The sequence below is a fragment of the Pan paniscus genome, chromosome 3 (genome assembly GCF_029289425.2).
Source record: "Pan paniscus chromosome 3, NHGRI_mPanPan1-v2.0_pri, whole genome shotgun sequence".
Classification (NCBI taxonomy): domain Eukaryota; kingdom Metazoa; phylum Chordata; class Mammalia; order Primates; family Hominidae; genus Pan; species Pan paniscus.
Genome location: NC_073252.2, coordinates 30,137,730 through 30,209,818, shown reverse-complemented (window position 1 = coordinate 30,209,818; position 72,089 = coordinate 30,137,730).

The following is a 72,089-nucleotide window of genomic DNA, read 5'->3' as shown; positions in this document are numbered from 1 at the left end:
TTGACCCATGAGGTGAGCTGTTTGGTTTTTTCATTGCTGTTAATTAATTAATTAATTTATTTATTTAGTGGCAGGGTCTCACTGTGTCGCCCAGGCCAGAGTGCAGTGGCATAATCATAGCTCACTGCAGTGTCCATCTCAAGTGCTCAAGTGATCCTCCTGCCTCAGCCTCCCAAGTAGCTGGGACCACAGGCATGCAACACTATGCCTGGCTAATTTGTTTATTGCTTTGGTAGAGACAAGTTCTCACTATGTTGTCCAGGGTGGTCTCCAACTCCTGGGCTCGAGGGATCTCCTCACCTCGGCCTCCCAAAGTGCTGATTATAGGCTTGAACCACTTCACCTGGCCCAAAGTGAGTTCCTTATAAAGAGAGTTTGGAGGTCAGAGAGAGAGAGGGTTTTCTGCCAGCCTTGAAGAAATGTTTCCATGCTGTGAGAGAGGCTACAAGAATGTCAAGAAACTGCAGTGGCCTCTAGAGGACAAAAGCAGACCAGGGTTGACAACCAGCAAGAAAACGGATGTTTAATCATACCTCAAATTAATTCTGCCAACAACCTGATTAAGCTTAGAAAAGCAGAATCTTTCCCAGAGTCTCCAGATGAGATATCCTTAATTTGTCCTTGTGAGACCCTGAGTAGAGGGCCCTACCTGGACCTATGACCTTCAGAAACTGTGAGATAATAAATGGGTGTTGTTTTCAGCTGCTCAATTTGCAGTAATTTGTTATGCAGTAATACCAAACTAATACAGGGTGAATAGGAGTAAATGTTGAGACCTTGGATTAAGACATGAAAATGTTTTAGTCTCACACACTTAAAATGGTTAATATTCTTGTCTGCTAGTTTCTTTATGTTATTTCTGATGTGTTTCTATTGATTATTATAGGTTGAAAATAAAATCCTTCACAATTTACAAAACATTGTTTGAATTCAACACTGTTCTTGAAGAGTCAATGCCATTCAGCTTCTAGTCTATGTATGTGGCTTGACTCTATTGCTTTGTGGTTACTAAATGGTTTAGGATATACATCTTATTTTATCTCAATCCACAAAAATAATTATAATACACCACACATAGTGTATTTTACTTCCATATTCTTCAATTTCTCCTTTTTCTGCACATTGTGCTATTGGTGTCATACGGTCTAGGTCTAAATATATTACAAAACCCACAATATACTATTACTGGTTTTGACTTATATAATCATATTTTAAAGGGTTCAAAAATTGATTTTAAAGTCTCCTACTCACTTGCGTGTTTTGCATTTCAGGGTTCTTAATTCCTTTGTGCAGATCCAAATTGCTATCTGGTATTGTTTTCCTCTGCTTGAAAATTTCATTTAAAATGTGTTGTGCTGCAGGTGTGTTGGCAATAAATTATCTCAGCTTTTGTTTGTATGGAAAATACACTATTTTGCTCTCCTTTCCAGAATACATTAACCTAGGTAAAAAATGTAGGGTTGAGAGTTTTTCCTTCAATATTTTAAGGATGTCATTCCATTATCTTTTAGGTTGCATTGCTTCTCGTAAGAAGTTGGCTATCATCCTTAACATTGTTTGCTTCTGCATACTGTGCTTTTTATAAATATTTTAATGATTTGTTTATTGCTTGTTTAAAAATATTGATTATGATAGGCCTTATGTTGGTTCTGCTGGGGGTTTGTTGATAGTGGAACTGTGGGTTTCATGCTTTCATTCAATTAGGATATGTTTTGGAAATCTTTCCTTCAAATATTCTTTTTCCACTTTCCATTATCTTTTGTAAGCATTTGGAACTACAATTACACATATGTCACATTACCGAATTATATCAAATAACGCCTTGATACTATAATTTCTTTCAATCTTTTATTCTCTGTGTATGTTTTTTGCTAGGGTTTTTGCTCTGTCTTTAACTTCACTTCTATTTTGTTATGCAGTGTCTAATCAGTGGTTAATTCCAATCAATGTACTTTATTTTAAAGAATATATTTTTCTAGAAGTTTTTTATAAGAATTTTTTCTCTCTTCCAGTACTTTTCTTATTATTTCCTCTACCTTCATTAACACATGAAACATATTTTTGATACCTATTTCAATATTCTTGTCATCTAGTTTCTTAATGTTATTTATTATCTGTTTTCTCCCAGTTATGACTTATACTTTGCCTACTTGGGTCATATTTAACTGAGTGATATATTTAATTAAATATTGCTTGCTAGATATAGTTTTATTTTTCATGTACTAATGAATTTTACTCTATTATGAGTTTAAGAGAGTAGAATCAGTGGCATTCCTTCAAGTCGTAATTTTAGGTTTGATGTAGAGTAGTGATCAGTGATCAGAAGAGTTTTTGGCAGCCTTTAGTCACGGGGTTATTTATTGCCATTAATAAGGCAGTACATTTTCTACCCAATATTCTACCTGATAAAAACAAATTACTCCCACCTTTGTGAACTTTGTGAATTGTTCAGAATACTGGTTAGAGATGATATTTCTCTCGTCATTAGATAGTTGCTACTCACACATGGACAACTCAGTACTCAACTAATGACTTACAATGAATATTCTTCTAATCATTAGCACTCCCTTCTAGTGCATCTCCACCTCCCTTCACAAATTCTACCCATGTTGGCCTCCTCAAACTCCAACTCAATCTCTTTAACTTAGGAAGCTTGTTAGACTTTCTATTGGTTCTCCTACTTGTGTTGTGAAAGTGCCTCCAGGCAGTATATTGATGCAATCCTAGTTCACCTTGTTTATCATTCTTCTTTCAGGGATGACAATTATTCACTTCCTGTTGCCCAGTGAATGTAAATCATTATTGTTTTCTAAGTTATTTAAGAAAGAAGGTTTAATTCTACCTGTTATTCTATCTTTGTAAGTATTAAGATTCCCTTAAATTTAAAGTAAAGCAGTGTAGTAGAAAAAATAAATTCCACTACTATGAAAAATACATTTTAAAGGGGTAATGAAATCTCATGTTGATAATAAACCTATTTTAGAATTTTTAGATAAAAATGAATTTTAATCTTCAATATATGCCCACTAATTAATTAATTACATTTTAAAACATTTATAAAAGTATCAATAGAAAAGACTTCTAAATAATTGTAATAGGCCACTTTACACCATACTAATTTTTTCTCTTTGTGTAGATAGAAAAAGTTAATTACATATATTTTGTGTCAAATAATATTTTTATTTCTAGATATTTGGGAAAATAGTTAAATGACATTTTTTCTCAGAACATTTTTATACTTAATAATATTCACTTTAATTCTTTCAGATATGATTCCAAATTTTCAGTCACTTTTCCTTAATTTCTAGTTATTCCATCATTCCTTTAGAGACTTTTTTTCACATGTTATATTTCAGTCATATTACATTAAGGCTGCTTGGGCTTGATTTAAAATAAACTCGTTCTGCAAAGTGACAGTAAAAATCAGCAAAATAAAATGTCATTGCAAACTGCCAAACTGCCTTATGTTTTGTGGCCAAAGATGATAAAAATTGACTATATGATCTTTAACGATCAGGTTGACAGATCAGTGGCCAAATTTCTGTCAATTCCTAGCTTCAAATTACTGAAGCAATAAATATAAGACAAAAAGAAACAGATGAAATAGTACATTCTGTTAGGTATTTAGAAGTGGGAAAATATATAATAAAAACAGAAAATGTAAAACAGTTATTAAGTAAATGAATATACTATGTCTTGTATTATTTTTGAAACACAAATATATAAACATTTGTACTTCTGTTTATGTCAAAAGTAAGTGGGTAAGCAAAGACAGGAACTCTTACCTAACTCAAAATTAATCTATGTGAGGCTTAAACTTTATTGCACTTCAGTCTAGTATCCATTTCCATGTGTTGCACTTATGTTAGGAGAGTTAATAGAATAAATACAGTGTTAGATACAAAACAGGTGCTTAATAAGTCAACGTTAAATTGAATTTAGAATCCTTTATTCCAAAATCTCTTACCTGGAGTCAGAGATCTACCGACAATAGATTGAGTAAGCAGCATCCACCAAGCTAAAAGACAGTATTCACATAACAACACCTTAACAAAGATTGCTATAATGGTATAGATGTATAGATATTTTTGGCAAGAACACAGACACAGTTAAATGCTGAAGTAACATAATATGCAAACAGAGTAATGTACTCTTTGATTTTTCTAGTGTGAAGTTTGCTTCACTAGTGGAAAATTGGACCCAGTGGGCCTTGTTTATAAATGCAGAAAGGTTTATAGGGTCTGGGTTAAGGAGTGACCAGTGCAGTTTTAAAATGACTTTCCCAAAATAACATATAGAAAGCCCTTAATTAGTGATTGTCATTCCATTTGAAAAATTAACTGGTTAATGCTGCAAATTGCTTCTTTCTATTTTGAAAATTTAGGTTCTGTCCCGGTCAAAGAAACTAGTGCCCCCCTTAAGTTTATTGCTATCAAATTAACATAAGTTTGGCTTTTTTTGTTGGTCCTAAATTTCACACGTTTTGCACCCTAAGCAAATGTTAGGTTAACATGTTCCAGATAGCTACATGTGATGCTGAAAGACTTAATTAGCTTGGCTTCGGAATTTGTGGCAGAGGGAAATCTTTACCCCTCCTCTGCCTTAAAGATGTTCCTGCTCTAATCCCTGGGACCTGTGAATGTTATCTCATCTAGGCAAAGGGAATCTGCAAATGTAATTAAATTAAGCATGTTGAAAAGAGGAGATAATCCCAGATTATCCAGAGAGGCATGATGTAAATACAAGGGTCCTTGTGTCAGGGAAGCAGGAGGTTCAAAATAAAGAGAATGCAATGTGAGAATGGAAGCTGATTGGAAGGATCCAGCTAGGAGCTAATGAATGCCTGTAACCTTCTTGAAGTTGGAAGAAACAAGAAATGGAGGTTCTCCTGAATCTTCTAGAAGAAACCAGCCTTGTGAACATTGTAATTTTAGCATAAGAATCATGTCAGACTTCTGAGCTCCAGACTTGAAAGAGAAATTTATGTTTCTTACAACACTTAGTTTGAAGTAACCTGTACAGTAATAATAGGACTCTAATACAGAGAAGGAGACAATATTTTAAAAATTAGCATTTTCCTTGGTTGTCTACACATGGTCATCTTCTTTACCCTTATTGTGATTTCTGAAATTTGTCATTATTTGGCTTTAATTTACAAGCTTCCTTCTTTATTTTTATACCTTATCTCACCCTCAGTAAAATATAATGTCCACAAGAGCCTGTATTTTGTTTTGTTCTCTGCTGTATGCTAACAAGACCTGGCATATGATGGGCACTTAGTGAATTTCTATCAAACAATGAGTGAAAACATGAATGGACACAATTACCATATTAGGGTTTAGAACTCTGTAATAAGAATAATGATTATTTAGCAATGGAGTAAAAAGTCCTTTAGAAAATTAGTAAAGATTTATAATAATAATACATTACATTAAATATTGATTTATGATTGACATATATTATCATGTAATTTTTTGAATTATAATTTAAAGTTTGAGAAACCAAAGGTCATTTTTCTTTTATCTTTCTAGTCAAAATGTCTAATACAATTTCTTTATAAACAAACAACATTAACTATGACATACTCATAATCTGTCATATACACTGCTAAGAATTTCTCATTCATCATTTTTCCATGCCAGGGATAAGGAAAAAAAATTGAATTTCAGTTGTTTATCCAACATTTCATAGATGTTACATGGCAATAATGTGATTCAGCATCATTTATTGTTGAGCTTGTAGCCCAGGATCTCAATATGAAAAAAGCAAGAAGCCAAGTTGTCAGGTATTAAAGGGGCTATATTTGAGCAAAATTTAAGTCTTGATGATTGTGTGCATATAGGCGAGAAGGAGAGATATCAGTAAAGAAGAATTCAAATGCATCCATAGAAAAAGTAATATACATTGAACAGTAACCATAGGTATGGCATTAAACACAAAGTTTCTTTCCTTAAGATCGTAATAATCTTTTGGTAGACAACAATTAGAAAAATACTATGAATGATGATGTGTGGCTGTGATAGCAACATGTGCATGGACTTCTACCTCCCTTCCACAGACTTTTATATGCCTCTAAATTAAGGCAGACTGGTCTTTTCAAATGCAACCACTTGCTGAAAACATTCTATAACCTTTCATATTACTCTTGGAAAAATTATTATTCAGCAATATTAATGACCTAATCCTTGTTGCCATCTCAAGCTTTTTTCCATGACTATTTGCTATGAGTCCCACTTTCTTTATAATATATATGTTTACCCATAGGACTAACTACTGCAGAAGACCATAACTCTTTCTAGAATGTTGTATGCAAACAACATGAACTTCATCACTTGTCAAATATTATTTTTTAGTAAAGCCTACTTTAACGACCCATACGTAGTCACCATTTTACAGCCTATCTCATGACAGCCCCATGTTTAACAGCTGACGAGATAAACTCTCAGAAAAGTATTGTCATGGAAGAAATAAAAATTATAACCAAATTTTTACTATAATTTTTAAAACTGAATAGCAAATGATTTTACTTTCTAAAGGAAAACCACAAAGTAGAAATGCAATGATTAAAATTAAAATAGGAAGAAACAGATAAAATAAACCTATTGCCAAGGAAATATTAAAAAATAACTGGATGAAAAAGATTGTGAAAACCAAAATGGAAAGAGCACAAGCAAGGATAGATACCTCAGAACCTAAAAGGAAAATAATAATAAATAGCCAACAAAAAATGGCCATTGAAAGTTTTATAAAAAATTAGAAAAATAATGATAGATATAGAAAATAGACAATGAAGACCATTATAGGCCTACTACTAAACCCCAAATAAAAAATAAAATTATAGAAGAGAATATTATTTAAAGATTCAGTTGAGAAGACTTTTCTAATAAAAGAAGATTTTACATCTGCAAGTACAGTGTAGTGATTAAAAGCGCATGGGTTTATACCAGGCTTTCTATGTTCAAATCATGGCTTCAATGATTATCTGCTTATTTAGCCTCTTGTTGCCCTACTTTAGCCTTCTAAAAAATGGTGACTTTTACTCCATAGAGTAAGAAGCTAATTGAATTAAATAATTTAGTCTACATGAAGTGTTTAAACAATATCTACACAATGTACATGCTCAGTATGTTAGTCTTAAAATTACATATTTTGAGGACACACCAGGTTCAGGGTAAGTTGACCCAAAATGGAAAGTCTCAAATATTTTGTAGTAAATGAATGTCATAGAAATGAAAAATCCACTGGGCAACTATAAAAACACATCATGTCACATATAATGATAAGAACGACTCAGACAGACTTACATTTTTCCACTGCAACACTGAACTACAAATAGAAGAATATCTAAAAGATCTTGCAAACATATTGTAATGAAAAATTGTATATCTATAAAAGTTATAACTTTCACATGAAGTCTATAGAAAACAGTTTTAAAAGTCAAGATTTTCAGAAATAATTTTAACATGAATCTTATAAAAAATAAATACTTCCCTTATGGCTCTCAGAACAGCAAGCACTATGGCAATTGGCAAGAACAAGCGCCTTACAAAAGGCAGCAAAAAGGGAGCCACAAATAAAATGGTTGATTCATTTTCTAAGAAATATTGGTATGATATGAAGGCACCAGCCATATTCAATATTAGACATATTAGAAAAACACTCATTACAATAACTAAAGAACCAAAATTGTATTTGGTAGCTTCAAGGACTGTGTTTTTTGAAGTAAGCCTTGTATAATGATAAAATTGCTTTTAGAAATTTCAGGTTAATTATTCAGGAAGTTCATGGCAAAAACTGCCTGAGTAGGGTATGTACCTTACCCTGACCAAATGGGATCCATGTTCAAAAAATGGCAGACTATGATTGAAACTCACATTGGTGTCACCACTATTGACATTTAGGTGGTTCACATGTTTTGTGATATTTTTACTATAAAAGGAAACAGATGTGGAAAACTTCTGATGGTCAATACCAATAGGTCCTTTATATCCAGAAGAAAATGTTGGAAATCATAACCCAAAAGGTGCAAACAAATGCCTTGAAAGAAGAGGCCAACAAATTGACTGCTGACAATACTGGGAAAGACATAAAAAGCTTGAAAATCTAGTTATCCTCTCCATAATATTTCCCTTAGAAGATTAAAAATGCTATGAAGCTCATATTTGAATTGGAAAGCTCATGGAACTTTATGATGAAAGTAGGAGTTCTAGAAAAGATTGTGGGGATGGACTGGGCGTTGTGGCTCACGCTTGTAATCCCAGTACTTTGGGAGGCCGAGGCGGGTGGATCACAACGGCAGGAGTTCGAGACCAGCATGGCCAAAGAACCAGCCTGGACAACATGGTGAAACCCCGTCTCTACTAAAAATACAAAAATTAGCCAGGCGTGGTGAAAGATGCCTGTAATCTCAGCTACTTGGGAGGCTGAGGCAGGAGAATTGCTTGAATCTGGGAGGGGGAGGTTGCAGTGAGCCGAGATTACACCATTGCACTCCAGCCTGGGTGACAGAGTGTGACTCTGTCTCAGAAAAAAAAAAAAAAGAAAAAAAAAAAAAGATTGTGGGGATGATACAGGTGTGAACATTGAAAGAGCTTATAGATATAATCCACTAGTTCAATAATCTGTTTACAATACAAACTTTTAATGGTGGCATAGAAAGTTTTACTTGTTATGAAAGTAAATATTTGAAAACGAATTTTAGCTGAGCAAAAAATGAGTGGATAAAGTAGGACTTATTATGAGCATTCGATACAGTTAATTATAAAAACTAAAATTAAAAACAAATAGGTGAATATATGTACAACTGTGATAGATCAATAAAAGCCAAATGAGTGAATTACAGAAAACACAAGTAGAATATTGTTCTTTCTGAAAATGTACAAATAATAAGACTAAAAATTAGAGAGAAATGAAAAAATAAGCCCAGAAATAAAGCAAATTTTTGGACAGTTTCATTTGACCATCACAGGACATAATGTGACTATAACTATGTATATGATATAAGCATATTTAACAAAAGTGTTATCGCTGTAGTTTTTACTCTATAAATGTTGGTACCGTTATTTGGTGTGTAAATATTCCTAACTCATATCTTTAACAAGAAGAATGCTTCTTTGTCTTCCATCATGCTTTTCTGTTTGAATACTACCTTAACTTGTCATTGAAATGTAATTTTTTAGTTACTTTTATCAAGGAAGTTAGGTTTATTTCGTCACCCTTTGTATATATGCTGGTATTGTGACTTGCTTTTTGCAATTAAAAAATGTCAAGAGTGACAATGTGTCAATTCTAAACCTCAGTCTCGAGAGACCTCATGCACTTCTGCTCCCTGCCTTTGATCTCTGTTTCAGCTCTGCAATCAAGCCTGAGCTAATAGTCTGAAGGATAAGAAAACAGGGAGAACAGAGCTGAGCAAACCTTGTTGTCCAAAACAGACAACCACCAGATAAAGGAGACCTCTGAGCCATGATAGCAAAGCTGTAAAACTGACCCAAGCAAACTGAAGACACATGAATAAGCCAAACTGAGCCAAGTCAGATTGGCAGAATTTTGCACCCAGTAAGTATAGTCATAAGCAATTATAGGTTTTTTTTTTTTTTTTTTTTTTTTGAGACGGAGTCTTGCTCTGTTGCCCAGTCTGGAGTGCAGTGGTGCGATCTTGGTTCACTGCAAGCTCCTCCTCCCAGGTTCACGCCATTCTCCTGCCTCAGCCTCCCAAGTAGCTGGGACTACAGGTGCCTGCCACCGCGCCTGGCTAATTTTTTATATTTTCAGTAGAGACAGGGTTTCACCGTGTTAGCCAGGATGGTCTTGATCTCTTGACCTCATGATCCGCCCACCTTGGCCTCCTAAAGTGCTGAGATTACAGGCGTGAGCCACCGCTCCCAGCCAGGTGTTTTTTAATGTATGCCTCTGTGGCATTATTGTCAGAAAATTAACTGATAAAGAACAGATAATAAATTCATTTCGTTAAGTCCAATATTATTTACAGAAATGGCATAAATTTGGGGGTTTAGTTTAAGCATTTCATCTTATGTTGCCAGATTTAGAGGTTTTTTTTTGTTTTTTTTTAATGCCTTTACTATGTGGCCAAGATGATTTCACAGCAGAATTATATCATATTCCTGAGACAAAAATCATTCAATTCTATTTAAACTATCTGAAAGAAAATATAGAAATCATCAATAAATGCATACAAAAACTTGAAAGGTTGAAAATAAACATAAAACTATTGAGTTGTTTTATCAATAACAGTGCAAACATTTTAAATAAAATATTAGCAACTGGAATCAAGAATCAATCAAAAATACATAGTAATTAAATAAGGCTAACTGAAGGAATATGCTGGTATTTTAATATTAGAAAATTACTATTGATACACTTCATCAGGTTATTAGATATTAATGGTAAAAATATGATCATCAACATAGGTGCTGAAAACAGCACTTTTAAAATTCAAATTACTAAGGAAATAAAATAAAAATTTCAGTGTAAAGCCAGAATTATTTTTAATGGAACAATAATAGAAATTCTCCACTAAAATTATAGGGAGAAACATGATAAGTATCTACTGTAATTTCTATTATTTTACATTTTAGTGGGCACCCTAGTCAATGTAATTGAAGAAGAGAAATAAATTAGAGGGCAGAAATTGGAAAGCATGAGGTTAAATTGTTGATATTTTCAGATGCTATGATTTTATACCTTGATAACCTGAATGAATACATTTAAAATTCACTACAAATACTAACAGATTGCAGCTATATAGTAAGAAAATGAAATTAATATACCCAAGCCCAGAATTTTGTATGTAAAAACAAAATGAAGCAAAAACAACCAGTTAGAAGAGATAATTGGAGTGAAGACCTTATTTATAGTAACAACCAAAAAAGCTGAAATGCTTTAAACAACTGAAATATGTTGCATCCATGTATAAAAGACATAGACTCTGGAAAAAACAAGGAAATAGTTGTACACAATGAAACAAAGATTATGTTTCTGTATAGTACCATTGAACATCATCAATGTACCTTAAATTAATATGCATATCTATAATCTCATTAATTCTCATTAATATAATACCTTTAAAATATTTCCATTTTAAATGGGCAAGTCAATTTTTACTATGGATTAAATGAGAGTTATAGAAGCTATTATTTATTTGAGTGATATTTGCTAGATATTATTTAAACCCCTTAAATGTATACATAATAATCCTCTCATGTAAGTAATATTAATATTTCCAAAGATGAAACTGATTAAGGAAATTGCTGAAGATCTCAGGACTATAGAAACAGGACTTCGAATTCATACAGTGTGTGTACAGAGTCAGCACCTTAAAAAATAGGCTACATAAATGGTCAGGAAACGCTGAACAACAAGAACAATGAACGGTGACTTTCTCTGCCAAGTGCAAAACATATTTTAAATCTTTAATAATTAAAATAATGAAATAGTCATATATGCCAGGTAAATGGACAAGTGACATCCAGATATAGAAACAAGTATAAACAAATATTAAGTAATATATATGCTAATAATCCCATCTTAATTTAGTGAGAGAAACATGACCATTCAATATTTGGGTTTTTTAATAGTTGGATAATATTCTGAATTAAATATTAATTGGATTCATAATCAGACATCTCATTAATGTATTTTTTTCAAATTATTTATATTGAGGAGGTCCCAGTGCAGGTTTGTTTTAAGGGTCTAATGTATGGGGTATGGTTGAACCTTTCACCAAGGTAATGAGTATAGTACCCAAGTACTAAGTAGTTTTCAACCCTTGTCCTCATTTCTCCCTCACTCTTCTTGTAGTTGCCAGTGTCTATTATTTCTATCTTTATGTCTAGGTGTACTCATTCTATTTAGCTTCCTCTTATAAGTTAGAATATGCAGTATTTGATTTTTCTGTTTCTGTGGTAGTTCTCTTAGGATAATGTCTCACAGCTGCATCCATGTTGTTGCAAAGAACAAGATTTCTTTGTTTTTTATGGCTGCATAGTATTCAATGCTATTAATGTATATTTACCATATTTTCTTTATTTAATCCACCATTGATGGACACCTAGGTTGACTCCATGTCTTTACTATTGTGAATAGCACTGCAGTGAATATATGGGTGCACGTGTCTTTTCGGTAGAATTATTTATATTCCTTTGGGTATATACCTAGTAATGGGATTGCTCGACAGAATGGTAATTCCGCTTTTAGTTCTTTGAGAAATCTCCAAAATACTTTCCATGGTGGCTGAACTACGTTGCATTGCCACTAACAGTGTATAAGCATTATTTTTTTCTCCGCAGCCATGCCAACATCTGTTATTTTCTGATTTTTAAATAATGGCTATTCTGACTAGTGTAAGACTTGGTACAAAACTCAAATTCTAAAATAATAGGTACAAAAATGTCCTAAAATAGTATAAATTGTTATTATTTTAAAATTTTACAATGTTGAAGTTTTTTCTAACTTTGTTTCAAAATCCCTGAAATGATTGGGAAGCTTGATATATTCAACTACTCACAATGTAAGGAAAATGGGTGTGGCAGAAAAAAACTAAAAGCAGAGTGTAAAGGTAAAATGACAAACTGAGAAACATTTTACAATTCATATCATAGACAAAAAGGTAAACCTTCAAGTATATAAATAGTTTCTACAAATTAGGTTAAAGCACAATTCAATTGAAAAATTATCAAAAGATACGAATGTTCACAGAAACTCTCAAATATATAAATAATGCTTACCATGTCTCGTAAATAAAGGAAATTAAAATGGCATTATTTTTAAATTACTTAATTGTTAAGAGATAAACATTGGATTAAATTATGTTTTAACAGATGTATTCATTCATTATTGATGAGGTTGTGCATTGTTTAAAACTATATGGAGATCAACTTGGCCATATCTATTAAAATAAAATTACATATGCCCTTGTGTGTCTAGCATTTCAAGTTCTGAACAATTTATAACACATATAAACATATTAAAAATAATGTATATGCCATTTTTTCAATGCATCACTGTCAGTAATATCTGAAAATGCTGGGAAGCAAGACATTTGTCCCTCAATAAAAATATGAATATTATAAAAAGTAAGATGCTCCTATGTGCCTATATGGCAAGTTTGACAAGATGAATTGCTAAACGCAAAATCAGGGTTTAGAACAATGTGTATAGGATCCTATTGCTGTCAAAAGCAAGGAGTTGGAAGAGAAATATATATTTGTAATTGATTGTGTACACTTTAGAACGTCTTTTGAAGGATCATTAAAATTTAATAAAAATTGTACACCATTATTTTTTTAAGTGTTTATTCTTTTCTACTGCAAGGCAAGAGGTGAATTGGTTGAATGGGATCCGCTATAGGAGACAAGTAATTTTCGCAAATAAACTGGTTATATAGGACAGAGTGAAAATGTTCTATCTTCATACTAGTTTATATAACTGAAAGTAAATGTGGATAAAATTATGATCCTTAACCTTTTGTAAAAGAAGAGTACAAGGTCTGATGAAAAGTAGAAATATAAATTATTGAACAGAAGACAATAACATTTTTTCTAGGACTACTTGGCTGAACAATCTTTTTAAAATCTTACCTATGATAAATAAAGCAGATGTTAATTCCTTTTGGCTAGCTTTCATCAGCATATAGTTTCTTCCCCTCAATGAGATAAAGCAATGATGATTTGTTACAGCATATTTACCCTGTAAATTGGTGTTTTGTTAAGGGTAAATTTTTCATTGTATAGTTTAGGAAAACAGAAAAGGGGGTGAAAAGAAACCAACTTACACATCATATCAGAATAAGATGAGTAAAAAGCAAAAGGAGAAGGTAGAACTTAAAATCACAATAAATGTAGATTTCTTTTTCCTTGTCATCTGGCAAGAGGACTAAAATAGATAGTAAAATAAAGAAGACACATTGTAAACTGTATACTGAGAACTAGTGTTGGACTAACTAAATTGGACACAGTGAAATTCAGATGAATTCTCTTTTCTGAAATGTAAAATAAGGAGGTAGTTAAATAAGTATCAAGATTTGTTGACTCTTCAAGAAAGTATTCAATTTTCTATTTTCAAGTGACAATCCATGTCAAAATAAGAGGCATAAGGAACTTATACTTTAAAGGTTTTGAAAAGGAGTATGTTTATTTACAAGCAGTATACATTATATTACAAGTTGTGTGGACTAAATAGGCAAACCTTTCCACATGATTTATATGGCAAATTTACAATCTATTCTCCTATCACAGTCTCAATTGTAAACATTCTCTTCCACTGTCCCCAGAAATCACCAAATGTTCCAAAAATACTGGCTTTCAAGATTTTTTTCTTTGTCAGAATAATTGTCTCTAATTTCATTTGGTTTTAGGATGTTTTAAAAAAGTAGCTGTGTCTATGTGTTGTGTTCAACTGAAAAATAAAGTGTCTTTAATTATTTTATTAATGATTTATAAATGCAGAAGAATTGTCAATTAACGGTATTATGTATAACCTTAAGTGTGTATGTGTATGCATATGCATATGTATATACACATATATATTATATACATATATACACATAAATTTTAATTCTCACATGTATATGTATACAGATATATATATAAATAATATGCATGTGTATATAAAGATATAGATTTTTTAGAGAAATGAGGTCTTGCTATGTTGTTCCTGGGCTCAAGTTATCCTCACTTTAGCCTCAGGCATCTTTTAAAAGGGAGCTATAAAGTTTAGATGATAAGTTTGTGGGGCAAACAGTCAATGACTTTTTTTCTCTCATCCAAGGTGACACAGGACTTTGGCAAGTGTCACCTGTTTCCCACGGTTAGGTATCAAGAGAGGCTGGAAACTGGTTCCATTTCAGGAACTAGGAATCAGTAGTAGGAGTATCATATGCAGGACTAAGAGCCAAGTGGTTTTAATGGTGACTTGATTCCTGCAACAGCCTTGCAGGAAGCAGCGTGCATACATTACAATAAATTTTTCGCAAAGAGCCTACGTGAAGAAGCTGTGAGTAATAGTCACCATGTTCAACAGTAGGTGTGAAATTGCCAGAAAACAAAACCAAAGCCAAGGAAAACAGCTGAAGGAGGGAGGGAGATGGGTTCCTGATGACATGTTTAAGCACCTGAATCCTGCTGTACCTGAAGCCATGCCATCTCAGAACATCCTGGCAACAAGTTTCCTTTTGTCTTTTTCCTTTTTCTTTTCTTTTCTTTCTTTCTTTTCTTTTCTTTCTTTCTTTTTTTTTTTTTTTTTTTTTTGAGGTAGGCTCTCACTCTGTTGCCCAGGCTGGAGTGCAGTGGCCCAAGTCACTACTCACTGCAGTCCCAACTTCATGGGCACAGGTGATTCTCCCACCTCAGCTTCCTGAGTAGCTGGGACTACAGGTGCCTGCCACCATGCCTGGCTAAATTTCTGTACAGACGAGGTTTCTCCGTGTTGCCCTGGCTGCTCTTGAACTCTTAGAGTCAAGCGATCCTCCCTTGGTGAGCTTATTAAGCTGTATAGATATATAAATTGATTATCTCATAACAAAGCACAAAAAGAAATATATGATATATAATAATGTAATTTTATTGTTAGAATTAAATATCTGTACATTAAATAGTGAGATTTTTAAAAATGTATATTAAATTAAAATACTCTCAGGTTTAAGAAGGGATCTGGCAAATGCCATGTTGGAAAAGTCAGATATGGAATCAGGGCAACAAGAGATTAGCTTGGAGGTCAGATTCGAAAAAATGAAATTACCTCAAACTTTCTTATCTGAAGCCTTCAGCCTAGCATTTCTAAAAGAAAGATGCTCGGTATTACTTATATGGATTTATTTGCTAATACAAGCACACCTCATTTTATTGTTTCACTTTGTTCCTCTTCACAGAGCCTGTTTTTTCACAAATTGAAAATTTGTGACAACCCTGCTCAAAAGAAGTCTGTAGCGCCATTTTCCCAACATGTGCTCGCTCCCTGTCTCTATAAGCATTTTTAGCAATAAATTATTTTTAATTTAGATATGTAGCTTGTTTTTAAGGCATAATTATATTGCACACTTATATAACTGTTACATGCACTGGGAAACCAAAAAATTCGTTTTACTCACTTCATCATGATAATTTTATTGCAGAGGCCTGGAACTGAACCTGCAATATTTCCTAGGGATACCTGTACCCCAAAAACTTATGTTTGCTTAAGGCAATTTTTAGTAAATTAAATATGGTTCACTTTCAGAAAAGCTGTTTCTAATTTTCAACTATTATTTTTATTTGTTAATTCATTAGATATTTTTTAGAATACCAAAAAGTTAAAAGCACAGTGTTTAGCATTAGAACATGCAAGAATGAATAAGAAATCATACATGCTTTTAAGTAGCCCATCCACAATTTTTTTAATGAGCTCTAGAATTCAAACAACTGTCCCACGTGTTGTTAGGTTGTAGTATTTGAACTGATTTACTGATTTAATAGGCCAGGTAAAATTCTCATATACTATCTGAATTCTATGCTACAGCATTTCAAGATAAAATAGGAATGCATCTTTAATCAATTTTCAGAACTGGAATGTGCATTATGGCAAACATTCCTCTAATACTCTTAGGGAAGTAGGACATTTTAACTCATGGTGACTCTAGCCTAATGCCCTGCATAAATAAGAAGTAATAAATGGAACAAATAAGTAATATTCATTTCATTTTGACTAATTTTATTCTTTTAAAGACTTTAACAGTATTTATACTACATGCTATAACTAATTTTTAAAAACCAATGTAATGCCAACTATATGCAATATGTTATTCTGATACTCTATAGATACAATTTTTTAAAGTAAAATATAAGTAATGACTTTAGGAACTTTGATATGTTAGATGAGATAAAACAGAATTGTTCTGACCGTGCCAAATGTGAGTTCTCAAACAAGGTCCCTTAGCTGGACTTGAGTATTACCTGTTTTCCTTAGATAACTTTCCAGTTTGACACTGTGACAATCACTAACCAAAGCTGGCTTTATTATTTATATCAGTTTTTTATTCTCTGTGGGCATTGAGATTGCAATACCTGAAAGAAAATATGTTTGTAACCATTGAAAATACAAGGGAGAATGATGTTCACTAAAAGAAGTATATGCAAAAGATGGTGGAGTTTTCAAAAGAAGATTACTTCCAGTTGAAATATCAGGATAGGTTTCATTGATAATGTGCTACATGAGCAGAGTGAATTGCCTTGCAGTTGCATTAAAAATACAGCCTTCACATCTTCACACTTTCTGCGAGGGCTTTCTTAAAGTATCAAGTAAGTATTGCCCAATTTTTGAGCAATAGCTCTGCCAGTCACTAGAAGAACTCAGAAGTAAGACCAAATATTTTCCTGCCCTCATGGAGTTTACATGTTTGTCTTAGAAGCTGTATATTAAATTAATAATTCAACATGGGGGAGATATAACAGAGGAGAAACACAGGGGGCTATAATATTGTCATGCTGTCTTTGAAAATGGCATTTCCTCAATATTTCATCTACATTTGATAGTAACTGGAAATAGGGAATTCAAGAATATGCTCAAAAGGGTTGAAAACATGATCTCAAATGCAACATGGCACAGCTAGAATAAGCATCTTGAGAAAATATCCTTCTCAATTGTTCAAAAACTGAGAGTCTGATGAATGTATTATAATGAGATAATGGAGCATATAGTGATGATTTTTCCTAGACCTTTTCTCATAAAATGAGACACTTCAAGGTCATTATTTCTATGTTCCTTTTTGGTTATGGTGTTTATCTCTCTAGGATCTCTCACTTCTAATCTATTACTGCTTAGCTTTCCTCTTCTAAGCAGATATTCCTCAAGTTAGCTACAATTTTACTACTGTTCAGACACTGTGTCCCTCTTGCAGCAATCTTCCAAGACATAAAATTTCTAGCAAGAAAGTTTCAGTAACTATGAATGTTTCACAGGCTGATATATGAGGTTCTAGAAAACAGTTGAAAATATCATGATTAAACTGATGAGTAGTAAGTATGAAGAGAAATATAGTTTACTACTATATCATAGTTCTGAAAATAACGAATATTTTATTCCTAATATTTTATCAAAGATAGATTTTATCAACTTTCATTTATCATCTCTTTAGATTTGGGCTCTAGGGATAACATAAAGAGGCCAAGATAAATTTGTTTAGCATTAGGCAAGATGTGCAAATGATTATAAATTAGATAAGCATTAATAACAGCCATGATTTCTTGTCGACATATTTGTGTCTCAAAAATGTATATCTGCATCTAATGAGTATATGTGAAACACAAGCCATAATTCTGCCCCTTCCAGAGGTCACAGTCATTGTATGGTTCTTCCATGGCTTTGATTACAGTAGTACAGTAAAATGTGTTGTTTGTCCCTCTCCTCTCTCTCTCACACACACATGCATCTGCAAACACATATACTTGTATCCATAGCATCAACTATCACAAAATATATTAATGTGAATACTGTTCAAATATCCATCTAACAACTCCATGTATTTCAACAATATTAAGAGGTAAATTCAGCCCATAGTTGAAGGAGGCTGCTTGGTAACATCCAGTGACCTCCCAGACTCATCTCACATTCTCGTCCTGTTTATCAGACTTCAAATCAGGCATTCCCATTTATCAGAGTCTCATATTTAGCAGCATTCAGGTAAACTAGATTTCTATCATAAAACATAAAATAGGCCGGGTACCATGGCTGACGCCTATAATCCCAGCACTTTGGGAGGCCGAGGTGGGCGGATTACCTGAGGTCAAGTGTTCGAGATCAGCCTGGCCAACATGGCGAAATCTCATGTCTACTAAAAATACAAAAATTAGCCAGGTGTGGTGGCTCATGCCTGTAATCCCAGCTACTCGGGAGGCTGAGACAGGAGAATCGCTTGAACCCGGGAGGCGGAGGTTTCGGTGAGTCGAGATTGCTCCATTGCACTCCAGCCTAGTCGACAGAGCAAGACTCTGTCTCAAAAAAAAAAAAAAAAAAAAAAAAAGACATAGACAAAAAGATCAAGCCAAAGTTAAAATTCATTAAATATCAGAACCATCACCTCTGTTCAATAAACTAGATATTACAGCTACCACATTCTCATCCAAGATGTTTAGATGAGCATTACTGATATTTGCATTTACGTTTCTTTACTCTTTATTTTTTTTTTAAATTTTCACCCCAAACTCTTCCTACTGACCTCGTCTTTCTTTAGCATTTTCATTACTTATAAAGGTTACAAGCAATTCCACTGTCCTGGTAATCATTTGGTCTTTTTGAGGTGACTTTGCACATTTGGTCTCACATCCATGATTAGTTATTTCATGCAACATTTATATGACAATCTTATTTCTCTCATTTTATGAATCCACATAATGGGCTGACTTTTCCTAGTGAATAACCTATAATCATTATATTGTTTGAAGTTGAGCCTTTCCTTTTTGTCAGTAAGGATTACTTGCCTTTATCCTATAACGTACTTAAGGCGTATAGTGAGATAAAATTTCCCCAAGATTTTAAATAAACTGATCAACAAATAATCATCAAAACAGCAATATCCAGTAGAATATATTGTGGGTATTAACATTTTTAGAAGCCACATTAATAAAAGTAAATTATATTTTGATAATATATATTTGATAAAATATTTCATTTAACCAATATTTCTAAAAGCATACCATTTCAACATCTAGTCAATAAAACATTATTGATAATATATTTTAACTCTTTCATACAGGTATTGAAAATCGTGTGTATATTTTATGCTTAAAGCGTATATCAATTTAGACTAGCCACTTTTCAAGTGTTCAGCATTCACAGATGGCTAGTGGCTACATTAGTGAGAATAACCTCAGAAATGACCCCAATTTGCAAACTGGAAAATTTTCATAAATGCTTACCTTAGTTAGTTTGTAATGGTATGTATATTCCTTTTTATATTTGAAGATTAACTAACTTTGACATATGATAATTGATTGTGTGACAGCTTCTCCATAAAATATCATCTTCAAATACATGGGAAATAATTTGGATTTATTTATCACTATTATCACTCTTATTAAAGAATTTTTATATTATAGCAGTTGCTCTAATGTATCAAAAATATACATTTATTTGATTGAATACATGCATTAAATAAGATTTTTCACATCTTATTTAATGTAGTCTTTAAATATTTGTAATAGCATTAACTGGTCCAAGTTTTTCACTTGTAGATTTTAAAGTATTTCAAAAGGATTCCAAATGAAAATTTTTAGCTGTTCATTTCAATATTCAACCTTTTTAAAAATTAAGTGATTATGTGAACAAAAGACTTTTTTTGTATCATGAAATCACAGCTTAGTGTCATTTTGAAATTAGAATTTTAGGAAGTGTGTATTACTTGAATTTATGTTAAAGACACTGTATGATTTTTGTGAAGACCTTTAAGCTGTCTTCAGATAACAAAAATAGATATTTAAATTACTTTCTTTTATTTTAGGTAGTAATCAACATCATGAAATTCTGAAAGACTGGTATGTGGCATGCAGGCAAAGATTTTCAATTCAAATACCTTGTGTGTTTTGGTGGAATTACACTTAATTGGAACAGTAGATTTTTGAAAGATATTCAATATCTCATCAGAAGACAAATCTTATTCACTATGAACAAATTCTAAAGATAATAAAAAACTCTTTTGCTAAACCATGATGTAACATTATTTGATATTTTATCATGATTAGCACTCTTTGAACATTTTATAGTTTAAGGACCCATGATTTATGTATCTTTAAATTACTCATAAATATACTTAATAAAGTGTTTTTACATAACACACTCTCTTTAAGTGATAAATGAAACATGATATGTTAGCTAACAAAATTATTAATTTTTAAAACAATCACTTCATAAGAGAATGATCCACATGAACAACATCCTTGGCCAGTAACTCAATGCTCAACTTCCTCTTCTGTAAATTGATCTATAAGGAGACAATATTTTCTTATTTATTTGTTTATTTATTTATTTTGAGATAGAGTCTGGCTCTGTCGCCCAGGCTGGAGTGCAGTGGTGCAATCTCGGCTCACTGCAAGCTCCACCTCCCGGGTTCACGCCATTCTCCTGCCTCAGCCTCCCCAGCAGCTGAGACTACAGGCGCACACCACCACACCTGACTAATTTTTTGTATTTTTAGTAGAGACGGGGTTTCACCGTGTTAGCCAGAATGGTCTCGATCTCCTGACCTTGTGATCCGCCCATCTCAGCCTCCCAAAGTGCTGGGATTACAGGCGTGAGCCACCGTGCCCAGCCAGACAATATTTTCTATGATAACTTTTTACCAGGACATTTTCTGTTCTTAAAATATTTCTGTTTGTATATTTTAATAAAATGCTTTTCAAATGATTGACAAAATATTCATTTTAAATAAAACCTTTATTATATCATCAGACAACCTTTTTCTTATTATATTTAACCTTAGTTGAAAAATAATATACTTACTGAAAATGTACATTGTACTTTTAGAAACGTTAATACAAAACAATGAAGTGTATATAAACAATAATTTTTAAGTAATTTTTATTTCTGATTTTTATAGGTACACAGTAAGTGTATATAATTATGAGTTACATGAGATATTTTGATCCAGGCATCCAATGTGTAATAATCACATCAGGGTAAATGTGGTATCCATCACCTCAAGCACTTATCCTTTGTGTTACAAACAATCCAATTAAACACTTTTCGTTATTTTAAAAGGTACAATTAATTTGTATTTCACTGTGGTCACGTTGTTGTGCTAGCAAATAGTAGGTTTCATTTATTCTTTTTTCTTGTACTAAAAATACTTGTAATTACAGAATAATTTTAGAAATAATGTGGATAGAATGAATAAAATGTTGCCTTTCAGTAACTTGACTGTAATCCTTACACAGGTAACTACCACATTTGACATTACTTAATTCCCAGGAAAGCAAACATTCTTATTAAATTAAATTAACATTTTATAGTGCAAAATTTATTTTGTTTCAATAGTATGGTGCATCTACAGTATAGTTTCTACAAAGTTATTTATTTTTATTTATTTATTTATTTGTTTAATAAAAAGAGACAGGGTCTCATTTGATTGCCCAGGCTTGTCTAAAACTTCTGGGCTCAAGACATCCTCCTGGCTTGTCCTCCTAAAGTGCTAGGATTGCAGGTGTGAGTCACCACGCCCTGGCTATAAAGTTTGAATACCTTTATCTACTAAATAAATATCAGACACAAAAAAAGAAAAAAATGAATCACTATGGCTTATTTAGAGCAGAGAGTAAATAAGGTGTTTATTGAATGAATGTATGATTAACATAAGCAAATGTCTTTATGATATTAATGAGTGGGTTTTAAATACTCAAATGAATAACAAGGTTGTTATCTATCTCTAAATGAATGTGGGGCTTTGCAGACATAATGGTGTATTTGTTATCATGGGCCTAGTGGAAAGGTGAAGAACAAAATCCTGTTAATGTCTATCTACGTAGCCTCATTTTGGGTGTTTTCTTTTAACAATCTGTCCTCAGAAGAAGAGATGGCATTTGTTTGTAGATGTCTAGGAGATTGTGACATGCTGAGGGTGAGAATTTGCAAAGCAGGGAAGAAAGAGTAACTGCAGGCTTGGAAAGGAAGAGTTTGCAGAGTTGAATGTGAATGTGTTAGAAAAGTCACAGGAATGGGGAGAAAAAGCTATTATCTTATATCAGTTGCTTTCTCACAAGGAACGTAAGAGAACAACACTAACCTGTTGAATGTTCAATTCTCAACCAGTAAATACGACACTATGCAATTTGCAAAATATCTAGGTTTTTGTGTTATTAGTCTGCTCTCACACTGCTATAGAGATACTAATTTATAAAGAGAAGAGGTTTAATTGACTCACAGTTATGCATGGCTGGGGAGGCTTTAGGAAACTTACAATCATGGTGGAAGGTGAAGGGGAAGCAAGGCACATCTTACAAGGCTATGGGCAAGAGAAAGAAAACATAGGGGAAACTGCCACTTTTAAACCATCAGATCTCCCGAGAACTCCCTCATTATCAGGAGAACACCATGGAAGAAATTGTCACCTGTTCCAATCACCTCCCACCAGTTCCCTCCCTCCACACATGGGTATTACAATTTCGGATGAAATTCGGGTGGGGACACAAAGACAAACCACACCAGCTTTCAATCACATTTTGTAACCTTTGGTCATTTGCTATTTTAATGATATTTTAGTTGATCTGTGATTGCTAAAGGAATTATTTGATTACTGAAAAGAGAAGATAAATACGACACATTTGCCATATAGATTTAAATAATTACTTTTCAGCTACTTTTAAACTGGTTACATATTTTTGTACTTTAGTGTCATGTGTGACTTTTAGAATTCATGATTTCTAAATCAATCCAGGTAAATCTTAATTATATCCTATGATCACTGACAGCCACTATAAAACAATCATAAGTAGCAAATAATAGAATTCCAGTTCTAGACTCCGTCTCAAAAAAAAAAAATATGATTACATAAAACATACTGACAAAATTAATGAACATTGTTAGCTATTACATAAACTTTGACATGTTTATGTCATTTTATTCTAATTATGACATGAGCAATGTGAATGGGTTAGAATAATGAAATGGCAGACCTAGGATATAAAAACTATTTTTAAAAACCCTGAAAAGTATGAGGGATAAGCATGTAATGTCTGTTTTTACTTTTTACTTTTCATTTTAATTCTTAATATATGTTTGTATAATATATGAAATTAACTGAGAAAACAATCACACTCATATTCACACACAAAGTCACATGTTAAAAATGTCTAGTACTATACTATGGTGTATTAAGACATTATTATTTTAAATATATTTCTGTTAAATGCTGTGACTGTGGTGCAGTTTGAGGGATAGAGTTTTACTACTGAAAGTATTTCAATACTTTCAATATTTTAAAAATGTTTTGAAATATACTTGAAAATTTTCTATATTTATATAGAAATTTCTGTGTGTATATATGTGTGTGTATATATAAGTGTGTGTGTATATATATATATATATATATATACATATTTATTTAGAGATAATGCCTCTGTCTGTTGCTCAGGGTGGAGTACAGTGCAGTAACTGTCACAGCTCATTGCAGCCTCAAACTCCTGAGCTAAAGCTGTCCTCCTACCTCAGCCTCCCAAGTAGTAAGTAGCTAGAAATAAAGGCATGCACCACCATGCCTGGCAAATTTTAAATTTTCTTTTGTGGAGATAGGCTCTTGCTATGTTGCTCAGGCTGGTCTCAACTCCTAGTCTCAAGTCATCCTCTGGTCTTAGCCTCCCAAAACCCTGGGATTACAGGTGTGAGTGACCAGGCCTGGCTAATATTTTTTTTTCACATGTACCAAAGATAATTGGCTGTATAAACATTTTATTGATTGAGTGTAGTCATTAACTACTAAATTATTATTATGTTGATTATTTTAAAATATTGAGAGTTCATGGAAAAATAAATTGGAAATAATACAGTTAAAGGAAAAGAAAAAAGACAAATTACTATCTGCTTGTACAGATGAAATCATAGAGATTTACTAAATAGTGTATTTCCCTTAAAATTATTTTCTTTTAATTTTAAAATTCTGTGCATATTAATATTATGTCACTACAATGTAGATAAAAACAAAAAAACAGTGTTCTCATTCACTGCGTGAAAATCCTTAAGGGTTAAAATAACTTTTACTTCACTCCCTGACCTGTTTTCAGAAATTAGGTCTTCGTGTATTTTCATGTGTGTGTGTTTAAAAATTATGCTCAATTACTTATAACAATTTGACAGTTGATATCCCATGGCATCAGTTGTTTACACGTATATAAATAAAATACAGTTTATATCATAACATCTAATATTATAAACTTGATAAAAAATTACTCCGTTTTGTTCAAGCAAAAAAAAATGAAGAAAAAAAGAAAAAGAAAAAGTAATATGTAAATGTTAAAGCATGTTATTATTCAAATGAAAATTTCATAGACTATTAAAAGGGATTTTAAAAAATTTTCTACGACAAATTACTTTTATTGCTATATGTTATATAACCTTTATTGCTGTCTGACAAACTACCTTCATTTCTTATAACTTAAGGAAAATAATTAATTACTATATCTCAGCAATCACAAGGCTGTGGGTTTGCATGTCTCACCTGGGAACACTCAGGTTTCTGTGCATGATCTGGCTTATGCATCTAGAGGTAGGCTGAAGGCCTCATTCAAGGTTAGCTTGGCTAAATGAAGACGCTTAACTGGGGCAGCCTTGCTTCATGTAGCTTTTATCCTTTTTCAGCTCTGGAGGCCAGCCTGGGCATATTTCTAATGAAGATGATGCAGGCATAAAAGTCAAGCAAAACACATGGATTTTCTGAGATTTAGACATAGAACTGTCAGCACTACTGCTACTCTCACTCAATTAGCCAATGTGTGATCTAACTCACTGTTTGGACCTGCTTTTCACCCACAATGGAAGTAAACTGCAAATGGCATAGATTCAGAGAGACCGTTTATGCAAAGTTACTATAAAATAATCAATTTTCAATAAGATGTATGTACATAATAAAAATACTCTTGTGGATATTTAATCTTATAAGTAAATAGAGAAGAGAAAATTAAAATAATAAGATACAATTTCTTCAATCAGATTTCAAAAAATGATATGGATATTAACTTTATGGAGGCATACATACCCTTTCTAGAAGTCATGCAAATAAATAAAGCCAATCTGGAAAATTGCCAATATTTGCTAATATTGAAAACTTTGAGGAGCTGTAACTGTTTGCTTTCTAGATACTTAAACATTTTGCATCCACATGTTTGTGAGAATTTGATAATGCATGGTACTCGTTTCTCAGACAAGTTCATATGAAGCATACACAAGACTTATATATTTTCAGGTATTTCATTTGCAGTCTACAGCCTATACAATATTCCTAAGGGCTTATGAACCCCATTCAGAGGTACGTAGGAATTATAGAGAAACATGTTCACAGCAACACTGTCTGCAAATGCAAAATTTGGAATTACGCTACAGGTCTAAACATGAAGATCTAGAGAGTAAAAATGTGGTACTCTTAAGAAGTATATCATGAAGCCATCCAAACAGATGTCAATATCGATGAGTCTCAATTGCATGATAATGAGTAAAAAAAAAACCATAAAATTCAAAATTAAGCCTAGAATACTAACCATTTCTCAGCGAAGAAACTCAGAAAATGCACTTGAATGTGAATTAGAAGACTCACATTAAATATCTTAGCAAGTATTGACTATGACCATAGGATTCAGATTTTAATTGAAATAAGGGCTAGAAGTGGGGAAAGGGAGATATATGTCTGAATAGAGGATGATAATATACCTTTAACTAATGTTATTATATAATTAACTAATAATTGTATTAAGGAGTATAGTTTATGGAATAGGTCAAAGTTTATGCACCTGAGGTCATACACAAATTTTATTTTATTTTTCTAAAAGAAAATCAATAACTACATATATATTCAATTGCACAAGTTTTCTTTACTCTCCTAGACTCAGATTCCTCACATAGTAAGTTCATGCACAATACCAGTCACTACTAGATAAGTCTGTAATGAAGATTAGTTGAGATAATGTATGCAAAGTAATAATAAATGACTGGCTTGTTGAAGAGTTGTTTAACATTTATTTTTTGAATACTGTGATGGCTAATTTTAGGTGTTAACTTGATTGGGCCATGGGATTTCCAGATACTTTGACAAATATTATTCTGGTTATTTTCTGTATGGGTGTTTATTTTATGAAATTCAACATTTAAATTGGTGGATTAAGTAAAGCAAATTGTCCTCCATAATATGAGTGGGCCTCTTTCAATCATTTGAAGACTGAAATAGAACAAAAATTCTGACCCTACCTCCAGTTAAGATAATTCTTCCTGCTTCATAACCTTTGAATTAGGACATCAGCTTTTGTTCTGTTTCCAGAATCAAACTGGAACACAGGCCCTTCCTGGGTTAGGAGCTTGCTGGCCTTTAGACTGGAATTCTACCACGTGCTCTTCTGGTTCCGAGGCCTACAGATCAGACTGGTGCTACCCCATTGGCTTTCCTAGGCCCTCAGCTTGCTGACTCACCCTGTAGACCTTGGGATAATAATATGAGACAATTCCTTCACTTATTTTATATATATATATATATATATATACATATGTGTGTGTGTGTGTGTGTGTGTGTGTGTATGTGTGTGTGTGTGTGTATGTATAATTTTGAATATTTATTCTCTTTCTCTGAATCCAGACTAATACAAACACCAGACACCAATATAAGCCAAGGTAATAACAACAATGAGCAGATCAATGGAGTTTCTTTATTCACTGAGCTTGAATTCTAGATGGGTGATGATAATAAAATGAATGAATCCATGAAAGAAAATATACAGATGGGTGAGTCAATGTATGCATCGATGGATCCACAAAGAAAAAATCAAAGAGTAATAACTTAAATATACTAATTAATATTTAGTGATATCAAGGTGTGTGTTTGAGTGGCCAGCTTTAGATTTGATGACCAAGGAGACAGTTTTTAAGAGGGCTACATTTAAATTAGGATATAAATAATAAGAAAAAAACAACCTTGCAGAAAGTTGGGGAGATAATTGCAGGAAGAAGGAAGTCAACCAGGGAGAACAAAGTGTTCTACCTAGTTCTTTTTAATTCAAGGAATTAAAAACGCCTGGGTGGTACGAATATTATAGGGCCAGCAGGAGAAGAATGCTAAGCCTAGCCACAGAAAGTTACAGGAACCATATTTGTTTGTTTGTTTTTTCCCTGTTTGTTTATTTATTTATTTTTATTATACTTTAAGTCCAAGGGTACATGTGCACAACATGCAGGCTTGTTACATAGGTATACATGTGCCATGTTGGTTTGCTGCACCCATCAACTTGTCATTTACATTAGGTATATCTCCTAATGCTAAAAGCCAAAGTAAAGAGTGATCATTTGGTTTCAAATGCAATGTGAAAACATACCTGGTCTTAAAGAAGTGAGTTATATGGTATGATTTATGTTTTAAAATGATTGTTTTGACTATCATGAGGATAAGGGATTATTGGGGAATGAAAATTTGAGAGGAGATTTTAGGAAACTCTTTAAGTATTCTAGATATACATAATAGTGCCTTAACTAGGGCAAGAATAATGAGAATGAGAAAACAGCAGACATGTTCAAGAGAAGCTTTTCAGATAGATTCTACAAGACTCCTTGAAAAATTAGATGTAATGACTGAAAGAAAGAAAAAAGTCAGAACATTTTCTAGCAATTCATTATTGAAAGATAATTCATAGGAATTATCATATTGGGTATTCTCTTTGCCTTTGATGACCTTAAGATCTAAACAAAATAGTATATAGAAAGACCTTAAGATCCAAACAAAATAGTATGTGCAAATAAATATCTATACTATACATAGGTATATCTATAGGTTTGTTTAAAAACTACCTATCCTCTTAAAAAATATTAGCAGTGGCATATTCAGAAAACTTATTTTATGTATTCTAATACTTAAAATTTTCTCATCAAGGCAGCAAAATAATTAGCTACAATGTAAAGGAAATTATTAAATAATAAGGCAAGAAAAAAGACTTAGCTTTGGATAGTTCTGGTATTTAAATCCAAAATTTATTTCTAAGACTTCATAAGTCAAAGTCAAATAACAAAGTCAATGGATTAACATATTATTAGTTTCCTGGAGCAGGATGCATCTGAGAACATCAATAGAGATCTCAGACTTTTAATGACTCTGAGTTGAGAGAAATTGTGATATGATAATTTAAACAATGTAAAGAACAGTATATTCTCTTGATTCCTTCTATTTTTGGCTTAATCTTGGTGAAAGGATAACTTAAAATCACTTTACAGAAGACACTGCTCCTGCATTCCTTTAGCCATGCCTTATACTCTAAAGAATCCAACCAAGTATCTCTTTTATTATTGACACCATAGTTCAGGGGATAATTTATATCTCATGGATAGGAACATTCTTATGTTCAATCCTTCTGGATTCCATGTAGCCAAATCCCACCTGCCTACCACCCCAGCCCAAGAACAGTGAGAAAAAAAATTCTCTTATTTTGCTATTCCACCCAATAACTTCTCAGGTCTCTTCCTTGGGACTCAGGCCTCCTAAAAACACACACACACACACACACACACACACCCCAATATTTTACATTATACCATGTGTAATGTGGAGCAGTAGAGCTCTTTACTTCAGAATAATATTTGAGCTTTACATTTGCATAGGCAAGTGGCCTGTTGAAGCAGAGCCAAATTCAATCTCTTGCTGCACAGAAAGAAAATGTTGGCAGCATTTAAAGAGCAATTTGTCCCCAGTGAATTGACAATATCATTTATGAAATAGCCTCTAGTTCCTTAAGAGCCCACCATGCAATTAATTACATTATTCATTTATTTAACAAATATTTGCTATTTATTATTTGTGTTAGTATGATTTCACTATAACAGTTATTTATAATAACTGAAAAGAATGTAAATAAAGATCAAGTAGGTTCTTTGTGCTTCGTAGAAAGGCATGCATATAAGCAGCAAAATATAACATAAAAGCGTTAAGTGCTAATTGAACTAAGCCATTTGTGGATAAAGTCCTGGGAGCAGGATGTATATGAGAGAGATTTGCTTGTTGGTATGTTTGCTTTCCTAAATGGAGCACCTGCTTGGAAAGACATTAGAAAAGGTGTTATATTTAAATAGAACTTCAGAAACATCACGTTTTTGGACAAAGGAAAATGGTGGAAAAGGACATCACTGGGAAAAAATAGTGAACATATATAGCCAAAAAAAAAAAAAAAAGGATATAAAGAGAAAAAGAAATGATGAATAGTTGACCTTGGCTTGAGGGTTTGTGTTTTAAAGATGAGTGCTAGAGATAAAGTTCAAAATATAGGTTAAAAATGAACTGCAGGGGCTTTGTTCTTTCCTCCAGAGAAAATAGAAATGTATTCATCAGGCCGGGCGCGGTGGCTCACGCCTGTAATCCCAGCACTTTGGGAGGCCGAGGCGGGCGGATCACGAGGTCAGGAAATCGAGACCATCCTGGCTAACATGGTGAAACCCCGTCTCTACTAAAAATACAAAAAATTAGCCGGGCGTGGTAGCGGGCGCCTGTAGTCCCAGCTACTCGGGAGGCTGAGGCAGGAGAATGGCGTGAACCAGGGAGGCGGAGCTTGCAGTGAGCCGAGATCGCGCCACTGCACTCCAGCCTGGGCGACAGAGCGAGACTCCGTCTCAAAAAAAAAAAAAAAAAAAAAAAAAAAAAGAAATGTATTCATCATAAAACATATATTAAAATTGTTCTCAGGAAAATTAATATGGCAACAAAGAGGAGAAGTAAGATAAAATCCTCGTGGATCTCATCTGGCTCCTTGCACTCATCATCTGATACCCACACTTTTAACCATTGCCTTGCCTTAGTCCAATGCACGACTTAAAACTTTGCAACTAAATAGTAAGAAAGACTAAAGGTAATAGAAATATCTAGCATTTCAGGGGCAGTGTTGTTAATAAAAAGAAAGATGGATGACTAAACTCTCACATTTATTCATGAAAGATAGATGGGTAGAGAAAAACATTTTAAAGACAAGAAATGAGTGTGCCTCTCCATGATAAAAACTAGGAAACTTTCATTGGTCACGTACTTCTGTATACATTTATACTTTGAAGGAATAAGAACTTCTGCTGCATTATTTTCCATGAAGAATTCCAGTGAAAAATAGAACATAAAGTAACACTACTAATAAAAACTACAGTATCTCCAGAAATTAATAAACACAACAGCAGCAGGAATAAAATAGAAACATTTTTCATCTTGAGATTTGTTTTAAAGAATGGGAATTGTATCCTGTGACACATTTTTAAGAATTTCGTATAACTACATACCAATTTGTCTATTCCTAAAAGAATGTTATTTTAAACTATTTTAAATGTTATCTTCTGCAAGTTGAAAAATAAAATGTAGCTTGTATGATAAAGTAAATATACCAAATTACAAACATAATAGAATAAATGTAATAAAATATAATACTACATATGAATGCATAAACTTTCATAGTTTGTAATATTATATTGTTATAATAAAAAATAGTTTTGCACTTCTAGGATTTCCATATAAAATATGTATTTTTAATTTTCAATTTAATCATGATATATTGTTCAATTTGATCATGACTTGTATAAAATGTTGTCTTTATATACATACTATGAACAAAACATTTTATCATTAGATGTTAATATTTATATATTAATTCATTATTTTTGCTGTGTTACTTATATATTTCTTGTTTTCATAGCATATATTTTATGATTATTTTAATTCTTAAAGTCAATTATTTCATTCATATTTACTCTATTTTTGATTTATGACAAATCATTTTAAGAAATAATTTTTTTCTCTGATGACAGTTGTGTCTCTCTCCTAAATGTTGTTTTCTTATTTACCAAATATCATCTAAATGCATTGCCAGTTTTGATTAGGTTTTCAAAATATAAAAATTATGAAGGTAGTTTTATTACTATTTGCTAATATTCTTGAATTATGGTGAACTAATTTAAATATTTTTATTCACCTTTGATATTGCTTTGAACCTACTATAAACTAAATTTTGTGAATATTGTCAGGGCTTTGGGAAAGTTTTATTTTCCATATTTTGGTACTAATCTTACATTTTTCCATTAGACATGTTAAACTATTAAAACCTCCTATGCATTTGTTTTCTTTGCTTCTTTTATATTTTTTTCAAAGACTGAGCTATTTGTATTAGTGTCAATAATCGTTAAACAAGCATCGTTTTGTTGCTATTTCTCCCTTGTAATTAACTCTTCACTGACCCAACTATATTCAAATGAAACAACATAGGTAGATTCCTCTTAAGCCTGTATTCTGTTGTCCTATGTAGTTAGCAAATCCTCATCCTAAGGAATAATATATTAATGGTCCCTTTGATTATAAATTCACAATCATTTCTTTCTTTACTTGTCCAGATTGATACTCTCTCTGACACCCTCTTATGCAACCAAAACCCTCACATCTCCAATATTCCCAGGAAATACTGTAAAGATGTACAGGGAGAGTTTAGATTAAGGAATACACTAATATTCTATTTCTTAAAATATAAAATCCTTGAGATACAGGAGCATATTTTAGCTTGATATAGGCTTAGAATGCCTTAAATAAGAGCAGATAAAGTGGCTGTCAGAATGTTCATTTTTCTCTCGGTTTCAGTATTTAAAACCTGGTGTGCAATGAGACAAATCTGAGATAGGTTTCCCTCATTCTCACTCCATTTGCCTTGAGGTTAGGGGGAATTTCTTCCAAAATTTGGTCTTAGGTTGCAAATGATATCGCAAAGTTTTCTGTCTTCATGTGAGTCCTTCTAAAGAGTTTGGTGAGGTGGCTCATGCCTGTAAATCCCAGCACTCTGGGAGGCTGAGACAGGTGAATCACTTGAGGTCAGGAGTTTGGGACCAGCCTAGCCAATATGGTGAAACCTCATCTCTACTAATAATACAAATTAGCCAGGCATAGTGGTGTGCACCTGTAGTCCCAGCTACTTGGGAGACTGAGGCATGAGAATCACTTGAACCCAGGAGGCAGAGGTTGCAGTGAGCCGACATTGCACCACTGCACTCCAGCCTGGGTGACAGAATGAGACTCTGTCTCTAAATAAATAAATAAAATAAAATGAAAAGTTTGGTGATACTGCATTGGAGTGAATCAGATAGCACATTCAACTTGAAGTCATGTGATTCTCATATTTAACAAACAAACAAAAGCTCAGTTAGCCATTTATCCAATCCTAACTCCGGGTTCCCTCAAAGTTGGAAGTCTTTTACTTGTACTTCTAGATCCACTCTTACCTTTATGTAGTCTACTGTGTGCCAGGATATGGGGTCATCAATGGATATTCTTACTCTCTAGCTTCTGGTTGGGTTACAGGATAAAAAGTATGTTAGGTTAGTGAAAGATGGAGGAGAAGGAGGTGAAGTAGTTTATTTCCCTGTTTCTCTACTCCAGGCATGTCCCCTCTAGTTAGCTCTATCATAGGTATGGCCAGGTGAGCTTTCCACTCAATAGCTCTATCTTCAAGTTCCAAAAACAATTTTATTTTTCCTGATCTATTCAGGCTTAGGTGTAATTCAGAATGTTCCTTCACTGTGACCCCAACTTTGTAAATCTCCCTTTCATTAAAATAGCTTCATATTACCCAACAGTATACTATCTCATTTATCTTTGGACACTGACTGATGCACCATTACTAATTAAATTATGTCCTTTGCTACATTCGATTACTTACATGTATCACCCTGCAGTCATCTCTCTAATCCCCGTATTGACAATATTGACAAATCCTGATCAATGTCCAAAACTGAAGCCTATAACAGTTACATTAAAGACACATGAATCTCAGGCTGCAGTCAGAGAGCAACTTAATTTTATCTACCACTGACAGTTGATATGTGCTTTGAATGACTAGATCTTCCACTGCTGCAGAATAAAATTGAGAAAAATTCAATTAAAATTAGCTTTGACTTTGACACACACATATATGCACATTCACAAGAACTGGATTTAAATAATTAATATGCGAGGCTTATATAATGGTGGAGATTGCTTTCATTTGGGATAAAACCTATTCTCTATCATTGTCCCTAAAGGGGGCCATTCAGTTATAACCACTTAACAACAGTGGAAAAACTTGGGCCCATCTGAATGTACATTACTTTAATTTTGCCATTCTCCAACACTGCGCGATTCTCATTTTCTCCATTCCTTTTGGTTAATTCAGTGACATTTGAGAGACTTAAGCAGAAACAACGATAACCGACAATGTTGAACTGTACCTCAGTCCTGTGCTCCTGGAAAACAGAAACAGTTAAGAAATCCTTTCACCGTTTTGTGTCTGGAAACAGCTTTTTGCAAACAGACATTCTTCCCCATATGACTTAGATTAGACTCTCAGATGATACCCTGGTTAGCCTGTGACAGGGACAGACACAGACACAACACCCCCCACCCCCAGCAATGTCATTATTTTTCTCATAGACGATTAGCTGAACAGTTTGTCCCAGTGAGCCATCTGGACAAAATGCTCTGTAACTTGTCTTGACCAAAATTTAGTCAGATGTCCTCTTTCCCCATAGGCCCCTAACCTTGACCCACCTCGGACAGGCATTGGAATGTGGCATCATCTCTCCTTAATGGCCCCTCCTGAGAATCATCTGAGCTCAGGGAAAAACATTCCCTCAAATGTCTGATCTCACCATCTGCTCATCCAGCACCCCACACCTGGTTCTGTCTAGCCTTGTTTACTACTCCCCGTAAAAGAAAAGTCCCTATGATCTTATGGTCAGACTTTTGTCCTTACCGCAACCGTTCCTCTTCCCTTACTGCAATAGTATTTTCAAATGAAGTGTTTCCTTACTTCAGTCTAGATTTGTTTTCTACCTGATATAACTATATCCTCAGTTCTAGGGTAATGTACAGATTACTCAATAAAAAGTAATCTTTTTATTCAAATTTAAATTATTTATTATTTATTAAACAGTGGATCTTCAAAACACTGCCAATTTTACAAATTTCTAACCCTGCCTTATTGTCCTTTCATACTCTCAACACATGTTCTCTTCCCATTTACTGAAAATGATGCCTACATGTGAAACATTATGTACCTCCATTAAATCTAGGGTTTTTTGTTTTATTTGCTAAAAGTAACCCTTCTTCTGTGCTCTATATCCTAAGTTTTTCCAAACTCTAGAGATCTTGCTCAATCAATTATTCATTTAAATGTGCTCCATCTTTTATTTCTCTTCCTCTCCATCTATATTAGTAATTCCTATAGGCTAGGAATGTATACCGATATATCCTCTGGTCTTTAAAACAACGACGACAACACACACACAATGTTGTTTTAAATATCTTACAGACTCGTTGAAATCTTTTTTTTTTTCTCTTGCCTTTTTGTGTTAAATGTCCTGAAATAGTAATCTTTGCAACCTCTCCCTGACCCTGCTCTTGTTACTTGGCCACCTTAATGATCTTCACACATCATCTGACTGAAACTAATATTTTAAAAACTAAAGCCATCGCCACTTTTAAAGGTTACTCTATCTTTATCACATACTATTAACACTACGGAGAACCTCTCTCCAACTTAAAAACTTTCAAGGAACTCCATACTAAGTAGTCTAGATGTTGTTCCTCTGTGGCACTGATGGTTTCTGTCTTTCAATTTTTCCTATCTGTCCTGCTTGGACTCAACTGAAGTTGTAAGTGTTAGATTAAAGTTCTGTTCTGCATTGGGACACCTTTCCTTTTCCTATCTGTTTTTTTATCGCTGGACAAATTTATGCTGTCATGATTTCATGTGTCATTTCAAAAAGGAATAATGACCAATTTCATATATTCAGCTGTAATATCTTACCCATGTTGTGTGCCTCCTTGAAGCTCCATAAACCTGATATATCCCAAATCAATAATAACTTTTCCCTCATTAGCTAGTTTTTCCTCCTAAATTCTGTAATTTGTTTTTTCATAATTTTCTCAATTATGTTGTTTTTCATTTGATTTCCAACACTTTTTCATCCTCTGTCTTATTCTTTTTTTTATTATTATAAAGTTCTCAGATACATGTGTAGAACATGTAGGTTTGTTATATAGGTATACACGTGGCATGGTGGTTTCCCACACTCATCAACCCGTCATGTACATTAGGTATTTCTCCTAATGCTATCCCTTCCCTAGTCCCCCACCCACCGACAGGCCCCAGTGTGTGATGCTCCTCTCCCTCTCCCTGTGTCCATGTGTTCTCGTTGTTCAGCTCTCACCTATGAATGAGAACATGTGGTGTTTGGTTTTCTGATCCTGTGTTAGTTTCCTGAGAATGATGGTTTCCAGCTTCATCCATGTCCCTACAAAGGATATGAACTCATCCTTTTTTATGGCTGCATAGTATTCTATGCAGAATGTGCCACATTTTCTTTATCTAATCTATCATTGATGGGCATTTGGTTGCTTCCAAGTCGTTGCTATGGTGAATAGTGCTGCAATAAACATACGTGTGCATGTATCGTTATAGTAGAATGATTTATAATCCTTTGGGTATATACCCAGTAATGGGATTGCTGGGTCAAATGGTATTTCGGGTTCTAGATACTTGAGGAATCGCCACACTGTCTTCCACAGTGGTTGAAATAATTTACACTTCCACCAACACTGTAGAAGTGTTCTTATTTCTCCACATCCTCTCCAGCATCTGTTGTTTCCTGACTTTTTAATGATCTCCATTCTAACCGGCATGAGATGGTATCTCATTTTGGTTTTGATTTGCATTTCTCTAATGACCAGTGAGGATGAGCTTTTTAAAAATATGTTTGTTGGCCACATAAATGTCTTCTTTTGAGAAGTGTCTATTCATACACTTCACCCACTTTTTAATGGGGTTTTTTTTTCTTGTAAATTTGTTTAAGTTCCTTGTAGATTCTGGATATTAGCCCTTTGTCAGATGGATAGATTGCAAAAATTTTCTCCCATTCTGTAGGTTGCCTGTTCACTCTGATGCTAGTTTCTTTTGCTGTGCAGAAACTCTTTAGTTTAATTAGATCCCATTTGTCAATTTTGGTTTTTGTTGCCATTGCTTTTGGTATTTTAATCACGAAGTCTTTGCCAGTGCTTATGTCCTGAATGGTATTGCCTAGGTTTTCTTCTAGGGTCTGTATGGTTTTAGGTCTTATGTTTAAGTCTTTAATGCATCTTGAGTTAATTTTTTATAAGGTGTAAGGAAGGGGTCCAGTTTCAGTTTTCTGCACAGGGCTAGGCAGTTCTCCCAACACCATTTATTAAGTAGGGAATCCTGTCCCCATTGCTTACGTTTGTCAGGTTTGTCAAAAATCACATGGTTGTAGATGTGTAGCATTATTTCTTAGGCCTCTGTTCTGTTCTATTGGTCTATATATCTGTTTTTGTACCAGTACTATGATGTTTTGGTTACTGTAGCCTTGTAGTATAGTTTGAAGTCAGGTAGCGTGATACCTCCAGCTTTGGTCTTTTTACGTAAGTTTGTCTTGGCTATACAAGCTCTTTTTTGGTTCCATATGAAATTTAAAGTAGCTTTCTCTAATTCTGTGAAGAAAGTCAATGGTAGCTTGATGGGGATAGCATTGAATTTATAAATTACTTTGGGAATTATAGCCATTTTCACAATATTGATTCTTCCTATCCATGAGCATGGAATGATTTTCCATTTGTTTTTGTCCTCTTTAATTTCCCTGAGCAGAGGTTTGTAGTTTTCCTTGAAGAGGTCCTTCACATCCCTTATAAGTTGTATTCCTAGGTATTTTATTCCTTCGTAGTAGTTGTAAATGCAAGCTCACTCATGATTTGGCTCTCTGTCTGTTATTGGTGTATAGGAATGCCTGTGATTTTTGCACATTGGTTTTGTATCCTGAGACTTTGCTGAAGTTGCTTATCAGCTTAAGGAGATTTGGGGGTGAGACGATGGGGTTTTCTAAATATACAATCATGTCATCTGCAAACAGAGACAATTTGACTTCCTCTCTTCCTATTTGAATACCCTTTATTTCTTTCTCTTGCCTGATTGCCCTGGCAAAAACTTCCAATACTATGCTGAATAGGAGTATTGAGAGAGGGCATCCTTGTCTTGTGCTGGTTTTCAAAGGCAATGCTTCCAGCTTTTACCAATTCATTGTGATATTGGCTCTGGGTTTGTCATAAATAGCTCTTATTATTTTGAGATATGTTCCATCCATACTTAGTTTATTGAGAGTTTTTAGTATGAAGGGGTGTTGAATTTTATTCAAGGCCTTTTCTGCATCTGCCGAAATCATCACGTGTTTTTTGTCATTGGTTCTGTTTATGTGAAGGATTACATTTATTGATTTGCATATGTTGAACCAGTCTTGCATCCCAGGGATGAAGCCGACTTGATCTTGCTGCATAAGCTTTTTGATGTGCTGTTGGATTCAGTTTCCCAGTATTTTTATTGAGGATATTTGCATCAGTGTTCATCAGGGATATTGGCCTGAAATTTTCTTTTTTTGTTGTGTCTCGGCCAGGTTTTGGTATCAGAATGATACTAGCCTCGTAGAACGAGTTAGGGAGGCATCCCTCTTTTTCTATGGTTTGGAATAGTTTCAAAAGGAATGGTACCAGATCCTCTTTGTACCTCTGCTAGAATTTGGTTGTGAATCCATCTGGTCCTGGACCTTTTTGGTTGATAGGCTATTAATTACTGCCTCAATTTCAGAACTTGTTATTAGTCCATTCAGGGATTCGATTTCTTCCTGGTTTATTCTTTAGGATGGTGTATGTGTCCAGGAATTTATCCATTTCTTCTAGATTTTCTAGTTTATTTGTGTAGAGGTGTTTATACTACTCTCTGATGGTAGTTTGTATTTCTGTGGGATCAGTGGTGATATCCCCTTTATCATTTTTTATTGTGTCTATTTGATTCTTCTCTCTTTTCTTCTTTATTAGTCTAGCTAATAGTCTATCTATTCTGTTAATCTTTTCAAAAAACCAGCTTCTGGTTTCACTGATTTTTTCGAAGGGTTTTTTGTGTCTCTATCTCCTTCAGTTCTGCTCTGATCTTAGTTATTTCTTGTCTTCTGCTAGCTTTTGAATTTGTTTGCTCTTGTTTCTCTAGTTCTATTAATTGTGATGTTAGGCTGTCAATTTCAGATCTTTCCCGCTTTCTTCTGTGGGCATTTAGTGCCATAAATTTCCCTCTAAACACTGCTTTAGCTGTGTCCCAGAGATTCTGGTACATTATGTCTTTGTTCTCATTGGTTTCAAAGAACTTATTTATTTCTGTCTTAATTTCATTCTTCACACAGTAGTCATTCAGGAGCAGGTTGTTCAGTTTCCACATAGTTGTGTGGTTTTGAGTGAGTTTTTTAATCCTGAATTCTAATTTGATTGCACTGTGGTCTGAGAGACTATTTGTTCTGATTTCCATTCTTTTGCATTTGCTGAGGAGTGTTTTACTTCCAATTATGTGGTGAATTTTAGAATAAGTGTGAAGTAGTGCTGAGAAGAATGTATATTCTGATGATTTGGGGTGAAGAGTTCTGTAGATGTTTATTAGAACAACTTGGTCCAGAGTTGAGTTCAAGTCCTGAATATCCTTGTTAATTTTCTGTCTTGTGGATCTAATATTGACAGTGGGTGTTAAAGTCTTCCAGTATTATTGTGTGGGAATCTAAGTCTCTTTGTAGGTATCTAAGAACTTGCTTTATGAATCTGGGTGCTCCTGTTTTAGGTGCATATATATTTAGGATAGTTAGCTCTTCTTGTTGCATTGATCCCTTTACCATTACGTAACGCCCTTGTTTGTCTTTTTTATCTTTGTTAGTTTAAAGTCTGTTTTATCAGAGACTAGGATTGCAACCCCTGTTTTTTTTTTGTTGTTGTTGTTGTTGTTTTTTTTTGCTTTCCATTTGCTTGGTAAATATTCTTCCATCCCTTTATTTTGAGCCTATGTATGTCTTTGCACCTGAGATGCATCTCCTGAATACAGCACACGGATGGGTCTTGACTCTTTATTCAATTTGCTTGTCTGTGTCTTTTAATTGGGGCATTTAGGCCATTTACATTTAAGGTTAATATTGTTATGTATGAATTTGATCCTATCATTATGATACTAGCTGGTTATTTTGCCCATTAGTTGATGCAGTTTCTTCATAGTGTCAGTGATCTTTACAACTTGGTATGTTTTTGCAGTGGATGGTACCAGTTTTTCCTTTCCATATTTAGTGCTTCCTTCAGGAGCTCTTGTAAGGCAGGCCTAGTGGTGACAAAATCTCTCAGCATTCGCTTGTCTGTAAAGGATTATATTTCTCCTTCACTTATGAAGTTTAGTTTGGCTGGATATGAAATTCTAGATTGAAAAATCTTTTCTTTCAGAATGTTGAATATTGGCCCCCACTCTGTTCTGGCTTGTAGGGTTTCTGCAGAAAGATCTGCTATTAGTCTGAGGGGCTTCCCTTTGTGGGTAACCAGACCTTTCTCTCTGGCTGCCCTTAACATTTTTTCCTTCATTTCAACCTTGGTGAATCTGATAATTCTGTGTCTGGGGGTTGCTCTTCTCGAGGAATATCTTTGTGGCATTCTCTTTATTTCCTGAATTTGAATATTGGCCTGTCTTACTAGATTGTGGAAGTTCTCCTTGAGAATATGCTGAAAAGTGTTTTTCAGCTTGGTTCCATTCTTCCAGTCACTTTCACGTACACCAGTCAAATGTAGATTTGGTCTTTTCACATAGTCCTATATTTATTGGAGATCTTCTCATAAGTCCTATAACTTCCTCTCAGGTCAAAATCAAATTCTGTATTTTCAGGACTTGTCTAATGTTTTCTTTGTGTGTATGTTATCTTCTGTTACTATTTCAGACTAGACTATTCTCCTAAATTTGTTTCTAAAGAAAACTTGTAAACATCTGCTAATTCATACTCAATTTATACCATCTCTTTAAAGCATTCCTTTTCATTATTTTTTCTCTATTCTTCTCTTCATTCTTTATTTCATTAAGCTGACCTTCAATCACTGATATCCTTTTTTCCACTTGATCGATTCAGCTATTGATACTTGCGTATGCTTCATGAAGTTCTCTTGCTGTGTTTTTCAGCTCTATTAGGTCATTTATGTTCTTCTCTAAACTGGATATTCTAGTTAGTAATTCCTCTAACCTTTTTTCAAGGTTCTTAGCTTCCTCGCAGTGGTTTAGAGCATGCTCCTTTAGCTCGGTGGAGTTTGTTATTACCCAGCTTCTGAAGCCTACTTCTGTCAAATCATCAAATTCATTCTCCATCCAGTTTTGTTCCTTTGCTAAGGAGGAGTTGTGATCCTTTGAAGGATAAAATGCATTCTGGCTTTTGGAATTTTCAGCCTTTTTGTGTTGTTTTTTTCCTCATCTTCATGGATTTATCTACCTTTGGTCTTTGATGCTGGTGACCTTCGGTTGGGGTTTTTGTTTTGACGTTCTTTTTGTTGATGTTGATGCTATTTATTTCTATTTGTTAGTTTTCCTTCTAACAGTCAGGTCCCTCTGCTGCAGGTCTGTTGGAGTTTCCTGGAGGTCCACTTCAGACCCTGTTTGCGTGGGTGTCACCAGCAGAGGCTGCAGATCAGCAAAGATTGCTGCCTGTTCCTTCCTAAGGAAGCTTCATCCCAGAAGGGCACCTGCCAGATGCCAGCCAGATCTCCCCTGTATGAGGTGTCTGTTGACCCCTGCTTGGAGGTGTCTCCCAGTCAGGAGGCACGGGGGTCAAGGACCCACTTGAGGAGGCAGTCTGTCCTTTAGCAGAGCTCGATTACTATGCTGGGATATCCGCTGCTTTCTTCAAAGCCAACAGGCAGGAACATTTAGGTCTGCTGAACTGGGCCCACAGCCACCCCTTCCCCCAGTTGCTCTATCCCAGGGAAATGGGAGTTTTATCTGTAAGCCCCTGACTGGGGCTGCTGCCTTTCTTTCAGAGATGGCCTGCCCAGAGAGGAGGAATCTAGAGAGGCAGTCTGGCTAAAGCAGCTTTGTTGAGCTGCAGTGGGCTCCCCCCAATTCAAACTTCCTGTCAAACTTCCCAAACTTTGTTTACACTGTGAGAGAAAAACTGTCTACTCAAGCCTCAATAATGGTGGACGCCCCTTCCTCCACCAAGCTCCGGAGTCCCAGGTCAACTTCAGACTGCTGTGCTGGCAGCGATAATTTCAAGCCAGTAGATCTTAGCCTGCTGGGCTCCATGGGGGTGGGATCTGCTAAGTTAGACCACTTGGGTCCCTGACTTCAGCCCCCTTTTCAGGGGAGTGAATGGCTCTGTCTTGCTGGTGTTCCAGGTGCCACTCGGGTATGAAAAAAAAAAAAAAAACCAAAAACCAAAAAAAACTCCTGCAGCTAGCTCAGTGTCTACTCAAATTTCTGCACAGTTTTGTGCTTGAAACCCAGGTCCCTTGTGGTGTAGGCACCTGAGGGAATCTCCCGGTCTGCAGGTTGTGAACACTCTGGGAAAAGTGTACTATCTGGACCGGATAGCACTGTCCCTCATGGCACAGTCCCTCACAGCTTTCCTTGGCTAGGGGAAGGAGTTCCCCAAGCCCCTATGCTTCCCAGGTGAGGTGACACCTCACCCTGCTTTGGCTCACCCTCTGTGGGCTGCATCCACTGTATAACCAGTCTCAGTGAGATGAGCCAGGTACCTCAGTTGGAAATGCAGAAATCACCCACCTTCTGCGTTGATCTCGCTGGGAGCTGCAGACCAGAGCTGTTCCTGTTCATCCAACTTTACCAGCCACTGTTGTATTCTTTTTCATTTAATAAGTTCCCAAATTCTTATACAATACTAATGTGCAATGTAAATATTATTCCCATGTATGTATGTGTATATGTGCATCAGACAGCTGTTATTTTTCCAAGTAGATCTTTACTCTTATAATTTTGAAGAAGATTTTAACAAGAGTATGTAAAATATAAACCGGGAATTATATTCGAGAACCCCAGGAGATGGATGATAGAGAAGTTGATTCTAGTTGAAAGGGGATAACAGCCTGAAGGCTGCTTGATTTGTCTTTATCTTACTCTTCTCAGTAGATGCTAGAGCAAACTCATGAAAGTGGTTCAGAATTGCTAGTAGAAATTATTTTCCCAACATCTCTTGAATCTATACCTTTTCTTCTATTCTTACCAGTCTGCCTTATTTTTGTGGCTGTTGTTAGAAATGATCTCTGTTACATTAATTTCTCTAGATTTCAACCCTCCTTACATCCTAGGGCCAAATTATCTCCATAAGAAATGTGGTAATAAGGGAACTCCTCATCCCAATTGCCTCTAATGACTCCCTACCGCCTTACAAATACATTTTGATTTATTTATGTAAGACTTATACATTTTCTGCAATTTAGAGTCAACTAACACTTCTAGCCATACTTCTCCTAAGTCCTATAACTTCCTCTCAGGTCAAAATCAAATTCTGTATTTTCAGGACTTGTCTAATGTTTTCTGTCTGTGTATGTTATCTTACATTACTGTTTCAGACAAGACTATTCTCCTCAATTTGTTTCTAAAGAAAACTTGTAGACATTTGCTAATTCATACTCAATTTATACCATCTCTTTAAAGCATTTTCCTGAGAAGAAAATAATCTGGCATAAACTTTTTTATCTCAGAACTGATATACACTGTGTGAAATTTTTTACATCATTTATCACCTGGACTTATGGTCTGATGGTATTCACTGGGATGGCGGGGCCAATCTGTGTAATTTTGTAGTATATTTGTTGGCAAATTATAACCGTATGGGCCTCCTGAGGCTCCCCTGTTCAGCTATCCTGTCCTAGTGTGTGAGGGGTTAAGAGATTGACACTTAACTGGTGGCACCCAGGGTGAGAATGTTTGCAAACACAGGTACCTCTTTCGGTCAGGCTTGGAGACTTTTGAGGTTGATTCCATGCCTGGTGGTAATGCTAATAATAACACTCAAAACACTCAAGAGGGCAAAAGCCTCAGTGTCCTTCTGAACTCAGAGAGTCTATGAGCACCATCTTCTGGCCTAAATCAATCAGAGTTACCAATATGCCTGCAGAAACTGCAGCTTCTTCCATGAACCATAGAGATTATTAAATATTTTGAATATCGCTATAAACTATAACATTCTGCTACATAGTTATTTGAGTTAATGCATGTAAAGCACTTAGAACTGTCACATGTTAATTGCTCTGTAAGTGGGAGGTCTATTATTTTTGTCATCTTTGCTATTGATATTCACCTAAGTACCTTTCAGGTACAGATTTGCTTACTTGAACTGGCATATACTAGAGGATGTAACCTACCTTCTTGTATATTATCTGTTTAATAATAGTTTTCTTAAATATTAATTGTAAAAAATACATAAAATACTTCTCTGAATTTATTCTAATGGATTTATGTGATGACTTCTGTGTTGGACTACAAAAGACACAAAATACTATAGAAAAGCTATCAAATTATGTCTAACTTCCATGGATTTATGACTTATAAATCAAATGTTCTACTTGAATTAAAGTCACACTAACAAACTTTCAATAGATTTCCGGTTTCTTTTCTTTGGTAATAACAGACTTCCTAGGGATTGCGTACTATTGAATAAATAAACAGATGAAAACATAAAACTATTTTGGTTAACAAATGGAAATAAGAGAAGATTTGACAAGTGATAGAACTCTTGTTGCAGTATAGAGAACTTTCACCTCCTTGGTTAAATTTGGTTCTAAGTGTCTTTTATTTTGTAGCTGCTACAAATAGGAATATTTTCTTGATTTCTTTTTCAGACCATTTGCTATTAGTGTATAGAAATGCTACCAATTTTTGTTTGTTGACTTTGTATACTACAACTTTACTGAATTCATTTATTAGATCTAACCATGTTTGTTGGTGTCTTTAGGGATTTTCTATATATAAGATCATGTCACCTGCCAACAGAGGCAATTTTATTTATTCCTTTCCAACTTGAATGCCTTTTCTTTCCCTATCTTTCCTAATTGCTCTAGCTAGGACTTCCAGTACCATGTTGAATAGAAGTGATGAAAGGGGGCATCATTGTCTTGTTCCATATTTTAGAGGAAAGGCTTTCAACGTTTCCCCATTAAAATATTTGGTTGTGAGTTTGTTATATATGGCCTTGATTGTGTTGAGGTACATTCCTTCTATATCAAATATGTTGAAACCTTTATCATGAAGGGCTGTTGAATTTTATTAAATGCTTTTTCTACATCTATTATGTTGTTGCTTAGGATGACTCATCTGTAATTTCACCAGATTGATTTCTGGCAGTCAATCTGCTAAGACAAACAAGTGAAAAAAAAGTTGGTGTCTAAAATTTATTCATCTTACACAACTGAAACAAGACAGCTCAATATTGTATACTTAAAAATTTGTTAAAAGGGTACATCTCATTTTAAGTGTTATTACCACCAAAACAAAAAATAAGCCAAGGAACCAAACAAACAGAAAAACCCAAAGAGGAAGGATAACACTATTGGAGGTGACGAATCTGTTCATTACCCTGATTGTAGTGATAGTTTCACAGGTATATGCCCGTTTCCAAAGTCATTAAATTGTACACATTAAATATGCTCAGTTTTTTGCTATATTAAATGTAACTCAATAAAATTATTTTTAAAAAGTTATCTATCCTGCTAAAATAATGCTGTCAATTATAATTTTACTGGTTTGGTATTTTTTAAAATCCCTGTTTAAACTCTGAGATGCTCTTAGTTATGTAATCACTTTAAAAAGATTGTATTAGGTCAGTGAACAATTAGTTGTGGTTTTTCCCATTGAAAGTAGAGGCAAAAACCACAATTGGCAAAACCCCCAATTAATTTTGCACCCACTTAATAATATTCTACATTTGTACATTACTACAAATAAATTGTCATAATTCATGGAGTTGAAAAATTGTGTTTCTTTTAAATGATACATGTATTATTCAGATATGAGGAAACATTTAATGGAAAGATAATTATTAGAAATACAAAAAGAGATATAGATCAATGGAACAGAACAGAGCCCTCAGAAATAATGCCGCATATCTACAACTATCTGATCTCTGACAAACTTGACAAAAACAAGAAATGGGGAAATGATTCCCTATTTAATAAATGGTGCTGGGAAAACTGGCTAGCCATATGTAGAAAGCTGAAACTGGATCCCTTCCTTACACCTTATACAAAAATTAATTCAAGATAAACTAAAGACTTATATGTTAGACCCGAAACCGTAAAAACCCTAGAAGAAAACCTAGGCATTACCATTCAGGACATAGGCATGGGCAAGGACTTCATGTCTAAAACACCAAAAGCAATGGCAACAAAAGACAAAATTGACAAATGGGATCTAATTAAACTAAAGAGCTTCTGCACAGCAAAAGAAACTACCATCAGAGTAAACAGGCAACCTACAGAATGGGAGAAAACTTTTGCAATCTGCTCATCTGACAAAGGGCTAATATCCAGAATCTGCAGCGAACTCCAACAAATTTACAAGAAAAAAACAAATAACCCCATCAAAAAGTGGGCAAAGGATATGAACAGACATTTCTCAAAAGAAGACATTTATGCAGCCAAAAGACACATGAGAAAATTCTCATCATCGCTGGCCATCAGAGAAATGCAAATCAAAACCACAATGAGATACCATCTCACACCAGTTAGAAGGGGATCATTAAAAAGTCAGGAAACAACAGGTGCTGGAGAGGATGTGGAGAAATACGAACACTTTTACACTGTTGGTGGGACCGTAAACAAGTTCAACCATTGTGGAAGTCAGTGTGGCGATTCCTCAGGGATCTAGAACTAGAAATACCATTTGACCCAGCCATCCCATTACTGGGTATATACCCAAAGGATTATAAATCATGCTGCTATAAAGACACATGCACACGTATATTTATTGCAGCACTATTCACAATAGCAAAGACTTGGAACCAAGCCACACGTCCAACAATGATAGACTGGATTAAGAAAATGTGGCACATATACACCATGGAATACTATGCAGCCATAAAAAATGATGAGCTCATGTCCTTTGTAGGGACATGGATGAAGCTGGAAACCATCATTCTCAGCAAACTATCGCAAGGACAAAAAACCAAACACTGCATGTTCTCACTCATAGGTAGGAATTGAACAATGAGAACACATGGACACAGGAAGGGGATCATCACACACCGGGGCCTGTTGTGGGGTGGGGGAAGGAGGGAGGGAGAGCATTAAGAGATATACCTAATGTTAAATGACGAGTTAATGGGTGCAGCACACCAACATGGCACATGTATACATATGTAACTAACCTGCACGTTGTATACATGTACCCTAAAACTTAAAGTATAATAATAAAAAAAGAAGAAATACAAACAAGTGGAAAGAAAACAGCTATGATATTTTGAGAAAGGGTACCTTCCAGTTTTCTAAACTTTGAACATAAAGGCAAAAGTCCATGCATGTAGCATGAAAGGACCTAGGCATAGCTGATTCTTTCATTCTGCTCATCCAATAAATGATGAATTTAGAAATAATGAAAATATTGATTACGTAAATGATGAACTATCGATCAGGCATAGCACAGCCATATTAGAATGTAAGCACAATTTAAAACTCACATTTCCAGGTGCGGTGGCTCATGCCTGTAATTCTAGCACTTTGGGAGGCTGAGGCAGGTGGATCACCTGAGGTCAGGAGTTCAAGGACAGGCTGGCCAACATGGCAAAACCCCGTCTCTACTAAAAATACAAAAAAATTAGCCAAGCATGGTGGCAGGCACCTGTAATCCCAGCAACTCAGGAGGCTGAGGCTGGAGAATCACTAGAACCCTGGGGTTGGAGGTTGCAGTGAGCTGAGATGACGCCACCGCACTCCAGCCTGGGCGACAGAGTGAGACTCTGTCTCAAACAAACAAAAAACTCATATATGAGCCATTTAAAATAAAGTATTGTAACATAATGAGACAGGCTTTACTCACCACTGTGGCACTGACACAAGTTTCTTGGCCCGTGACTCTTACAATATTTCTCCCATTATAAAGGTTATTTAAATGTAAGATTGAAAATTTTACATAACAGCAGAGGATGACCACTAGTTTCTTACCTACCACTCTCTATGAAGTGTTCATTTCAGTGATGTTAGGAGTTGAATTATGGTTGACACAGCCTCATTTCAGGATGCCTTGAAAAACTTTTATTAAATTTTTTTGATTATAGAATTATCTTAATAACTATCATTTAACCTATTTTCACAACAAATGTATCTGAAATATTACAAGATGACCTCAAATTTCTTCTTTTTATGCATGTGATATGAAATCAAAATTAGACTGTACATCTGTAAGACAATTGCAATTATTTTTTCTGCTTATTTTTTCAATGATTGATCAATCATGTCTTTGCACTATTGGACTCAGTAATTGCATTCTGTGATATATAGCTCACTGAAGTTTCAAATGTGTTATTTTTATCTCTCTGAAGAGTTTACTGTTTTTCTCAAAACAGTAATAAGGTATAGTAAATCCCTGGACACACTGTAAATATTCACTACAGAACTGGTTTACTGACAGTTTTCTGAAGCAATTTTTATTTGGTTGAAAGAACTAGGACAAGTAGTCTCAAAATTTAATTTCCATAATAGTTCTATTTTATTACTTTTTATTTTCAAAGAAAGTAGTGTAAAATCATTATGTCACATGATTGATAAATGCAAACACAAAGGATAGGGATGATTAAAATTTAATAAAAATTACAAATAAACCTGTAAGCTTCTGATCAAATCTCATAGAAAAACAAAAACAAAACACAGTGTCATTTAATAGCTGTTTGATTTATAAATTCTTTATTACTTTAATATCTAAGAAATATTTACTGTGTATCCATTCTCTGCAACCACTGTGCTAGGAGCTATGGAAAAATCTAGAGGTGAATAAAATAAAATACCACAAACTAGTGTCTATAATCTATCAGGATAAATAAGACATCTCTATGAAAACTATTCAAATTATAATGTAAGGATTAAAAATATTTTTATGTTATTTATTTATTTATTCATTTATTTATTTATTTTGACTCGGAGTCTCGCTCTGTCGCCCAGGCTAGAGTGCAGTGGAGGGATCTCGGCTCACTGCAAGCTCCGCCTCCCGGGTTCCCGCCATTCTCCTGCCTCAGCCTCCTGAGTAGCTGGGACCACAGGCGCCCGCCACCACGCCCTGCTAATTTTTTTTTTTTTTTTTTTTTTTGTAGTTTTAGTAGAGACGGGGTTTCACTGAGAACTAAAAATATTTTTAATCCTTGTGGTTTTATAATGTAGGCAAAGAAAAGTTTTAAAAGAAATATACAAAATGATGAGTTAATATTTAAACAAAAATACTTTCTTTATACATGTAAAATAAATAATGTATGTTGTGTAGGTATAATAAAGGAGCTACATATGTTAGTGGAATAATGTACCTTGGTGTCTACAAATTATGATGTTGGACTGCACTGAATGAATTTGGGAGGCATTTATGGTACCCTGCTAAATCAAAGAGCAATTTAGAAAGCAGTGGAGGGAAACTCTAACAGCAAACATATAGGATCTATGTGTGTGTGTGTGTGTGTGTGTGTGTGTGTGTGTGTGTGACAACTGGAAGCTTCTCAGATGTTCCTTAGGAGGCCTAAGCTTCTAAGGGTCACACTGGCTTTTACGATTTAGTTAAAATCGATTGTCACTCCCACCTCATCCTCTCATGTGCTTTAAAAAGAAATAAGTATTCTTCCTAACATGTCTGGAGAAATGTGTATGTGCTCGCATCTTACCTGGTCATTGCTGCTCTTGCAAATCCCCTGCTTCTCTGCTTTTCTATCTCTGCATGTACGGCCACCTGTTGAACCAATTTTCACCTCTCTCATCTCCAGATATTTCTCGTTTTTCTTCATCATCCCCAAAGAACCCATAAATAAGTCTGCATGAGCTGAATTCTGTGAAAAATATGACACAGTGGGGAGATGCTGCTCCACAAAAGAGCACAGCAGAGAGCTTACAATTCAATATTATTCCCCTCCATCTTTCAAAGTCACTTGGGAAATGAGTGGGACACTGTCTGTATCTCCCTAGTGTGCCTTCATTTGAAGCTCCGTCTTCTTGCCATCTTGCAGGGTTTCTCTTGCCCCTTGTCTTTGGCTGACAATCTGTAAAACAAAAAATCCTTCACTGTCTTCTATGCAGAAAAATTCAGCCCCTATAAACTATAGGGCTTATATTTGTAAATCTTTGAGTGCAGTAATGCTTCTCACATTCCCCAGGATTTGGCAGCACAAAGAAATGTTAACATCCCATTTAAGTGCCCATATATATCATGGGCAATTCAAATTTTGAGCCAGAACTTTTTCACCTTAAAGTAAATAAGACCACCTTTATTCCATGTAGCATTGTTGGAAGAGAAGAGTCAATTACAATGATATGTGTGTGGGTGGGTGTGTGTATAGATCTACTAGCATTAATTTTACTTCCTACTATACATAATATGTATAGAACAATAAAAAAACTTTGAAAATGCACAAAAAAGTCGGCCATAATGGTATGATTAAGGATAATTTTTCTCAACTGAACTTTTTAAAATTTTCTAAAATATGCATGATGATTATTGTAGCTGAAAATCAGTAATAAGAAAAAGAAAAAGGGTAAGACTACAGACATAAGACAAGAAAATCCTTCATTCAACTTTTAAAAACTAGCTTTCGTAGCTTTTTCTTCAATAAATTAAAATTAGAGCTCAATTTTTCATTACTCACAAAAAATCTGGTTTTCAGTGTTAGGTATTATCACGCTTTTCTACATTCTGCCCATTAACACAAACACAACAAAATGTGTTCTAAGGAACACAATACATAGTGAAATACCAAATAAATAACTAATATCATGTATTTAAAATGTAGAACCAGCAAGAAACACCAAGACAATTTCTCTTACATGTGTCATCAATGATAGTCTGTTGAAAATACAGTTACGCTTTGAAAACAAAATATTATTAATCTTAGTGATTGAAACTTTTGACTTGGGTAAAATTTTCAAATCTTTAAAAATATAGAGTACTTTCTAAAACAATTATTATTGTTATTTTTTATTTTATTTATTTATTTTTTTGTGATGGAGTCTCGCTTTGTCACCCAGGCTCGGCTGCAGTGGTACGATTTCGGCTCACTGCAACTCTGCCTTCAGGTTTCAAGCGATTCTTCTGCTTCGGCATCCCGGGTAGTTGGAACTACAGGCACGTGCCACCACACCCGGCTAATGTTTGTATTTTTAGTAGAGACGGGGTTTCACCATATTGAGCAGGCTGGTCTTGAACTCCTGACCTCTTGATCCACCCGCCTTCGCCTCTCAAAGGGCTGGAATTACAGGTGTCAGCCACCATGCCCAGCCTTATTCACATGTTTTTAAGTTAAAAATACATTCAAACTTTCTCTGAAATTTAAGGTAATTAGTTATTTCTTATTTTTGAACCATTAAGTTAGTTTTCACAGTTTTAAGATTTTTCTTACTATTTCAGTCTGTCTACTGGACAGTTTGTTACTTGAGGACAGAAGCTATGCCTAGGTTTATTTGTTTCTGTTTTCTATCACATTGTCTGAACCAGGATAAAGGCTGCATATACCCTGATGGCATTGATACGTGAGTGGAAGGTGCCATACATTCTCTATTACTGTAATGTCCTCTTTTCCTTAATGGTCTCATAGTTGTGGAATTTCCTCAATCTGCTTTCTTAATTTTCAAGTTTCTCATGTTTTCCTCTGAGAAATAGATAGCTCAGTGATTACCTTTTAAATTTGATGAATAATCTTGATTATTGAAAGCAAAAAAATAAGCCTATGCCAGATTTTTCCTGAATTATTATGTCAATTCTTGATTAACTTTGTAAATATTCATTAACCTTACAGGAAAAAATATACATTTTTGATATTTCAGTTCTGTTGAGCTTTGAATAGTAACTATAGCTCACAAATATCTTTCCAGAGATGCCTTCTATAGGAGCTAAATATAACTGAATGAAAAATAGAGACATTGGTTTGTAATCTCAACTTTGAGTTCGCAGCCATTGTGCTAAAACCTAAATTCAAATACTCCCAAATATTATCTATCTATGTATCCCTTTCACCATAAAATAAGCAGGTGAAATTATGTTAAATAATAATTATAAATAATGGCTCAAATGTTTAAATTAATGTTAGATGGCATTACTTACTGAGTGTTTTGCAAAATTACTACTGATCACAAGATGAAATCACGGCCTGAATAAGGTCAAGAGTGCAATCCTTGAAGAACTTCTCCTGTTCAGAGGTCTCATAATGCAGTCCAAAATCCAGTCAGCACTAAAGCACAAACAAAAATCATTGACTACATGAGGCACTATGAGAGAATGGCTTTGAATCGATTACCAGTCCAAGAACAGTAAGTGCATACAGTTTGTCTTATTGATATTATGCCATTTCCATGAATGAATGATAGATTTTATGTAAAAATCCACTAGGACAACGATTTCTTGCACTGTATTTTAAAGAAGAAAAGCATTGTGTAATTGTTGCCTTGGATTTTGTAAGTAAGCCTTCTAGGTATAGATAAGTACATGTTGCATATATTACTACAATTGTTATAATCAATTCTACCACTTTATTTATACATAAGTATACATTTACATTTAATGTGTAGTGGCACATTAAAAATATGTGTGTATAATATTGATTTATAGAATTCTGTATCAGTTGGGGTTTCTCCGGAGAAACAGAACCAATAGGATATATATATATATATATATATATATATATATATAGCTCCTGAGATTTATTATGAAGCTTCAGCTGATGCAATTATGGAAGCTGAGAGTCCCACAATTTGCTGTCTGCAAGCTGCAGACCCAGAAAAGCAGGTGATATAGTCTGAAGGCTGAAGAGCAAGGAAGTTGATGAAATAGATTTTATTTCAGACCTAAGGGCAGGAGATGATCGATGTCCTAGCTCAGGCAGTCAGGCCAAGAGAAAGGAAAACCAAACTTTCTCTACCTTTTTGTTCTACCTAGGCTCTCAATGGGTGGGATGCTGCCCACCTACACTGCAGAGGGCCAGCTGCTTCAATCAGTCCACCTGTTCGAATAATAATCTATTACAGAAACAGACTTACAGGCACATCAAGAATAATGTTTAATAAGAGGTTTAGGTATCCTATGGCTCAATTAAGTTGACACATAAAATTAACCATCACAAAGTCTTTATAGTTTACAAGAAAAAATGGCCATCGTTCAATATCTTTTCATATAAATACTATCATCATCATTTCCTAAATGAGAAAGTCAAAATGTAGAAATTCAACAAACTTACTCCAGATTACCTTGTTGGTAGTAAAGAGAGATGGGTGTTATAACCAGTTCTGCTTTCAAACCAAGTCAAAGTGTGTTTGGTGTGTGTGTGTGTGTGTGTTTAATAAAACTGTGAATTGATGTGTTTATTCAACCAAATAAATACATACACAAAACAACAGTAAAGCTCTCTCCTAGGGGCTTCAAGATAATTCCTTATTTTAGCTGATCTAACTTTCTACCTCATAATTTTCTAGTAAGCTAATAAATATGAACCCTATGATGCATACTATGATGGATGTGCTTGTGTATATATTAAACGTTTGACTATGTTTTGTAGTTGGTTTATTTTTTGTGAGACTACTCATCAACTTCTGAAGAGTGCTTACCTTACAAGAGTTGGATTAAGATGGGAGAAAAAAGGCAGAGGAAGTTTTTTTTTTTAAATAAACAAAAATAAAATTTTACATACGTTCATAGTATTTAAATTATCTTATTACAGAACATTATTTTTAATGTAGAAAAATATATATATGTGCAAAATAACAGTTACATAAGTAAAAGGACAGTTAGTGTTACTTAGAGAAGCCAAGAAATATGTCATCGAAGATGAATACAGTTTTAAACACGGCCTAGTGGAACTGAGTGCGGTAAATATGAAGAGCGCATTCTAAGATAGTTGAATAATATGTACTAGAAGAGCGTCCTTTCAGCACAAAGGCTAGTGACTATTAATTTTGTTTTATCAGCATTATGAATATTGTCTTTTATATAATGTAATTTTTTATACAAATAAAAGAATACTTTGTTCAAGTATGCTTAGTTGATTTGATAAATATGTATATATGTATATATATATGTGTATGTAGAGAGAGAGAGTTGTTTCCCAAATTAAAACTAGAGATAAACATAGAAAAATAAATTATTTGACACTAGAGAATAATAAAATAAACACAGTAATCTGAGGCCTCATCCATTACTGAGGAAGAAGAGTTTACGAATGATTTGCGAAGATTCAAGGCAAACATAGTTTACAGGGCACTTTCTAGTGGAGTGGAAAGTTCATAGACTAGAGAGCCACATAGTTGTGTATGTATCTCAGTTATTTCTCCATTAGCTATAAAAGTTTGGGCAATTTAACCTCTGTGCCTCAACTTCAACTTTCTCATAAGTAAACTTGGTTTAATAAAAATAGCACTAACTCATAGGGTTCTTGTTAGGCTTAAATATGTTTATACACATAAAGCATCAGCAACTACTTCTTGTATATAGTAAGCCCCAAAGAAGTATTTGCTAGTATTATCACCAAAATCAATAAGTTTATTACTGTTTTTGATGGAACTAGATTCAGAATTTCAACCCATGTTATTTCAACTCTGGTTTAATATATTCGTATATTTGTAAATTTTAACATATACACATAATTGTTCCATTGTTAGTCTCCATAAAATAAAGCAGATGCCTCTAATACACAGCCATATGAGCTGGAAAAATAGTCTGTGGATCACTTTGTTTCCAGTAATAAATATATTCAAAAATTATTTTCTGCTTTCAGGAAAAAAATCAAAATTAACTATTATAGTTATTATTTCTGGTCCCCCCCCCCTTTTTTTTTTATTTGAGATGGAGTCTCACTCAGTCGCCCAGGCTGGATAGCAGTGGTGTGATCTTGGCTCACTGCAAGCTCCGCTTCCCGGGTTCACGCCATTCTCCTGCCTCAGCCTCCCGAGTAGCTGGGACTACAGGCGCCCGCCACCACGCCCGGCTAATTTTTTTGTATTTTTAGTAGAGACGGGGTTTCACCATGTTAGCCAGGATGGTCTCGATCTCCTGACCTCGCGATCAGCCCGACTCGGCCTCCCATAGTGTTGGGATTACAGGCATGAGCCACTGCGCCCAGCCTTCTGGTACCTTTTTTAAAGACATTTTTCCTTAAGATTTATTAAGTTAATGACTGGTTTTTCTCAGTGTCTTTCTTTAAATTACTTCAAACAGCTCATGATATCTTTCTAAAATATTTCAAAGAACATACAATTTGTTTTTCTTGTGAGTCTGTAGCATCGGAAAGGAAAATAGTTTTTTAAAGGGAAATATTCTCTTTTGAAGTGGTCGCTAATTAGAAACATGGTAGAAACGATGTTGCCAGGTGGTGTTTTATGACACTGATAGTGTTTACACTACCTCTCAATAATTTTGCTTTTTACTAGGTTGAGAAATATGTAGACCCCTAAATATAGTAGATATGCCATTTATGTGAACAAATTTTATTAAATTTTAATATTTATGACAGAATACTAAATAGCACCACATTCAAATTAGTGTTCATTATTTAAATATTCTATATGATGACTTGAATTGTATTTAGCTTCTTTTACTAAGCTACATTTTTTACATAAATATTTTATTTGTTTGGTTCCTGCTGCATCAGACAGAGAAGAGAATTGATAACTCCAGGAATTATGGCCTGTACCACTTTTACATTTACATTGCAGAATAATTATGGCCACTTTTCTTCGTTCAGTTTTAAAATAAAAAAGAAGACTTACTTTAAAATAATTACCTACAATTTTGATTTGACAAAGGTGTCAAAGCTTATTTCCTTACTTACAGCATTTTTTTTGTGGTGGTCTGCATTAAAAGTGAAATGTTTTGATATGATATGCACTGTCATTGCATTTCATGTCTTGGATGGTACAATTATGAAAAATAAAGCTTAACATAGAGAAGCAACAAAAAAAACACCCTTAGTTAGTTTAAGATTCCCTCTTTTAGGAGAAAAATAGGGAAAGATAACAATGTACTTTTCTGTTCATTGGTTAAAATAAGCTGTTCTTTCATAATGCAGATTTGTCAGTCGGGTTCCACAGAGTCATCACACACTTTTTCAATGTAATTATAAACATTCTTCAAACTTCTGCTTTGATGTTGCATATATTACGATAAATAATTATATATAATTTTTTAAAGATGTAAATAACTTCCTTGATATTTAGGATTGTGGAATCATAAGCAAATTAACTCATGGATTCTTGACAAATGTAATTGGCAAAAGTCAACATCCAGCCATTTTAGCCAATATGTGATCAATATCGTGCATACTGTGTTCGAAATTAAAATGAAATATGTAGGATAACTTTCTAGAAACTTTTCAGATCCCAAAGTCCTAGAACACATATACCAAGGAACTTAAATTTTTGCATTTCTGTGTCCATTTCAAACTGAGCTTAATCTAGGTATTGTTACCAGAAGGAGGGCCTTGAGTGTAAGTTGTTCAGGTTCTCGGGTTTTGAACAAAAAATTGGATAAAACACACAAACACAGTAACAAAGGAATGATACACAGGCATGAACAGCAAAAGTAGGAATTTATTAAAGTGAGAAAGCACACCACAGGGTGAGAGTGGGCCCGAGCAAGCAGCTCAAGGGCCAGTTACAAAGTTTCCTTGGTTTTAAGTACCTTTATTTTGAGGTTCCTATCGGTTACTCCTTATCTGGATGAAGGATTTGGTCTGTGGCTAATTAAAGGCTGAGTTAAATGGCTGTCTGTGCAGATGAAGGAATGGTCCCTACTGGGCCCCTGGCCAATCTAAGGCACTCTCCCTTGCCATCTGAGATGTGGTGGAAGGGAGAGAGTTGTAGGAAAGTAGCCTTTGGGTCTTCTTTGTTACTCAGAGTGGGGAGATGGGGTTTAGGTTTAGGAAGTTTGCATGAATTGGCCTCAGATTCCCTGTCCCCAAACCTTGGCGTTTGTCCTCGATTCAGCATGAATTGGCCTTAAGTTCCCTGCCTCCAGACCCCATTCTCCTGGCTCAGTAATATACATAAGGAATAAAGATACATGAAAGGATAACAGATTACATTTAAATAATTCTAAGAAATTTTGAAGTTGTGTCTACTTCTATTATTTGTTATACTTGAATCACTTTATCTAGCTATTAATTACTATAGAATTTATTTTCTGACTAAAATGAATATATAATTATCTTTTTATTTCAGAGTTGTCCAATTTTCCAAGCACCAGTGAGAAGCCAATTTTTATGTTCTTAATATGAAATGTCACATTTATTACATAATAGATTTTTATAGAATTTGGAGTCTATTTCTGAGTTTTATAAACAATATCAATCGTTTGCTTAAGGTTCCAATAATGTCACTAAATAAATTTATATATTTTCATAATATAAATTGTTATCTCAAAGAGCAAGTCTGCTCTCAATTCTCTTATCAATGGTTTCATGCCTATAATTTTTCACTTACTATTTTATTATAAAATGAGTTTATCAAGTTTCTAATTAAACTGGGATTTTAATTTGAAGTAAAAATGTGTTAAAATTAATTTTGTGATTAAAATATGTTTATAAATTAAGTGTTTGCATATCTCTATAATTTTTAGTTCCCTTTAATAAAATAGTACAGTTTTATTAATACATTTCCTTTACATTTTGTTTCAAAATAATATGTCTGTATATCTTTTTAACTTTTCTATAATAGTGTCTTAAGAGACAGTTTCTGTGGAGAGATCTATCTGTCTAACTCCTTGATTATCTGCCATTTTCTAAGTATTGTTCTTCAATATTCACATATCCCAGAATTATAACAAAGGTAAGAATAATGGTTACTGAAATTATTAAAGCTTGGAATAGACAGTTTACAGAATAAAGGAATTTTAAGATATTATACATTTTTATTAAGACAAATGTGGGATAGTTGTTCTGGGATAGAACTGGAGGAAAGGAAAAGCATTTATATTAGCTTAAATTTAATAATATTAGGGTTGGCTTACCTGAGATTCTGGATTGAACGTGATAGTAGTTGGGTTTGGTTCTAATTTTGTACTCAGCTGTTGATGGAGAGCTACACTCACTGTAGGACTATGCCTAATATAATTGAGGTGAAAGAAATGTTTTGTATATTATTGAAAGCAAAAAGTCTGCAGGACATAGAAATTCTGTGGAAGACACATTTTCCCAGGCAGATATAATTTCATTCCTTTGAGTAGGTTCAATTTTCCATATGGTATAATATTCTTTGTGTTTGAAGAATTTCCTTTAATGTTATTTATATTGTAAGAGTTCTAGTAATAAATTATTTCAGATTTTGTCTATGTAATAATTTTAATTTTAGCATTGATTTTTTAAAAAAATATTTTAATTTATATACAATTCTAGATTTGAAGCTTTTGTTGAGTTTTTCTTGCAATGCTTGAGAGATGTTGCTCCACCATTTCAGGTTTGAATTGTTTCTGAAAAATGTGTTGTTATGTTTATTTCTCTGCAAATATTTTGTCTTTTTTTCTAGGTGCTTTTAAAATTCTCTCTCTCTCTTTTTTGGGGGGGGCAATTTGATTAATCTATGCCTTTGTTCAATTTTTGTAATATTTCTTGCGGGTTGAGTTTTTGAGATTTTTGTATTGGTCACTTTATAGTTTACATCAAATTTAAAAAATTTTATTCATCAATGCTTCAAATATGTTGTCATCTCCCCTTTCTTGGGATATATATCTGCACAAAACTGTGCCACAGTTCCCCAATCCTGTATTCTTTTTATAAAAATTTTATTTCTATCTTTGACATATTTCAGAGTTTCAGTTTTTATGCCCTCAAGCCTACTAATTTTTTTCTGCAATGTCTAACATGCTGTTACTCTCATTTAGTATATTTTTCATCATTGACCTTTTAGATTTTCTTTCTAGAATTTTGGTTTTAGTCTCTTTAAACATATCCTTAATGTCTTTACTTGACATAATAAAACTTTTCTGTAGCTTCTCCAACATATGAAATACAGTTATAATAACACCCTTTTATACCAATTTCATCATTTGTGTCATTTGTGAGTCATTTAAAATGATTTTTTTATCTTATTGTTGTTGTAATTTCCTACCCCTCTATGCCTTGCAATTTTTTATTGGAGGCTAAACATGAGAATTTTATCTTGTTAGGTGCAGGATGTTTTTTATGTACTTTAAATATTCTTAAGCTTTTTTTCCCCGACTTTTGTTTCAGATTCAGGGTGTTACATGTGCAGGTTTGTTATATGGGTAAATTCCATGATACAGGGGTTTGGTGCAAAGATTATTTTGCCACCTAGTAATAAGCATAGTACCCAATAGATAGTTTGTCAATCCTCACCCTCCTCCACCCTCAAGTATGCCCCAGTGTCTATTGATCTCATCTTTGTGTCCATGTGTACTCAATATTTAGCTCCCACTTACAAGTGAGAACAAATTTTTGTATTTCTTACAATTGCTTTTTGAGACCTCATCATTAAACCTTTGACAGGGCCTATGTCTAGAATATTCTTTTCTAGGTTTTCTTCTAGAGTTTTTATAGTTTTTAGATTTTATGTTTAAGTCTTTAACAGATTTTGAGTTGATTTTTGTATATGGTGAAAGGAGAGGGTTCAGTTTTACATGGCCAGCCAGTTATCCCAGGACTATTTGTTGAATAGGGAGTTCTTCCTCATTTTTTTCTTTTTGTTGACTTTGTTAAAGGTCAGATCATTGTAGATGTGCAGCTTTATTTCTGGGTTCTCTAACCTGTTCCATTGGTCTACGTGTCTGTTTTTGTATCAGTAAGAGGTGAAGCCAGCTGGGCTTCTGGGATGGGTAGGGACTTGGAGAACATTTGTGTCTAGCTAAATGATTGAAAACGCACCAATCAGCACTCTGTGTCTAGCTAAAGGTTTGTAAATGCACCAATCAGCACTCTGTCAAAACGGACCAATCAGCTCTCTGTAAAATGGACCAATGAGCTCTCTGTAAAATGGAACAACCAGCTCTCTGTAAAATGGACCAATCAGCAAGATGTGGGTGGGGCCAAATAAGGGAATAAAAGCAGGCCACAGGAGCCAGCAGCAGCAGCAACCTGGTTGGGTCTACTTCCATATTGTGGAAGCTTTGTTCTTTGGCTCTTCCCAGTAAATCTTGCTGCTGCTCACTCTTTGGGTCTGCACCACCTTTATGAACTGTAACACTCACCATGAAGGTCTGTAGCTTCACTCTTGAAGCCAGCGAGACCATGAACCCACCGGAAGGAACAAACAACTCCAGACGCGCCGCCTTTAAGAGCTGTAACACTCACCGCAAAGGTCTGCAGCTTCACTCCTGAAGTCAGTGAGACCAACAACCCACCAGACGGAAGAAGCTCTGGAGACATCTAAACATCTGAAGGAACAAACTCCAGACACACCATCTTTAAGAACTGTAACATTCAACACGAGGGTCCGTGGCTTCATTCTTGAAGTCAGCGAGACCGAGAACCCACCAATTCTGGACACACCAGTACCATGCTGTTTTGGTTACTGTAGACTTATATTATAGTTTGAAGTAGGGTAGTGTGATTTCTCCAACTTTGTTCTTTTTACTTAGGATTGCTTTGGCTATTTGGGCTCTTTTTTGGTTCCATATGAATTTCAGAATAGTTTTTTTTTTTAAATTCTGTGAAAAATGTCATTGGTAGTTTAATAGGAATAAAATTGAATCTGTAAATCGTTGTGGGTAGTATGACCATTTTAACAATATGAATTCTTCCTGTCCATGAGCATTGAATGGTTTTCCACTTGTTTGTTCAGTCTCTGTTTTCCTCCAGGAGTGTTTTGTAATTCTCTTTGTAGAGATCCTTAGTAAGCTGTATTCGTGAGTGTGTGTGTGTGTCTATTGCCAATGTTACTGTGTTCTTGATTTGGCTCTCAGCTCGGATATTGTTGGTATATAGAAATGTCACTGATTTTGGTACATTGATTTTTGTACCCTGAAACTTTGCTGAAGTTGTTTTCAGAGCTGCAGTTTTAGGGCAGAGACTCTGGGATTGGCTAGGTAAAATATGTTGTCTGTAAAAACAGACAATTAAGTAACTTAGAAACAGTTTTATTCTTTTGGAATTTTTATTTTGAGCTTAATGTTTCCCCACTATAGAGGCAAGAATTCTCTGAGTCTAATGGATTGTCCATGAATTGTAAGTTTTTCCCCTTTGGCTAATGAGAACTAATTCTTTCTCTGGCCCTTTGTAAGCTAGGGGCACTAGTCTCTCTACATCTTTTTTCCTGGCCGGGGATAATGTCCTTATACATGCACTGATTTGTGTTCAGCTGAATACTTGAGAGGAACACTGGGTAGGCCTCAAAAGTTTTCTTTCTATACAGATCTCTTTTCTCTTTTTTCTGTGAACTAGAGCTGTCTTGGTTTTTTCAGACACTCATATCTGTATCTTCAACTAAAAAAGACTGCCAGTCTCTGCCCGAGTTGACCCCTTCCTGCATAATGGCCTGAAAAGTTTAGGCTAAAAAAGGAAAAATTGCAAACTTATTTTGTTTTTGCTTTTTTGTTGTTGTTTTTCCTTTCTCAGATATAACTGTCCCTTGTCACCTGATGTCCAATGCCTTAAGATATGCTATTTGCATATTTTCATTCAGTTTTTAACTTGTTTCAGTCAAAAGAGTAAATCTGGTCTGTGTTACTAAAAGAAGTAGTGATGTGAATGTATCATCTGTGACATTTCTACTCACTACTGATGTCCTAAGATAATCCCCGAGATATTCCTTTACCCATGTCTTAAAAAATCTTTAGTGGAACCCCAAGGTCTTTTCCACACTACAAGCCAGTCTTGATTTCCTGCTGTATGAAAGTCAAGTAATGGTATGTTGTAGCCAATTGGTACTAGCTCACAAATGCTTACTTTTAGTTTCACAAGAATGTTATAAATAAGTTGTTAAACACAGTCATCATTTAAAAAATACACCAATTTACAATTAGACATAATACCTAAATGTAATAAATACTCAATGCTCACTAATTGTTAATTATTTTGTTACTATAAAATTTTACTGGCCGGGCGCGGTGGCTCACGCCTGTAATCCCAGCACTTTGGGAGGCCGAGGCGGGCGGATCACGAGGTCAGGAGATCGAGACCATCCTGGCTAACACGGTGAAACCCCGTCTCTACTAAAAATACAAAAAATTAGCCGGGCGTGATGGCGGGCGCCTGTAGTCCCAGCTACTCGGGAGGCTGAGGCAGGAGAATGGCGTGAACCAGGGAGGCGGAGCTTGCAGTGAGCCGAGATCGCGCCACTGCACTCCAGCCTGGGCGACAGAGCGAGACTCCGTCTCAAAAAAAAAAAAAAAAAAAAAAAAAATTTTACTGTAGTCAATGGTCTTGAGGTAATTGGAGTCTGGTTTATCTGTATGGTGGAAATGCTAATAGTGTGCCACCATGCATTTCCTCCCAATTTTGTGTTCAGTGATACCACATTGGTAGCTTAAAATCAGTTATGATGTGAGTACTTAACAGCAAAGAAATCAGCGCACACTACAAACAGGGTTCAATCTGTTGTTTAGTTTAAATCGCCTAGACTTCAGAAAGTGATAGAAATGTTAATAATGAAGCTTCAACTTAAAAATATGTCGTATACAGCCAGTAATGGTGAATAGTATGCAAAAACTTAAAGGAAATGATTGAAAAGTGTGAGGTTGGCTTTTGCTTATATTTATGCTTACTCCTGTTAAAGCAGGGGATTTTAATTTATAGCTTCAGAAGTACGTTATACAGAAGTATATTTGAAATGTATAACTATTGTTTTTATTTATCAAATTGGTTGCAGCTTTCTCATTCTTTGTATAATTATATAGTTGTTTAATAGCTTGTTTTGATTTCAGAGAAATTATAATATCCATTTAAGCATATATTTATATTCCAAAAATTTTACTCTATAGTCACTTTTATTTGGTTTTCAAATTCCATGTTATGATACATAAAACATGCTCTCAATTATTTGGCTTAAAACACATAGATACTATTTATCAAATTTATTTACTTGTATTAAGTGTTTACAGTAAATTTTAAATGTGATATTAAAACTCTCATTAAGTAAAAACTTCTGAAATTCATTTACTCTTGTTTAATAATCAGGTAAGCATCTGGATAATTCATTCAGCAATTTAATACAATAGGGTTTATTTTCAATTCAGAAAGGATTTAGAAAAGATGAATTGCTTATTTTGCATTTCTTTGAAAATCTAATAAATGAGTTGTTTTAGGTATTGGAAGACAAAACATGATCATTTCAGACACTCACTATCTTTTGGGATTTGATTTTTCTTGAGTTTTTCTCTAAACTAATATGTGATTTAATTTTTCATAAATTTTAAGATTAGAAATTCATACCTTGAATCTTTTCATAATTAAAAGTATTCATTAATTTTCATGTTTATCAGGTATAATGTGCAAAGTCTTTCACATTGTCAAAGATACGAATGTGACAGATCTTTCAAGGTTCTTACATTCCTATGAAAGGAGATAATTCAATGCAATTGAACAAAGATTAAAATTATATTAGGACCAGTGAAATTTGCAATAGGAACACAGAAAAGGGAACATCAATATTTATCTAAGAAAGTTGCAAAAGAGAATCCACAATATATTTGACAGTTTCTTCCTTAATATCATCTAGCTAACATAGCTAGAGCAAACCTCAGAATCCTCATCTGTGAAGATTCTGGAAAAAATCAGAAAATATATGGAATGTTTCTTACATTACATAGTTGTAATGACTTACTGCATCCCTCTCACCACAGCAGCTCAAAAAGATTCATTGCACAGAGATCTACTTCCTGGAGAGGGAATGCAGTTGGTAAAACAACACAGACAAAGAATGTTCTGGTGAATGAGAAAGACAGAATTTTCACCCAGTTCATCGTTGTAGGCAGTGGAGATGAATATAATAATGGCACTGCCTAAATATGTTAGGAAGCTACATTTAAGAACTCAATCTATAATAAAATAAAATCCATGTTCTCTAAGATTCCTGTGAATTACAAAGAGACTAGATACAGTAAGAAGAGCATATCCAGAAAAATGGGGCCTGGTGCAGTGGCTCATGCCTTTAACCACAGCACTTTGGGAGGCTGAGGTGGGAGAATCACTTGAGCCCAGGAGATCAAGGTTCCACTGCGCTCCAGCCTAGATGCCAGAGCCAAGACCATGTCTCAAAATAAAATAAAATAGAAACATTTTCTTTTTTTTAAATTTTTTTTTATTTTTTTATTATACTTTAAGCTTTAGGGTACATGTGCAGAACGTGCAGGTTAGTTACATATGTATACATGTGCCATGTTGGTGTGCTGCACCCATTAACTCGTCATTTAACCTTAGGTATATCTCCTAATGCTGTCCCTCCCCCTGCCCTCACCCCCACAACAGGCCCCGGTGTGTGATGTTCCCCTTCCTGTGTCCATGTGTTCTCATTGTTCACTTCTCAAAAGTTTACTTCTAGCCTTCTCCAGAGTTGTGACCCAGAAGTTGCAAGCAAAGTCAAAGCTGCATTGAAAAGCTTGATTCCTACATTGGAAAATACCAAAACCACCAGCAAAGAAACAGAAACTCTACTTGAAAAACTGAGCACATAGGTGGAAAGAGTTAAGAGCAAGATGGAATCATTTTTTCTATTCTCTGTTCTGTTTCCCAATGCAGAAAAGAAGGGCCAGAGTCCACCGTACTGGTAATTGGGGTGCTCTGTATATGTGCTTCTTCTTTGTATATGAATCTATTTTTATGAATTTTTTTAAAAATGAAAAAATCAAAAAAGTTTACTTCAGGCAAGTTTTGCTTTTTTAAAAATTTCATAATGTATAGCAAACTGAAAGTAATAGATGATGTTTTGGACACAGACCTTGGAATCTAAAAGTGTTCAGATTTTATACATTGTTTAGATATAACACATAGTCCCTGACAATTTTGTAAAACAATGTAAAGGATGCTTGATATGGTTTGGCTGTGTCCCCACCCAAATCTAATTTTGAATTGTAGTTCCCATAATCACCATGTGTTGTGGGAGGGACCTGGTAGTAGGTAACTGAATCATGAGGATGGTTACACCCATGCTGCTGCTCCCATGATAATGAGTGAGTTCTCATGAGATCTGATGATTTTATAAGGGGCTTTTCCTCCTTTGGCATGGCACCTCTCCTATTGCCGACATGTGAAGAAGGACGTGTTTGCTTCCCCTTCCACCATGATTGTAAGCTTCCTGAGGCCTCACCAGCCCCACTGAACTGTGAGTCAATTAAACCTCTTTTCTTTATAAATTACCCAGTCTTGGTAGTCCTTTATAGCAGCATGAGAATAGACTATTCCAGTGCTTCTAACTAGATCATCCGGTATGGGTGAATATGGAGAATAAAGATTCAGACTGAATCTTGTAGCTCTCCTGAAAAGCTTTGATGAGTAAAGGACACAATAAAACTGGTCTGATGAGAAGGCATAATTTTGGACTTGGACAGGACTTGATTGAATTCTCATTTCATCACTTCTAAATGTAAGACTTTATTCATGTGATCCTCATTTGAAAAATGGTGACAGCAACTATTATTCACAAGTGTTTTGAGGATTAAATTATATAGGATTGTGTATAAAGTATTAGCACAATTAATGACTAGCGCTAGAACATAATAAAAGCTAATTAAACGATACATTTATTTTGTTATCTGCATTTTCTACTGATCTTCACTTTATTTAAGATTTTTTTTTATTTCTACCATATTTGACCTAAGAAAATAAGTGACTGAAAGTCTAGAAATAGTTGATAATTTGATCTTTTTTTAAAGGTATTGGTAAATTAGGATCTAAACTTTTATTATAACCCACATCCTTTTCTGATAACTCCACTATGTCTCATAACACTTACATGTCTCTAGCATTTTATTTGTAGAAAATAGTAAGATCTTCATTAATTGTTATAAGCATTAGCCCTATGCATAATAAGCAATCATTATTTAATAATACTGCATTGAAGTTCTACTCTATGCCAGATATTGTGATGAGTGATTTGGGATTTACAATAATTAGGATAAAAATATTACATGTCATCTCAAGTTACTGACATAGTGACCAGAGAGCTGTACACACATCATTGCTAGTGTGTTATAAGGGTTCTAACAGATGTAAAGCATATAAATGAAGTAGAAAAAACCTAATCACTAAGAGTGTGGGAGGAAAGATAAAATCATAAAACCAAGAATAAAGATACTAAAATCTTATGTTATGATTTGATGGAATTAAATATGAAAAAAGGGACAATGTTTTGGTATCCAAAGAAATAAAAGAAAGATACAGGTGGAGAGATAAGAAAATCTTCTTTTAAGGTGTCTCAAATAACATTTAAAAATTTTTGAAATGAGAGTAAAATATATTGTTTTCTTTTCAAAAGTATACTACCTGTGTTCATAAGACCTCAAAAGGTTAAATTCAGTAAACTTTTGCTTATCTTAAGCAAATTATTTTATAAGTACTGATTCAGTTTATGCAGTACTGATTCTGTCAGTACTAATTCCATTTTATTTTAATTTTTTCCATTGATCCATTTATATACTGGTTACATATATGCTTTATTTCTGAATTTTTGCTTGTTTTACTCCTTTCTTCTCTTTTTATAGCTTTTGTTGTATGACATTTATTTTCAATAAAATGTGTAGTTTTCTTCACTCTTGAGCACCTTGGCAGATAATTTACCTTTCCTTTTTATCAAATGGCACATGTGGAAATTGGATTGGTTAAAAAAATGAGTTCTAGAGAAATGTCAAAGGATATAGTTGCATTTTAAAATAACCTATAGTTCCTAGGGCAATTCATTTGAGTGGGATATTTACACTCATACTTCCACCATTTCTATAAATGCTTTTTTTAACTTAAAAATTATGCTTTCATACCTGTGGATTCTTTAATTTTTCAGTTGGGATATAATTTTATATATTTATATATATATTTTAAAAAATTGTCTCCTAGCGTATGACATAAAACTGTTTTTTTTTTTTACTCAATAAATCTTATGCCAATGTGGGTCAAGTTTAATAATATCATAAACATGGTTTTTTAAGTTTATTCTATACAAGTAGATGATAACAAATACTTTTTAAAAAATTTGGCAAAATTATGAAAAACCTAGTTTTGTTATTTTTCCATTAGGGTTGAAAGTTATTATAACTTTCTCTAAATTAAATAAAAAGAAAACTTGTAAATCTGATTTTTCTTCCTTCTTTTATTTTGAATTGTTTTTATTAATTTCCTTAACAGGCAGAAAAATGGCCCCCAAGATGTTCATATCATAATCCCGTAAAGCTATAATTATATTTCTTAACAAGCCAAAAGGAGCTTTGCTGATGTAATTATGTTAAGGATCTTGAAATGGGACAAATATCCTGGATGTCCAAGTGGGACTAATGTAACCGCAAGGATCTTCATAAAAGGAGGCTGAAAGGTCAAAGGCAGATGAAATTGCCCCTGTGGATTGTGCACAATGAATTGTGTAAGTTCATTTCTGCATTGTTATAAAGAAATACCAAAGGCTTGGTAATTTATAAAGAAAAGAGATTTAATTGGCTCAGCGTTCTACAAGTTGTACAGGAAGCATGGCACCAACATCAACTCAGCTTCCAGTGAGGCCTCAGTGAGCTTACAGTCATGGCCAAAGGCAAAGTGGGAGCAGACATGTCACATGGTGAAAGAGGAAGTAAGAGAGAGGGGAGAAGTTCCATGCTCTTTTAAAAAACCAGATTTCACATGAACCCTGAGGGAGAACTCACTCTTTACCATGAAGAAGATACTAAGTCATTTGTGAGAGATTGACCTCCCAAAACACAATGCCTGCTACTAGGCCCCGCTTCCAACATTGGTGAACACATTTCAACATAAGATTTGGAAGGGTCACACACCCACATCATATGGATAATAGATAACTAATACTGGGTGAAGTTGAAGGAAGTATTCTCTTTTAAATGCTTTTCATGAATCCACCCATTTAGTCTTCACAAATACTGTAACAGGGAAGTAATAATATTGTTTTTCTATTATTGCTGAGGAAATGAAGGGATTAAAAGGGTATTTTGGCCCTTCTCTATATTTATTGAGCTAGGAAATGAATATAGATAATAAGAATACAGAACCCAAAATCTAAAAAAATATATAACATGTTGATTTCCAGGACAGATTAAATAGCTTACCTAAGATCACATAACAACTATATGTTAAAGCTGTGATCTGAACCCAGGATTCCTGTAATTTTTTTCCATGTCACATTTTAAGTTTTCTTCCTGAAGTAAATTATGTATACTAATGATTCAAAGATAAACAGGCAACAATTAATTTATTCATAATTTATTCATTACTCCAGTCATGTACTCAGTTAATATTAAATGAGAAATCTCCTGTGAAATGGAATTAGCTCAATCCTGACAGAAGAAAGATACTTTGTAACTGTTTGGTTAATGGAAAGACAAATTAGCCAATAAACTGATATTTTAAAAATTAGGATAGTTTTCCCCATCTTGATTTGTATTCTTTAATATTAATTCTTTATTTTACTATATTAACTATTATAGATACTTTAAATCAGTATTTGAAAATATAGGCTTTATGATAGCTAATAAATTACCAGAGTATTATTAACATATACTTACCAAACACAGAGCTGTTGACTTTAAAATGTCATCTTTGTTTTCATCTGTCATTGAGTCGAAAATAAAAAATACAAACATAATTATTTTGAAGAGTGACTAGGAATTATTTAGTTTAATAAGATAACTAAAATGATAAAATTATGATCCGTGCCCCTAAGAAAATATAACCCATAGAGTATCTGTGGCCTGTCTTGTGCAGATGTGAATGTCAATGAAACTTGTTTTATTTTTTTCATGTGTTTTAAATAACATTCTTAACCAAGAAAGCTACTTTCGTGACATTAAAAAAAAGTGACAGAAAATATTCTTATCAATCTTAAACAGATCAAAAATTATTTAAGTAAAATCTTAGCTTTTTGGTTATTTGTGTGTGTATGTCCTCAGGAACATGTATAAATCCTTAGTAATTTTCCATACACACATCCATGCAGAAAGATTGGCATTTGTTGTTAATAAACTCTAGAATGGCTTAAATAAATGCTCTTTTCCTTGATGTTAATAACCATGGAAATAGCCCCAGTTCACTCCAAAGTTATATATAGCCAGACATAGCTTAATCAAAAGCTAAAGAAGATTTTTTTTTAAATCCCTTCCTTTTGGTTTTCATAATTTTGTCTGGCTTCCTATTCCTGTTTATGATCCCAATCGTTAATAGATTAGTAGCGACCAATTCCAGACTTCCTGATGATTGACATTAAGCCAAAATTTGTTTCTAATTTTATTAAATATTTGTACTAACCAATGAATGTGTGGTCTGATACTTTATTTATTTTAAGAGACAAGGTCTAGCTATGTTGCCTAGGGTAGGGTGCCATGGCTCTTCACAGGTGCAGTCATGGTGCATTATAGCCTTGAACTAACTGGCTTAATTGATCCTCCTGCCTCAGCTTCCAGAGTAGCTGGTACTGTAGGCACTCACCACCAGGCCCAGCCTGGGGTCTAACATTTTTAGTTTCAATACTTCACTTCTGTAGTTAGAGTCCTGTAGAATAAGGAAAGGTATAACTTGATCAGAGGACTACAGAGCCCTGTGCCAGTCCACAATCAGACCACAATCCTCTGTGTTGATGTAAGAGTTACAGTTGGCCCCCTATTCACATTCCTTTTTCTAGGAGTGTACTCCATTCTCCACCTACCTTGAATTTTGGGTAGTGACGTTCACAGCTGTACCTTTCTCTGCATGCTTCTCCACAAACAGGAGACATCTAGCTTGTTACCGGGAGGTTGATTTCTCAGGTGTGAACCTCTTATTTACCAGCCCACTCCTTCAGTTATCCACAGCTTCACAGATGTAGATCAACCTCTGGGCATTGGCCATCTTCCCCTGGTTAGAGGTGTGTACTTGAGGAAAGAGTCAGGAATTTCCTGGTTCAAATTCCTCTCTCTTGATCAAGCAATGGTGCATTGGTCAGATTGATGGCGAGAGGGGTTTTTAGTAGTTGATAAGTATCACATATATGTCTAGTGATGAACCATAGCCACGAGGCACCATTTACCTGGCACCTAGAGATTATTTGTTTTCAATAGTATGACATTAAATATTAAATGAAAAAAAATGACACATTGAGATACCATGGAACAATAGTATAACATTGTTGATGTTATGGTTTAACAATTTTCCTACTACTTTGAACAAGGGCTCTGTCTTCCTTACAGTTGACATCTCCTCTGTTTCTTTTCCTTATCTTGATGAAAGGATGGATATTATTAAAGAACTGTTCTATGGATTACATTTTTTCATTCCTTTTAATTATGTTGCCTTTTTTAAATTTTTAATTTCTCTTTCCTGCTGATCTTTTACTTACTTGTGGTTTAAAATATCACCTCTGCGTGAGAACGACTACTGTATTAATTTTCTGTGACTGCTGTAACAAATTAACACAAACTTCGTTCTCCAAAACAATGCAAATTAAATACTTTAAGGCCTGGTAGCAGTAATCTGAAATGAGACCGACTGGATGAAAATCCAGATGCCAGCCATGCTGTGTTCCTTTTTACAGGTACTAGCAGAGAATCTGTTTGCCTGCCCTTTACAGCTTCTAGAGGTTGCCTGCATTCCTTTCTTTGCTTGTGGCCCCCTCCACCATCTTCAAAGCCAATAACAGCCAGGTCTACTCCTTCTAACATTATACCACTTTGATAGAAATGAAGCAGCATAGAAGCTCATATACCTTTTGGTACATTGCCCAGAAAATTGCACATCGTGTCTCTTTTACATTTATTTTTTACATAATCATGCCTAGATTCAAAGGGACTGGAAACATATTCCTTGGCCTCATCATTATTTCCCAGGGAAAAACAATTGAACACTATAGTACACCTGGGCCAAAGTCTGAACGTAAGGCCACAAATATTTCTCCATGCTTGTCCTCCCATGCACACAAAAGCCCACATCTGAAAAAGATGCCACTTCATCAGATCCGAATATACACATTTATTTATTACATCTGCATATGCATACCATATCTTAAAAACATGAACTGGCCAGGTGCTGTGGCTCACGCCTGTAATCTCAGCACTTTGGGAGGCCGAGGCAGGCGGATCACAAAGTCAGGAGATTGAGACCATCCTGGCTAACACGGTGAAACCCCGTCTCTACTAAAAATACAAAAAAAAAATTAGCCAGGTGTGGTGGTGGGCGCCTGTAGTCCCAGCTACTCGGGAGGCTGAGGCAGGAGAATGGCGTGAACCCAGGAGGCGGAGCTTGCAGTGAGCTGAGATCGCACCACTGCACTCCAGTCTGGGCGACAGAGCGAGACTCTGTCTCAGTAAATAAATAAATAAATAAATAATAAATAAAATAAAACATATGAACTAAAAATAATTTAGTTAAATCACTCAATATACAACAGTGGTATATGCAACAAAAACTCCCCTTTGGAAATGAAAAGAATGGGAGACACATCTAAGTATCTGAAATGTCACACTGCTTGCAAACTAACAGTTTAGCTTGGCTAGTTTTGTGGCTGCGGGTAGGATATATAAGATTTCTGGATCACAGATGAAGGCGAAAGTCAGTTTAATATTTACAGCACTAGTTGTCAGAATATTAGTATTTTGTATGTGTGTGCCTGTACTATGAGTCAGTTCACTCAGGGAAACATGAGCACTCTTTGTACTGCCTTCACATGCAATGAGTTGTGTTGCAGGAGAGGAAACATGAGCTGAGGGAATCTGGATCTTTTGTAATGGGAAGTAAATGAACCTGCCATTAATTCTATCTTTCAAGGCTGTGTGTGATACAAATGTGTGATATATAAAAAGTTTTCTATACTAACATCTTTGGAAAGATAGTCTGGAAGAAAGGAACATGACTATCTCACTCATAAGATGTGCAGAAATATGAGAGACCCATGAAGACGTGTCTCCCAAATTACCTTTTTTCTGATGATGGCTAAATATATTCATTAGATGCTTATTCTGCTTTCTGGGATAAATTCTTTTATAAGTGTAATTGTGGTCTATTACTACCTTCTGGGTGATTACTCTATAATTATTATCTTTTTAAATAAACTTTTTATTTTAGAATAGTTTTAGATGTATAGAAAATGTTTGAAGATAGGAGAGAGAATTCCTGTATACCCCACATCAAGTTTCTAATATTATTAATGTCTTAATTATTATGGTACACTTGCCAAAATGAGTGAGTCAATATTGATACAATGTTATTAAATTAGCTACATAGTTTATTCAGGTTTC